Source organism: Sus scrofa, chromosome 5 (genome assembly GCF_000003025.6).
Source record: "Sus scrofa isolate TJ Tabasco breed Duroc chromosome 5, Sscrofa11.1, whole genome shotgun sequence".
NCBI lineage: Eukaryota > Metazoa > Chordata > Mammalia > Artiodactyla > Suidae > Sus > Sus scrofa.
The window spans coordinates 8,865,401-8,935,293 of NC_010447.5; the positions used below are offsets into that span (position 1 = coordinate 8,865,401).

General features: G+C 53.2%; 2 protein-coding genes across 6 annotated transcripts; one reads left to right on the top strand and one right to left on the bottom strand.

Moving 5' to 3' along the window:
* On the bottom strand, positions 5,241-36,867 carry SYNGR1 (synaptogyrin 1). Of its 5 annotated transcripts, none has more exons than XM_021091099.1 (4): positions 36,672-36,867; positions 15,006-15,243; positions 13,544-13,689; positions 5,241-9,052 (listed from the first exon to the last, which is right to left on the bottom strand). In XM_021091099.1, the coding sequence occupies exons 1-4, from the start codon at positions 36,768-36,770 to the stop codon at positions 8,897-8,899; spliced, it is 639 nt and encodes a 212-aa protein (XP_020946758.1). In that variant the 5' UTR covers positions 36,771-36,867; the 3' UTR covers positions 5,241-8,896.
* Positions 57,297-64,368, top strand: RPL3 (ribosomal protein L3). The gene is made up of 10 exons (NM_001244063.1): positions 57,297-57,353; positions 58,307-58,499; positions 59,851-60,019; positions 60,519-60,654; positions 61,910-62,096; positions 62,468-62,628; positions 63,029-63,130; positions 63,520-63,615; positions 63,936-64,055; positions 64,267-64,368. Exons 1-10 carry the CDS (start codon positions 57,351-57,353, stop codon positions 64,309-64,311), a joined length of 1,212 nt encoding a protein of 403 aa, NP_001230992.1. The 5' UTR covers positions 57,297-57,350; the 3' UTR covers positions 64,312-64,368.

Sequence of the window (69,893 nt, forward strand, 5' to 3'; positions counted from 1 at the left end):
CTGATCACACAGCTGGAGCTGCTGCAGTCAATCCCCCATCCTTAGGCACTTTCCCAAAGTCACCTCAATTATGTATTCTCTGACATCAGGATATTATTAATTGTGGCTCTTAAAACCACACCAATAGATGGAATTTTCTAAATCAAGCATAGAAAAAGGAAAGTAAAGAAATAGATTTAAAATAAATTTTTTTCAAGACACTAAAAATAAGGTCATCTCATTAACATATGCACAGGTGTGGCTGAAAGGACCTTGTTATGAATAATAAAAATTATTTCTTTTATCTATATCATCGGGAAATTCCAAGGATTTTAGGAGCTCTGTGCTAGGAACTGGGACTGGATAAAGACCAAATATCATAGTACTATATTATAGTGTAGCTACCTCGGGAGTTCCCTTGTGACACAGCAGGTTAAGGATCTGGCATTGTCATTGCTGCGGCTTGGGTTGCTGCTGTGGTGAGTGTTCAGTCTCTAGCCTGGGAACTTCCACATACCATGGGCACGGTCAAAAGAAAAGCGTAGCTATCTAATTGACAAGAAGACTAAATGAAGAAGAAGAAAGATTCAGAATAAAGAGGAAATGGAGAGGGGGCCAGAATCAGTATTCTGGGCAGGGCTGAACTCATGGGCATGTGATCAGCACAGTCACACAGGCACCTGCGCTCAGAATGGACCCAGCTTTTGGGTTAATGCTCTGTGTGTGCCATCTTGAAATTCTTTTTTTTTTTTTTTTAAGGGCTTAGTCGGATTCATTTCCTCTCTCCACGACAGGAACTCCCCATCTTGAAATTCTCTAAAATTTTTTCCTTGAACTTGTTTTGTAAGCGAAGCTCAAGGAGACGATGAAGTATGTGCATGAACAGAAGATATACAGCAGGTGGCAACAAGCAGGCTCTGGCCAGCCAGAATGGCGGGTAGCAGGCAGCATGGGTGCTGAGCAGTTGGCCTGGCCACCTGATGTGCACCCACATGTCTGGGCAATCTGCAAGACTGTGGGGCTGCAAGGCATCAGGATCTGTGCCCAGATTGTAGCAGCCAAAGGTGGCTGCAGTCCACCAAGGCCATGGTGAGAGAAGGGACCCCACACGGAAGAGCCCATTCAGCAGCGTCTAACAAATAGAAGCTCTGTGGCTTAAATCTGGGACAGGAACTGCTGGCCCTCACGCAGTAAACTGTCAGTAAATTATTACAACTATCAGTAAATTATTACAGAACCAAAGCATGCACATGGATGATGCAATAAAGCCTGTGAGGGAGTCGTTAGAATTCTTCAGAGCTAGAACCTCCGGTTTTGAAAACTGCTGCAACATTGCAAAGCAAGAATTCACAGGCTTAGAAATAGAAATTAAAAAATCATATTCTATAGAAAAGAATTCTATTTTCCTGTGAAGTTTCATTTTTAAAAATTTTTAAATTTATTTATTTTTTTATCTTTTTGCCTTTTCTAGGGCCACTTCTGGGGCATATGAAGTTTCCCAGGCTAGGGGTCTAATCGGAGCTGTAGCCGCTGGCCTCTGCCAGAGCCACAGCAATGCGGGATCCGAGCCACGTCTGCAACTTACACCACGGCTCATGGCAACACCGGATCCTTAACCCACTGAACAAGGCCAGGGATTGAACTCTCAACCTCATGGTTCCTAGTCGGATTCGTTAACCACTGAACCACGATGGGAACTCCTGAAGTTTCATTTTTAATGAGGAAGGCAATTTTAAAATTAATTTTTCCTTGTAATCAAAGATAGAGCAAGCAAACGCATAAATAGTTTCTTAAACTTATATACAAATCATGAAGTCATTCTCAGTTTCTTTTTCTTTCTTTCTTTTCTTTCTTTTTTTTTTTTGGCTACCCCGCAGCATATGGAGTTCCCGGGCCAGGGATCACACCTGAGCCTTATTTGCCAGAAATGATTGTCCTAGATTTCATTTATGTTAATTGAAATGAAGTCGGCAAAAATATACATTTTGATGACAATAAATGAGTTTGCAAAAAACTGAGCCAAAGTCTAATGATTAATGACATCTTATTAATAAGGTATTATTTTCACTGTATTATATAAAATTGTGACAAAAATTTTTTTTGCAATTTTTGGTTTATGGGTTATTTATGTATTACTATTACCCCTTACTTATCATTATAAGTAATAAAATATTTCGAAAGGAAAATTTTTTATATTGTAGTACCTTTGACTGCACTATTTTGTTTTTTTATTTTGTTTTGTCTTGCTTTTTTTTCTTTTTCTACTTCTTAGGGCTGCATGAGCAGCATATGGAAGTTCCCAGGCTAGGGTTGAATGGGAGCTGCAGCTGCAGACCTACGCCACAGCCACAGCAACGCTGGATCTGAGCTGCATCTGTGACCTACATCACTCGAGGCAACACCAGATCCTTTAACCCACTGAGCGAGGCCAAGGAATGAACCTGCGATCTCAAGGACACCAGTCAGTTTCATTACCACTAAGCCACAATGGGAACTCCTAACCGTTCTATGTTTTTAAAGTGTTTTTTGAACAAGAGGCCCTGTATTTAATTTTAAACCATGCTCTGTAAATTATGTAGCAGCCCTGAAAACTGATTTTTTTTTGTTTTGTTTTGTTTTGTCTTCTTAGGGCTGCACCCTAGGCATATGAAGGTTCCCGGGCTAGGGATCCAATCGGAACTGTAGCCGCTGGCCTACGCTATAGCCCCAGAAATGCCAGATTCGAGCCGCATCTGCAACCACAGTTCACAGCAATGCTGGATCCTTAACCCATTGAGCGAGGCCAGGGATTGAACCTGCGTCCTCATGGATACTAGTCAGATCCGTTTCGTTGAGCCATGACAGGAACTCCTAGGTTTTTTTTGTTTTGTTTTGTTTTGTTTTTGCCATTTCTTGGGCCGCTCCCTCGGCATATGGAGTTTCCCAGGCTAGGGGTCGAATCGGAGCTGTAGCCTCCAGCCTACATCAGAGCCACAGCAACTCGGGATCCGAGCCACGTCTGCAACCTACACCACAGCTCACGGTAATGCCGGATCCTTAACCCACTGAGCAAGGCCAGGGATCAAACCCGCAACCTCACGGTTCCTAGTCGGATTCGTTAACCACTGCGCCACGACGGGAACTCCAGAACTCCTAGGTTTTGTTGTTGTTGTTGTTTTGTTTTGTTTTGTTTTAAAAGGATCTTCACAGTTCCCTGACTCCATGACAACTCTTTCAGGCTTTTACAGACTTCGCTCAAGGCCGATGAATGCCCACCATGTGATAACTTTTTAAAACCCACATCACAGTGTGGAGGGTTAGTCATCCTGGAAGGCTGACCCTCTCCACTGTAAGGTCCTATTCATCCTTTTTGGGAAGCCAACTTCTCGATCTGAGAGTCATTCTTCTAAATCTCTCACCCATCCCCACCTCGTGTGGCAGATCTGAGACCTTTGATGTCAATTTTTGAAGTCCTTTGATGGGTATGTGACAAGTGCTTTGGTAACTATAATGCCTGGAGGGGATACCTAAATAATGACGATGGGAGAGAAAATGCAAACAAAGTATGGTATGACTACTAAGTGATCACAATTCCATCCATCTTGGAACTTGTGAGGCCTGGGGTAGAGCCAAGCCCAGTGGTTTGTGTCCCAGGGGTCCGCTTGCTCGCGTGGGGTTCAGGGGACAGCAGCTTTAAGGGCGGCCCTCCCAGGGATGGTTGGAGTCTTTTGGTTTCCAGCAGTTGCTGTCCGCAGGCCTCCTTAAAGCAAAGGCGGGCGGAACCCCGGCGAACTGGAACCTGCAGGTCTCCACTTTCTCTTAGACCGCCGGCCTCCTCTGGGGTCCTCCCACTCCCCATTGACCAATCCCTCTGGCCCAGTGCAGAGGGAAGCAATCTGATTGGCTTAGTCATGGCGCCCATCCCCTTTATAATACGTGTCGGCCTATGAAAGGACGGCCAGTGGATCAGGTGCTCATCTCTGTCCAATTGGAGGCCTAGCAGCCACTTCCTTGGCGATTAAGGCAGGACTTGCAGACAGCAGGGGATCGGGTGGCCAGCACCTTGACTGCCGGGTCTGTACAGAGTCGTGCTCCCCTGCTCCTCCCCACGAGCCTGACCCTCCAGCGCTCCTCTTAGGACTTGAGTCGTTCTCACACCTACCTAACCCCACTTTACTCAGTTCATCATTTACTGATCTGCCCCTTCGTCAAATGCATCTTGACTTCTTCCACTCTTCTCATCGCCATGGTGACCTTCCTGTCACAATGGGCGGCAATGTCTTGACTGCCATCTCACTACCAGAGTAGTCTTTTCAAAGCACACACCAGGATCACTCACCCACCAGTGGGTCCAGTATGAACCAAGCCCCTACGCAGGCTTTTGCCATAGAACTCAAGTACCGTGGGCAGATCCCTCCGCATTCTCTCCTGAGTGTCCGCCCCTCCCAAGCTCTTCGCCAGCCAGGGACCTCCGCGTTCCAGGTCCTCTTGCCAGAATGCTCAGCAGCCCACCTTCTTGCCACGGAACCCCTGCTCATTCTAGAGAGCTCGGGTTAAGGGTCATCTAGTCAAAGGGGCCCAGGTCTAAATGGCATCTTCTGACATTCTCTCAGCACTTAATTTGGATTTTTGCTTCCATGTCGGTTACCCGCCATCTCCCCTGCTGGATGACCACTCCCGCCAGGACAGGGTCTGTCTACCTGGTTCAGTGTCGAACTCCTAGGAACCAGCACAGTGTCTGGCACTTCACAGGGTCTGGATAAATAGTGTGCCAGCTCAGGGCCACCAACTTTTATTTTATTTTGTTTTTGTCCACCCCACAGCATATGGAGCTCCCAGGCCAGGGATCAGATCTGAGCTGCAGCTGTGACCTAGGCCTCAGCTGTGGCAACTTGGGATCCTTTAACCCACTGTGCTGGGCCAGGGATCCAGCTTGCGTCCTGGCGCTGCAGAAACACCGAAGATCCTGTTGCGCGGGAACTGCGGGGCCACTGATTTTTAAAACAGCGTCCTGCAAACATATGTGTACCTAAGAGCATGGGAATGGTCTGGAAGCAAGAAGGCCAACTTCTCAGTCTTGGCTGCCTCTGGCGGCTGGGGAGGGGGCCAGGATAGGGAGTGGCATGGGATGTTGGCCAGCCCTGGCTTCAACTGTAATGATTTTACTTTTTACTAAATGATAATGAACAAATAAAGCCTGTTCCAGATCAGGGGAGACAGAGGGAATGGGCAACGCCAAGTCACACTCGCAAAGAACAAAAAAACACCGTGACACTCTGCAATCCACTGGTGGGATTGAGTCTTCACTTTATTACTATGTCACCAGAAGTCACCACCTTCACTTGGTTCACCACAAATGGACGGATGTCATAAAGAAGGGTGCCACAGGGCCACTGGATTCACTCTTGAGAGACTTAACCAGGTGGTGGGGGGAGTCCAGAGTGGGGGCCCAGGATGGGGACCGCCATTCACTGCACACACGCACACACAGAGATATATTTGTGGAGCCTTATATTATACATCTTATATGTAGAAAATATATATATTTATACTATACACAGGCAGTAACGCTGCGGGAAGGGCCGGGCCACCCAGACCAGGGCTGTGGGCACCAGGGGATGGGAGTGTCACATCAAGGGGCAGCGCCAGGAGACAGATGGACAAGTCCATCCTCCCATAAACTCTGGGGAGAGGTGCTCCCCCTCTGTGCTCCTTAGAGAATCAAAGGGGTCTTGGGCCAAGCTTAGGGGCCCCTGAGGTGTAGTGTGGGGGCTCTTGGTTATATAGGGGAAGCCCGGGACCCCCAATAGTCTTTGAAGATCAAGAATCACCAGGGAAGGTTGCAGTGGGGAGCAGATGCCAGTACCCTGGGAATTAGTCCCTCAATTGTTACGCCCCCCCCCCCCAGGTGGACTAGGAGCCATACACGGGCAGGTGTCCTGTAACGGTGCAGGGTCAGTGTCACGTCAGAAGCAGGACACCTGGATCAGGAACCCCTAGCTCTGGGCTTGACTTTGGACAGGTCACTGTCTCCCGGCCCAGGTTCTGTTGCCCCTAAGGGTCCTTGCAGCTCTTCACTTGTGTGGAACCCAGTTTTCCTCAGCCCTCTCTTGTGCCTGATGAGAGAAGGGAGCCCCAACTCAGCAAGGTCAAAGTGCAGGGGTGCCCTTCTCCAAGGAAGGGCTTGGAAGCAAAGGGGAGGCAGAGCGGAGCAGCAGGGAGGGAAAAGGGGATCCCGCTGGCCTGTGAGCACAGGCTCTGAGCTGGGGGTCCCCAGCTGGGCTGTCCTCAGTGAAGCCATGGCACAGGGCCTCCAACCCATCAGGGGAGTCAGGAGCTCTGGGTCTCAGTCAAACCCTGCCCTCCAATCTCTCATCCTGTTTCTCATTCCTACCACCGCACAGCCTGACCACGCGATCCTGCCTGGACGGCACCCCAGGACGAGCGGGGAGTGCCAAGTGGCAAGAGTCAGCACCCCCTGCCCCTGGCACAGTCTTGTAAACGTTCCCATTATGGGGGGCAAGGAGCTTCTGTACTAAATACTCAAGGGTTGGGTGAAGCTTAAATGGTATCCTGCCCTCTAGCCCAGCATCACCAGCAGCTGGTTGGTGCCCAGGGGAACAGATGGGCAGCACCCTGAGGTCTCCCAGTGCCCATCAGAAAGGGAGGGTTTTGGTGGGGAGTGGGTGAAGGGGAGGACTTCTCCCAGCATGCTGTGTGGGCACAGAACTTCTCTCTGCTAGAAATGCAGCCGCGCCCACCCCCACCCTTACTTGCTTTGCCAACCTCTGGTCTGGTACAGGTTCCACTGCTCAGCCTGGCAGACACCGTGACCCCATCCTGTCCCCACCTGGGTCCCCCGGGGGAGAGAACCAGATAGAGCCCTTTGCCCAGATGTGGAAAATTGAAGCCAGCAACGTGCAGCTGTCACTCAATTATCTGGGGTCCTCTCCTGTCACTGCTGTCCCTTGGGAAGACTTGACAAGACCCAATCCACACTCCACTGCTAATTCACTCGCACTCTCTGAGCCTCAGTTTCCCCTTCTGTTAAGTGGGGACAGTGATGCTACTTCTCTGCCTAGGAAATTCCCTCTCCTCCCCTCACTGCCCTGCTGACTCCTGCCTGTCTTCAGGGTCCCTCCTCACAGGGCCTTGGCCCGTCTGGCAATCGCATGGCGCATCGCCCCGTTATGGACCCTGGTGCAGCTGCTGGTTTAGTGCTCATTTCTGACGCCTGCCAGCTCCTCAAGGGCAGGGATCCCACCCTCTGTACTCCGGGCACAGATGCCTCATAATTGCTGCATCAAGAGACAAGTGAGCAAACACTACCTGCCCTGGGGTTCCTGGGGGGGCCGGTGGTAGGAACATCCAGCACCAGGCGGCCCACAACCCTGCTGCCTGCTCCCCGAGGCACCGGCTGGTGGCTGCTGGGCCCCAGGTCGCCCCTGCCTCTCTCCCTTCAAGGCCTCCCTGTTGCTTAAGGCTCAGCAGAGCACCCATGTTGTGCAAGATTCCCCCCCTCCCCCCACAACCCTTCCTATGCCTTTGGGAACACCTGCCATCCTCTCTCCTAGAGCCTGTCATCTCCCCAAGCCTTCCATGCCCCAGGGGCTCTCACCGTTCATCTTGGGGACAGTTTGTCCCATGGCAGCAGCTCACAGGCTGGCCCTGTTGGATCTAGAGCCCCTGTCTCCCCACAGAGGGACTGGCCGAGTGGTAGGCCTTCTGGGAGGCCAGAGGAGGGATGCTCCATGTCCTTGGCCATCCCAGAGGAGGGAAAGATGACACAGTGTCCCAGATCAGTTCTGTTTCCTGGGAGGTCACAAGGGCAGGGAACAGGGCATCGCTAGGTGGCTGGGACCAAGAAGCCCAGGCAGCAAGCCCAGCTCTGCCACTCACTCACTGTGACCTTGGGCCGGGTGCTCCCCCTCTGGGCTTCCTTGTCCACCCAGTTCCAGGTAGGGACTTAGCGGGCCTCTCCTAGAGGCAGGGACAGTGGTCAGTCCCCTGGGAAGCCACCAAGGGGCGCGGGCGCTCCTGCGGGGACCCGCACAGCGCAGAGCTCAGAGCAGTATGCGGGGTGAGGCAGCCCTCAAGGCTCTCCTGCCCCGATAAGGCCGGGGAGGGGCCGGCAGGGTGTGGGGAGAGGGGCCTGGAGGCAGGGCTGTCCCGCTGCAGGGGGCACAGGCGGGGCAGGGGCAGAGCAGGCCCCTGGCTTGCAGCAGAATCAGGGTGTCTCACGGGCTGAGGTCCCCAAGACCTCTCAGAGTGACAGGAGCACTGAACGGTGGAGCCCCCCGCCCAGGGATCAGGGGAGGCGGGGAGGACGGGGACAGCAGGTGCTCTGTCGTCAGGTGGCCTGGGCTTGGCCCCACCCCCATCACTGGCTGGCCGCATGACCCTGGGCGAGTGACCCGGACCTCTCCAGGCCTCAGTTTCCTCGGCCATAAAAGGCAGACAGCCCCAACCCTCCTAGCAGGGCGGCTGTGTCACTCCTAGCAGGTGACGGCCCCCAGGGTCCTGTGGGTGCTCACACCCCTCAGCCAAACCTCCCCGGCATCTTCTGGGGGATCCTTCCCTCCGTGCCCACCTGTGGGACCAGCGGGACCTCCTCCGCCGCTCATCCCCCTTTCTGGGGACCATCTGTCCTTCAGCACTCGTGCCAAGCACAGGCCTGACATACAGGAGGTGCCTGACGAAGGCTCGAAGATACAAGGAATGAACACAAACACCCCAGAGCCCTGCTGGACACACCTGCACACACGTGTAGACAGCCCCAGCACCTTACTGCCCCATCCCGCCCAAGCTGCCCTGGGCCTCAGTGCAACAACCTGGAGGTGCCGGGCAGGGCAGCCTGGGGGGGAGCGGGGGCGCTGGGTGTGGAGGGAAGGGGCAGGGGGGCCACTGGGGCGGGGCGGGGGCAGGTGGTCACTGCAGCTCAGTAGCCCTGCGACTGGTAGCCCTGGGGCTCGGTGTCGAAGGTGTTGGCCGGCTGCTGGTAGGTGCCGCCCATGCCGGCGGGGTCTGGCCCGGTGCTGGGCTCCACGTAGGGGGCATAAGGCATGCTGGAGTCCTGGCTGGGGTCCATGTAGTCCTGGGAGAAGAGGGCCGAGTCGGCGCCAATCTGGTACCGCTGGAAGGCCAGCACTGCCTGGCCCGCCTGGGGACGGGGGCCGGCAGGGACAAGGACAGGAGGGAGGGGATGGTTAAGGGAGAGACAGACAAGAGCACTGGGTTAGTAGAGGTTAGTCCACAGGACGCAGGCAAAAGAGGGTTAAATATCCTCAAAACACCAAAGATGGGACCAAGCCTGACTGGGAAGGAAGGCTGTCCTTGCAGCCAGCCCAGAACCACACTGTCGAGCCAGAAAGACCTTCAGAAAGCACCTGCCTGCCTCGTATCCCCTAATCCCAGAGATCACTCTAGGTCATCAAAAAATTCTAGAGTCTACAGAGTTACCACTGTGGCTCAGTGGAAACAAATCTGACTAGTATCTGTGAGGACATGGGTTTGTTTGATCCCTGGCCTCACTCAGTGGATTAAGGACCAGTGTTGCCATGAGCTGTGGTGTAGGTCAAAGACGCGGCTTGGATCTGGCGTAGGTGTGGTGGCTGTGGTGTAGGCCAGCAGTTATAGCTCCAATTCAACCACTAGCCTGGGAACTTCCATGTGCTGTGGGTGCGGCCCTAAAAAGACCAAAAAAAAAAAAAAAAAAATCTAGAATCTTCAGAGCCTTCATTGAGGAGCGTTAAAATGGCTCAGAGGCCCACAGCATCCTTCTAAAACTGTGTTCTCAGGGTTTTACGTGGAATGGAAAAAACAGGTTTTTGGTGTGACAGAGAATGTCAGCATCTCAAAGGCTATTCTGTCTCTCACGTGGCTGGGCATGGCCATATGACTAAGTTCTGGCCAATGGATCACCCCCAAGTTCTCTGTCCCACCCTTTGACCTGATGCCTGGAATGCAGATGTGATAGCTGGTGCTCAAGTTGCCATATTGGACCATGAGATCTATGAGCCCAGTTGTAGGGATGGGAGAGGCCTGGGTCACTAACAAGTTCTGAGGCCACTATGTCAGCCCCAGACTATCTAAGAGTTTGTTTCAACCGCTGTTATTTACGAGTTTTGTCATTTGCTTCTGAACCTCATTCTAACTGAAACTCTTGATCAAAGGAGTTTGGGAAACTGAGTTAAACAGAGTAAAACAAGTCTCAGGACCATAGGACCTGTCAAAGCCCTGTCTCTTTAATGTATGCTGGGATCCCCAAGGGGAAACTATGGCAAACAGCATTTACCAACCTTTTCTAACCACAGAAGCTCTTTTTTTATAGGGCCCAGTTGGGAAAGACTTGTCTACAGCATACATACATAGGTGGGAAATTCTTTTTCAGTAAAAGCAATTACATTGTTATAAGGACAATGACACGGACCACATCAAGCTAGGGAATGAATTAAATCTGTCATTAAAAGAAAATGTTTATAGGTCTACACTGAAAGCCTTCTCCAGAGATCTTCCCAACCCAGGTAATCTGGCTGTGATGGAAAGATGCACATGCTCTACACACCCCTATTTGGGGGCTGGGGAGACTGAGGCCTAGAAAAGGGAGGCCTTATGGCCAAGTTAGTGCCAGAACCCAGACTGGAACACAGGAGTCCTGCTCCTTCCCAGGCCAGGGCCCTCACCACCTCCTTCCTTTTGATCCGCCAGCTGACAAGGCCGTAAGTCAACCAGGAACCCAAAAGGGTCAACGGGTGAGAGACAGGGGGCAAAGTGCCCTTGGTGTTTTATTCCAGAAAGTTCCAGAAACCCAGTGACTAGGCATTACCTTTTGATTTATGTCACTGGAGAAAACTCAGAGGGGCAGCCCTTCCTGGAAAGTGGCTATTTAAAGCAAAGTGCCAGGGGCCTGGGAAAGGCAGACCAGGACTCAAGGAGGTGAGCTGAGGAGGTCAGGAGTGGCTGTCTTGTACGTTCCACTTTGCTGCGGGGCGGGGGGGGGGGGGGGCCTCAGATGCAGGAGCCTGGAGGAGCAGGGGGGTGGAAAGCCCCTGCCTCCTCAGGAGTGGGGCCACATCTTTAGCACCTCTGAGCCATCAGCAAGCCCCCAAGAGCTTTGGGAATGAAAGGATGAGTCCCTAACAGGAACTCCTACAGACGTGGTCCTCCCATAACTCCAGGCTGGTGTCCCGCACAGAGGCAGGGGGCTGGAGCAGATGACCTCAGCGACCCCTCCAGGGATAGCAGTTCCAGACCTAGTGCTATCTCTGTGGTCACTCCTCTGTCCCCACTGAGTCAAGGTGTCCTTTAGCCATCCAGTTCCAGACGCCACAGACAGAAGCCACGGAGAAGTGTGAGCCCCTGTTGGACTGAGGTGCAGAGGGGAGGCTGGGGCTTCTGCTCAGAGCGCAAGGACCTGGGACACTTTGCTCTGGGGTCTGGGCTCCGTTACCTCCTCCATTCCTGCAGAGAGTAGAGGAGGGGTAGGTGGGCTCCCGCCCAGGCAGCTGAGAGCCCCAAGGAGGGAGCCTGTGTAGAATTACTCCCAAAGCAGAGATTATGAAGGTGTCCTCTTTGGAGAGAATGAATGAATGGATGGATGAACAAGGGAGCCTACATTTATTGAGCATCTCTGTGCCAAGCCCCATGCCAACCTTTGGTTCATCTGCACAACAGCCCTGAGACGTCAGTCCATTATCACTCCTCAATCCAGCAGGCTGAGGCTCAGAGAGGTGCAGGGGTCTGTCCAGGGTCACACTGCCCATGAGAGCAGAGCCAGACCAAGAGTCCTCTGATGTCCTTGGCCAGAACTTCCCTTGGCAGCCACCTGCCATGGGGACTATAAAATCGGCTTTGCTCTTGCAGCCGTGGGACAGGCTCTCACACTGTGCCCACAGCTCAGCACCCCAGCGGCCCATGTATGGAGCCACCTTCAACCCTCCAGCATCCTGCGGCTGTGCACTGGGGAAAATTTCAGTTTGTCTTTCCCTCCCCAGCCTGCGGGCTCCTGGGGCCAGGGGCACGCCTGATTCATCACTAGGCACAAAACAGTTGCTCAATAAATGTTTACTGAATGAACGGACACAAAGGAGGCAATGAGTGAATAGGTGGTGAGTCTTAACGGCCTCTCAAGCCAGCCTGCCCCTGCCCAGCATGCCTGGCATCCTGGCGGATCAGTGGGCAGTAGGTGCCCCCCAGCCTAGCCACCGGGCATGACTAGGGCAGGCCTACGGCTGTGCCGAGGCAGGAAACAGGGTGCTGTACTCCTCCTGGAAGGTAAGGTCCTTGAATCTCCGCACGGCCAAGGCTGCGGTCAGGCTCTGCCAGAAGAGAGCAGGGATGAGGCCAGCCTCCAAGAACAGGGAAAGGCAGAGCTGCCAGCAGGAAGGCGGGCTTCATCAGGAACCTGTCAGTCAGACCCTCAGGCCCGCCCCCGGAAGTCCTGAGGTCCAATCACCCACCTCCTCCTCTGCGGGCCCCTCCCTCGGGAGAAAACGGAGGTCCACGGGGTCCCAAAAAAGAGAAAGAAGCCTGGCCAGGACAGGCCTGGGAAGGCAGGAGGACAGCGAAGGCTGGCTGAAGCACGGCTTCGCAGGAGGGGCCAGGGCTGCCAGTAGAGAGCCCCACCCCGGGGGGGCTCCTCCTTGCCGAAGCCTGGGGCCGCACAGCCAGAAAGCCTGGAGGGGAGGGGGCTGCCGGAGGGGAGGGGAGAACCTTGGGGATGAGGTTCTGGGTTTATGTCACCCCAGGTCTCTGCAGGAGGGAGATGAGGGGAGAAAAATTAAATCGAGAGGACCTGGAACCAGTGGGAAAGAGGGGCCAGCCTTGCTGTCACGCAGGTGGGTGCTTGAGATCACCGGGTCCAGAGCCTGCAAAGGGGTGACCTCTGGCCAGAGGGGCCAAACACAGGCTTTTTTTGACCCGCACAGTATGTATTTTTTAACCTGAATAAATTGCTGACACATAAAGATCAGAGTATACAGAGAAACTCAGATTTCTGGCTTTGCTGGGGAAACAGGAAGACCTGGCCTCTGTGGGTCCCCTTTCCTGCTGGGCAAAGGGTGCCCTTTTAGGATGGCGTGCACGTGCCACCTGGCCCACTCACGCCTTCTCAGGTCCTGCCTGCCCTGTGGACATCTGCGGTTGTGGCACGCCCCACCGCAAATCCAAGCTCCCTATTTTACAGACGGGCAGATAGAGGCCCAGAAAATTAGAGGCGGCCCCAAGGTTTGACCCAGGTCTCCTCTCAGCCTGGGCTCCTTCCCAGTGTAGAATCTCGAAGCCTTATCCTGCCCTCTAGGCCTCAGGTTTCTCATCTGTAAAAGGGGACAGCAACTCTCTACCACCCAAATACTGGAGTGGCTGGGAGGGGAGCCTGTTACTACACCAAAGGCAGGGTCTGTCGTCACCACCTGCCTGTCCCCACTGGCAATGGCAGCTGTCTTCTTCCTCGGGGAGCAGTTCCCCCCCTCACCCTGTAAGCACTGAGGAGGGAGGGAGAACAGAGTCCCTGGTTCTGCTGAAAGGCCACCAGCCCCGGGGGCCCGGCTGGGCAGGCGAGTGGGGGCCAGCTGGGCGGCGTACTCACCCACGTGAAGATGGAGAAGAAGGAGAAGGCGATGGCGGCCCGGGCTGCGTCCGTCCCTTCGTTCAGTGGGTTGTCCTTGGGCTTGGAGACCTGCCACTGGTTGGCCAGGTAGCAGAAGCCCACGAACCAGAGGAAGGCCCAGAAGGCTAGGGTGTCCACACGAGGCAAGCGGGGGAGTGGGGAGGAAATGTGAGATGGGAGGTTCAAGAGGGAGTCTCCCATGCCCCCACCCCCAAGGAAGAGGTGGGGGGGGGAATCAGAGTGGGGGGAGTGCAGGGAAGATGCAGAGAACAGAGAGGCCAGTCAGAGGTCAGATGCAGGGTGGGAGAGAGCCAGCCAGGCCAGAGCAGGGGTGGGGGGGGGCAGAGGGAGGGAGGGAGGGAGGGAGGGAGAAAACCCCGTCAGCCTAGGCCCATGTTTCTCTAACCTCAACCAAACACAGACCTCCCAGCTGAATCCCCCCTGGCCCGTGGTCCACCCTGAGGCCTGCAGCTCGCTGAAGAGCGTCCACCCAACCCCCGCCCGCTGCTGCCTCCCAGAGAACAGGCCAGGAAGGAGGAGGGCACGCCACGGCCAGTGGGTCTGCGTCTCTATGGTGTCTGCAGTCTCAGTGCGGGGCCCTTGCAGAACCAAGGTCTGGAGAGTTCGGGATTGCGAGCCTTGTAGCCACAAGACTTCTGTGTGCCCAGAAAGTCCAAGGCTGCTTGGGATAAAGAGCCCAGGTGCCTAGTGGTCAGTGCCTAGAGCCCAGACCCTCCTAGAGGCTCTGCTGGGGAGCTCCGGGGTTCCAGGGAACACAATTTGAGAAGCACTTATGTCATTCTAGTTCCTTCGACTCTGAGGGACCCCAGGCCTCACCCCTGGCGGGCAGCTTGGCACATCCTGAGAGTCCTGGGCCTGGAAGTGGGGGGAGGTCCCAGCCACAGACCAGAGACCACAGTTCTAGGCCACGGGCTCCAAACCCAAGCATCCTCCAATCAGTCCCTCAGAACTCATGGGGACAGAGGCCAGGCGACCTCTGGCGAAGGTCGTTTCTGAAGGGCAAGGGCAGCAGCTCCCCAGCTCCAGGTCCTGACCTCCCGCGATGCCTACTGTGTGCCCGGGCCCTCAGCTACCGCCTGTTTAGTTCTCACAGGGCTCCACCAAGGCAGGGGCCAGAGGACGCCGCTGAAAGGCGAGGTGACATGGGCGTTGTGCTCCCCTCCCCGCCACGAGCCATGGGCTGTTCTGGGGTCTCGGGCCCAGCGCTGGGCCCGTCCTTCCCTGCTACCAGCCTTATGACCCCAAGTCTGTCCCTTCACCCGCCTGCACCTCAGTTTCCTCATCTGGAAAATGGGAAGAAGGGCGGGAGCCGCCTGGCAGGTGTGTGTGAGGATGCGGACGAGCGGGACCACGCGGGACAGCCCCCTGCCGACTCCGCTGTGCCAGGGGGGCGGGGGGGGGGCTTGGGCTGGGGGCTCACCCGAGACGCCGATGTCCGACAGGACGGCCTTCTTCCGGTCCTTCACGCTGCTGATCTGCGGGAAGTAGACGTCCAGGGCCAGGTAGAGCAGGCAGGTGAGGAAGGCGAGCACGCCCACGGTCACGCCATAGCCGCAGGCGTTGGGGTTGCGGTTGTAGACGCAGAACTCCTCGCTCTCGGAGGGGCTGTTGAGGTAGCCCTCGTTCACGATGGAGCCGAACACCACGATGGAGAACACCTGCAGGGGTTGGGGGGGGGCCGTGTGAGCCCCCCGTAGGCCCCGGCCCCGGGGAGGGGAGGGCTGCTAGGCCCTCGGTCTGTCGCCTGCCTCTCTGGGAGCCCTCTTCCCCCAAAAGCCACAGGCCCGCTGTTACACAGGCATTTCAGAGGGGAAGCCCAGAGAGGGAGGGGAACTTGCTCAGGGTCACACAGCCCAGGAGGAGTCAATCCCTTCCTTCTGCAGCGGCAGGCACGGAGGACCCTCCCACCGCATGTGCGGCCTCGCACCCCTTCCAGTCGGGTGCAGAGAGGGCTTCCTGGGCTCTGGCACCAAGGTTACTCTGGGTCTGGACCCGGCCTCCCAGAACAAATGGTCTCATGCCCTCTGGGTGGTGAGTCTGCCAAGCCCCCGTGCCCCAGCATGACTCCCCCAGAAGCTGGCACGGGCCTGGCCTCATCTTGTGCTTCCCTCCCCTCTGCGGAGCTGTGGGCTGTTCTGGGGTCTCAGGCCCTGTCCGTGGTCCCACCCTTCCCTGTTGCCCAGGCCCTGACAGGTGGAAAGAGCGATCAATGAAAAAAGATACCAGTCACAACTCGGTCAATCCCAGGCAAGCTGCACAACCCTAGTGCATTACAGGTGGTACCTCCTTTAAAGCCCCCAACGGCCCCCAGGACATGTCTATTTCAGTTGGGGTGGCAGCCAGCAGAGACAGTCCCCACGACCCCACCTCCGGGTATTCATGCACTTGTGCAATCTCCTTCCCCTGGACTGTGGGCTGAGCCCAGCCATTTGCTTCTAAACAGAATATGGCAGGAGTTCCCGCTGTGGCACAATGGAATCAACAGCCTCCTAGAAGTGCTGGAACATGGGTTTGATCCCCGGTCTGGCCCAGTGGGTCAAAGGTCCAGGGTTGCTGAGGTGCAGGTCAGTATTGCAGCTTGGATCTGATCCCTGGCCCGGGAACTCCATATACCACCGGGCAGCCAAAAAAGAAAAAAAAAAAAAAAAAAAAGGATACGGCAAACAGTGACAGATGTCCCTTCTGCTGGGAGAAGGTTACAGACTCCGGTCTCTGTCATGCTCACCCTCTCTCAGCCCCTGCCACTTGCTCGATCGGGTGGAAGCAGCTCCCACGTTTAGAGCTGCCTTACGGAGAAACATGCGGTCTGGAACTGAGCCCCTCAAACCACAAGGCTGAGTCCTGCCAGCCCCATGTAAGTGACCTTGACCGTGGATCCAGCCTCAGCCTCCAAATGAGACCACAGCCCTGGCTGAGATCACGATGTAAGGTAGGGCACCTGGCCAAGCAGACTGCTGACCAGGGAAACTAAGAAAACTAATATTGGTTGTTTTAAGCCACTACATTTTCAGAGTTCCCACTTTGGCGCAGTGGGTTAAGAACACAATTATGGGGACTTCCTGTTGTGGCACAGCAGAAACGAATCTGACTAGTATCCATGAGGATGCGGGTTTGGTCCCTGGCCTCGCTCAGTGGGTTGGGCATCTGGCGTTGCAGTGACCTGTGGTGCAGGTCACAGATGTGGCTCCGATCTTGAGTGGCTGTGGCTGTGGCTATGGCATAGACCAGCAGCTGCAGCTCCAACTCAACCCCTAGCCCGGGAACTTCCATATGCTGTGGGTGTGGCCCTAAAAATCACGGGAAAAAAAAAAAAAAAAAAAAAAAAAGGAATTCAACTGCATCGGCTTGGGTCACTGCACAGGTTCAGGTTCGATCCCAGCCTGGTAAAGTGGGTTAAGAATCTGGTGTGGCGGAAGTCGTGCGGTAGGTCAAAGTGGTGGCTCAGATTCAGTCTCTGGCCTGGGAACTTCCATCTATTGCAGATGCGGCCATAAAAACTATGATAATAAAAAATACATAAGCCACTATGTTTTTTTACTTACATGGCAGCAGCTGGCTAACACAATCAGTATCACTGGCATTTTGCAGATGAGGCAGGGAAGGTGTAGGTATTGGTTAATGTGTCCAGAGTCACATGGCTGGCATGTGGCTGAGCTGGCTTCAAACCCAGGGACCTGGCTTCATGCTTTTTCCTCCTGCCTCTTGCCTCCCCTAAAACTGTGAGGACAAAGAGGCCCACACCCAACAGACAAACACATGAACAGGAAGACAGAGCCTCGGGTGTGGCCTGCAGTGAGCCCGAGGTGCAGGCTGCAGAGGATTTTTATTGTCCATTTTCCACTTCACTTTTCTTTCCAATTTTCCCACAATAAGAAACTATAATTTTGGAGTTCCCGTCGTGGTGCAGCGGAAACAAATCTGATTAGGAACCATGAGGTTTCGGGTTCGATCCCTGGCCTCACTCAGTGGGTTAGGGATATGGCGTTGCTGTGAGCTGTGGTGGAGGTCACAGATGTGGCTCAGATCTGACATTACTGTGGCTGTGGTGCAGGCCGGCAACTGGAGCTCTGATTTGACCCCTAGCCTGGGAACCTCCATATGCCATGGGTGCGGCCCCAAAAGGACAAAAAAGAAAAAAAGAGAGAAAAAAAAGAAAGAAACTATAATTTCAACATGAACCAGACACATTTTCCGCCTTAGCCAACATGCAGGATGAGTAGTGGTTTCAGGGCAGGTATGGGAGAAAATACGAGCAGCATCTTTTAAAAAATCTTATCATAACAACAACAACAACAACAACAACAAAAAGACAAAAAAAAAAAAAAAAAAGGAGTTCCCGTCGTGGCGCAGTGGTTAACGAATCCGACTAGGAACCATGAGGTTGCGGGTTCGGTCCCTGCCCTTGCTCAGTGGGTTAACGATCCGGCGTTGCCGTGAGCTGTGGTGTAGGTTGCAGACGCGGCTCGGATCCCGCGTTGCTGTGGCTCTGGTGTAGGCCGGTGGCTACAGCTCCGATTCAACCCCTAGCCTGGGAACCTCCATATGCTGTGGGAGCGGCCCAAGAAATAGCAACAACAACAACAAAAAGACAAAAAAAAAAAAATCTTATCATCACAAATGAACCTTTCCGCAGAAAAGATGACTCATGAACTTGGAGAACAGACTTGTGGTTGCCAAGGGGGGGGGGGAGGGGAGGGAATGAGATGGACTGGGAATCTGGGGTTAAGAGATGCGAACTATTGCCTTTGGAATGGATAAGCCACGAGATCCTGCTGCGTGGCACTGGGAACCATATCTAATCACTTACGACGGAGAGGGATGGAGGATATGTGAGAAAAAGAATGTATGTGTACATATTGTGACTGGGTTCCTTTGCTGTACAGTAGAAAATTGACAGAACACTGTAAACCTGCTATAATGGAAAATATAAAAATCATTTAAAAATGAAGAAAAAAATCTCTTTATAAGATGTCTGCACTTTACGTGGGTTTTATAACAAACTGGATATATTTGTGTGGTAATAAATATAAAACCAATCGCCACTTTTTATTGAAGTAGAGTTGACGTGCAACATTATAGGTTCCAGGTGGACAATACAGTGATTCACAATTTTTAAAGGTTCTGCTCCATTTATAGTTATTATAAAATACTGGCTATATTCCCCATGCTGTACAATATATCCTTGTAGCTCCTTTTATACATAATAGTTTGAACCTCATGGTTCCCTACCCCTAATTGCCCCCCACCACCGGTAAGCACGAGTTTGTTTCCCACATCTGTGAGTCTGTTTTTGTTTTTGTGTTTTTTCTCTCTTTTTAGGGCCACACTTGTGGCATATGGAGGTTCCCAGGCTAGGGGTCGAATCGGAGCTACACCTGCTGACGTACACCACAGCCGCAGCCACACAGGATCCGAGCCACATCTGTGACCTACACCACAGCTCATGGCAACCAGATCCTCAACCTGCTGATCAAGGCCTGGGATCAAACCCACATCCTCGTGGTTACTATCAGATTCATTTCACTGCCATGCGTTTCATGATGGGAACTCCTGTGTTTGTTTTTTGTTGTTGTTATATTCACTAGCTTTTTGATTTTTTTAAATTAATTAATTTTTTTTATGGCCGCAAGCATGGCATACGGAAGTTTGCATGGCATACAGAAGTGCCCAGGTGAAGGACTGAATCTGAGCTGCAGCTGTGACCTACACCATGGCTGCAGCAATATGGGATCCTTTAACCCACTGCACTGGGCTGGGGATCAAATCTGCGTCTCTGCAGTGACCCAAGTCATAGTCACTGCAGTTGGATTCTTTTTTTTTTTTTTTTTTTTGTCTTTTTGCCTTTTCTAGGGCCCTTCCCTCGGCATATGGAGATTCCCAGGCTAGGGGTCTAATCGGAGCTGTAGCCACTGGCCTACACCACAGCCACAGCAATGCAGGATCCAAGCCGTGTCTGCAACCTACACCACAGCTCACGGCAACGCCAGATCCTCAACCCACTGAACAAGGCCAGGGGTCGAACCCGCAACCTCATGGTTCCTAGTCGGATTCATTAGCCACTGCGCCACAACGCGAACTCCTACAGTTGGATTCTAAACCCTCTGTGCCAGAGCAGAAACTCCTGTTGGCCTGTTGTATTTTTTAGATTCCATGTATAAGTGATATCATAAGTATTTGTCTCTGTCTGACTTATTTCACTTAGCATAATACCCTCCCAAGTCCATACATGTTGCTGCAAATGGCAAAATTTCCCGTTTTTATGGCTGAGCAGTATTCCATTGTATATATATGCCATATCTTTGCCATTCATCTGTTGATGGACACTTAGTTTGTTTCCATATCTTGGCAATTGTAAATAATGCCCCTGTGAACGCTGGGGTGCATGTATCTTTTGGAATTAATGTTTTCATTTGGGGGGGATAAATATCCAGGAGTGGGATTGCTGAGTCATATGGTAATTATATTTTTTAAAAGTTTCGGAGTTTCCGTTGTGGCTCAGTGGTTAATAAATTGACTAGGAACCATGAGGTTGCGGGTTCGATCCCTGCCCTTGCTCAGTGGGTTAAGGATCCGGTGTTGCCGTGAGCTGTGGTGTAGGTTGCAGATGTGGCTCGGATCCCGAGTTGCTGTGGCTGTGGTGGAGGCCGGTGGCTACAGCTCCGATTCGACCCCTAGCCTGGGAACCTCCATATGCCAAGGGAGCAGCCCTAGAAAAGGCAAAAAGACAAAAAAAAAAAAAAGTTTCTATTTTTTGTTTTTGAGAAACCTGTATGCTGTTTTCCACTGTGGCTGCAATTTACATTCCCACCAATGGTATATGAGGGTTCCCTTTTCTCCACATCCTCGACAACAGTCATTATTTATTGTCATTTTCATGACAGCCATTCTGACAGGTGGGAGGTGATTATCTCATTGTGGTTTTTTGTTTCATGTTTGTTTGTTTGGGGGTTTTTTTTGGCCACCCTGTGGCACATGGGGTTCCCAGACCAGCGATCTGCTCCAAGCCGCAGCTGGGACGCATGCTGCAGCTGCAGCAACACCGGATCCTTAACACGTTGTGCTGGGCCTGGGATCCAACCTGCACCCCAGAGCTCCAGCGATGCTGCTGATCCCCTTGCGCCACCGCAGGGACTCCTCATGGTGGTTTTGACTTGCATTTCCCTGATGATCAGGGATGCTGAACATCTTTTCATCTGCCTGTTGGCCATCTGCATGTCCTCTTCGGAAAAATGTCTATTCAGTTCTTCTACCCATCTTTTAATTAAGTTTTTTGTTTGTTTGTTTTTGATGTTGAGTTGTATGAGCTGTTTATACACATGGGATATTAACCCCTTATCATTCACATCGTTGGCAAGTATTTTCTTCCATTCAATAGGCTGTCTTTTTTTTTTTTTTGCTTTCTTTAGGGCCGCGCCCGTGGCACATGGAGGTTCTCAGGCTAGGGGTCCAATAGGAGCTGTAGCCGCCGGCGTACACCACAGCCACAGCAATGAGGGATCTGAGCCACGTTTGTGACCTATACCACAGCTCACAGCAACGCCGAATCCTTAACCCACTGAGTGAGGCCAGGGATTGAACCCACAACCTCATGCTCCTGAGTTGGATTCGTTTACCACCAAGCCACGACTGGAACTCCTGTTTTTTCATTTTTGTCAATGGTTTCCTTTGCCGTGCAAAAAGCCTTTAAGTTTAATTAGGTCTCGTTTGTTTACTTTTGCTTGTATTTCCTTTGCTTTGAGAGGCAGGTCCAAAAAAATACTGCCACAATTTATGTCTTAGAGTGTTCTGCCTTATGTTTTCCTCTAGGAGTTGTAGGGTTTCTGGTCTTGCATTTAGATCTTTAATCCATTTTGACTTTATCTTTGTATATGGTATTACAGAATGTTCCGATTTCATTCTTTTACATGTGCAGTTTTCCCAGCATCAGTTATCGAACAGACTGTCTTTTCTCCATTGTATAGTCTCACCTATTTGTTGCAGATCAACAGACCATAGGGCACGGGTTTCAAATCCACATCTAATGGGAGGATTGGTTCAAAAATTTTTCCAGAAGGAGTGCATGATCCAAGGTTTGGAGGCCACTGGTTCATAACACTGTGTGTGAAGAAGGATTCTGACCCAAATGTCCAATGGATGAATGGAGAAGTAAGCTCTGCACGGCCATGCAGTGGAATATTATTCAGCCATAAAGAGGGACAGGGTTCTGACACATGCTGTAACTGGATGAACCTTTAAACAGGTGAAGAGGAGTTCTCGTGTGGCTCAGTGGGTTAAGAACCTAACATAGCGTCTGTGAGGATGAGGGTTCGATCACAGGCCTTGCTCAATAGGTTAAGGATCCGGCATTACAACAAGCTGTGGCTTAGGTCGCAGATGTGGCTTGTATCTAGTGTTGCTGTGGCCGTGGTGTAGGCTGGCAGCAGCACCTTCAACTCAACTCCTAGCCCAGGAACTTCCATATGCTGCAGGTGCAGGCGTAAAAAAGATAAAAAAAAAAAAATTAAAAAACGAAATGAAACAAACAAACAAAAAACACGTGAAGACAGAAGTGAAAGAAGCCAGACACAAAGGGTCAATGTTGGAGTCCATGCTGCGCCCCCCAAATCCCAGGCCTGCTGCTCATGCTGTGTGGCCTCTGCCAAATGACTTAACCTCTCTGAGCCTCAGATTGGTCCTCTGTCAGAGGGCTGATGGGAGAATTACACGCAAGTACCCAGAGCAGAGCCTTCAGGACTTAGTGAAGGTTAACTCCCAGCTCCAGAAGCCCCAGGAAAGAAGGCAGAGCACAAGGAAGACCCTCTGGAGCGGCAATTCCTGACACGCATGCTCCCTGGGAGCTGGAGGTGGGAACAAGGGTGGACCCCCTCCCCGAAGCAGGCTGGGGGAGGAGGGGGAGCAGGAGGCAGGTGGAAGTCCCGGGGCTGTGGGGACAGAAGAGGAGGAACCATTAAGACGGGCCCTCCTGGGGGAGAGGAGCAGGGAGTCCTCGGAGAGGCCCGGAGGAAAGTGCTGGCGAGGACGTGTCCCCACGAGGGGATGGAACAAGATCAAAACAGCCTCCGAGGGACCTGCCCTCCTCTTCGCAGCTCCTAAGGCTGTGGGTCAACGCCGTCCAAGTACCCAGCCCGCCCACCTCTCCTGGGGCCGCCCTTCCCTCTGCTTCCCACCGGCCACCTGCCTGCCCGCCTCACACCCTGAGCCCCCACTGTTCTCTTCCCAGAAGATGGTTGCCACACCCACCCTCAGGTCGTGGGTGAGAACTAACTGTTCCCTTTTCCCTTTATGCTCCGGATGGCCCCTCTCCTTGGCATGTGCTATCCAGGGAGCTGACTGCCTTGCACCCCCAGCGCTCCCGCACCCCAGGCCTGGGCGGCCTCATCTCGGAGGCCCACGAACTGGGGCTTGCCCTCGGGTGTTCATTCATTCGACAGTATTTCTGAGCACCTAGTGTGCAAGGCTGAGGCAGCAAGGTCCTGTTCTCACCAAGGAGACAAAGAGCCGGCAAATAAGAACAAAAGTCCTGACAAGAAGCACAGAGCAGGGCAGGAGGACAGAGACTGGGTGAACTGGGGGGGAGGGGAGCTCTGATGGAGTGACCTTTGAGCAGCAGCCCAGCTGCAGGGAGACAGAGCCACGCAGATACCTGGAGATGGTCCTGGGAGAAGCAAGCACAGGTGCAAAGGCCCTGGGGTGCAAATAAGCTCTGTGCACTGAGGAGGCGGACAAAGTGTGGCTGGAGCGGAGCGAGCAAGGCGAGGTCACCGAGGGAGGCAGGAGCTGACCCCCAGGGACTGGAGGGGAAGGCTGAGTTCAGGAGTTAAGAGCAGGCGAGTGACTTGATCAGACTTTGGTTTCTCCCCAGCCAAGGTGGAGAAAAGACAGGGGGGCGAAGGTTAAAGTGGGGAGGTGTGGGGGGGTGGCTATGCAGAGCCCAGGTGAGGGTTGAGGGGGCTGGGGGCTGGGGGTGTGGGTGGCAGGACGGTGAGAAGTACAGGTGCTGAGTGTACTTTGGAGGTAAAGCCACCAGAATCTGCCGACACAGGTCTGCTGTGGGAGCGAGGGGAAGAGCCTGAGCAGGTCGAGCAGGTCGGGGCGAGATCAGGCTGAGAATCCGGGAAGGCAGGTGTGTGTGCCAGGGGCCCCAGAGGTCGCAGGGCTGGGCCAGGACAGGGAGCCTCCCGGGGACCAGGCTGAGAGTTAGTGATGGAGAAACCGCGGCTCGGGGAAGGGAAGAAGCGTTGCCAAGGACACACAACCCGACACCGGACCCTCGCGGTCTCCCCACACTTCCCGCAGGACCCTTTAGCTGCATCTCCCCACCCCAAGTGGGAAGGAGCTCCCCTGCAGCAGGCACGGGTCTCTGGTTTCTGTCCCACAGCCTGAGGCAGGAGGGAGGGGGTCGCCCTCCAGACCCACGATGTGACTGAAACCCACGCTCTTGACTCCACAAGGTCCACGTCCTTACCCAGGGCACCCCGCTGCTTAGGGAATGGATGGAGGGCTGGTGCTCTGTGTCAGGTGGCCTCCAGGGTGACTTGCTAAGGCCGGATCTGCAGGGACCGCCAAGAGCACACCGAGCAGCCACCGGAGAACCGGAAGTTACACCAGGATGAAATTCTTCGCTGGCCACAGCGGCAGAGGCCCGGGAGGAAGGGATTCATCCTAACAGCAGATCTGCTGCGGGACGGGGGACGGGCCTGGGAAGGCGGAACCAGCAGCCCGGAAACAGGAGAGGATGGGGGGGCTGGCCTGGGGGAGGACTCAGAGGGGCCGCTGGTTGCTGGCAGGAACAAGAGAAACAACCTCTTTCCCTTGCACTACAGAAGTGGGTTTTTTTTGGTTTTTTTTTTTGGTTTTTTTTCAAAGCACTAAGGTAAACCGGGGCAAAACTGTTTTTTTTTCCACCATCTTTATCAATCCAATCCTGGGTCTTTTATTTTTTTTATTTTTATTTTTTGTCTTTTTGCCTTTTCTAGGGCTGCTTCCCGCGGCATATAGAGGTTCCCAGGCTAGGGGTCTAATTGGAGCTGTAGCCACCGGCCTACACCACAGCCACAGCAACGCAGGATCCAAGCTGCATCTGAGACCCACACCACAGCTCATGGCAACGCCAGATGCTTAATCCACTGAGCAAGGCCAGGGATCAAACCCGAAACCTCATGGTTCCCAGTTGGATTCGTTAACCACTGCGCCACAACAGAAACTCCAATCCTGGGTCTTTTAAAAAATGGGTTCCTGGAGTCCGCGCTGTGGGGCAATGGAATCCACAGCTTCTCTGCAGCATCAGGACAAAAGTCCAATCCCCGGCCCAGCACAGTAAGTTGAAGGATCTGGCGTTGCTGCAGCTGTGGCGCAGGTCGCAACCACGGCTTGGATCCAATCCCTGGCCCGGGAATTTCCATGTGTCATGGACACAGCCAGAAAAAAAAAAAAAAAAATCTTGTAATAACTATAATGGAAAAGAATCGGAAAAAGAATATATACACATATAAGTGTAAATGAATCACTTTGCTGCATACCAGAAACTAACACAACATTGGAGGTCAACTACACTTCAATTTAAAAAAAAAAAGGGAAATCAACAGCAAAAGATCTCCACAAAGCAGGTTTACTTAGCCCATTTCACAGAGAGGAAGGCTGAGGCTCCACAGGCCTGGACTCCGGCCAGTCCATAGCAGGCAGACCCCTAGCAGGTAAGCACGGCGCTGGGCCTCCTGTTCAACCCATTCCAGAATGTGAGCCGAATCTCAACCTTCAGCTGCCTCTCCGTGAAGAAGTGAATTCCAGATCCCAGACTCTAGGATCAGCTTGAGACCAGGAGCGATGCTGCTGTGCTGAGCCAGGTCACCATCCTACAGTGAGGAGGGCCTGGCCCACTTTTCTCCACAGCGGTGCACAGAGCTGGCAGCCGGGCCTGGCCCGCTGCTGGGCATCAGACTAACTCGGGCTCCAGGAAGAGCTGGGCCCAGCCAGCGTGGGGGTGGGGGGGTGGGGACAGAGTTCACTGCTGTTTGCAGGGAACTTCCCAGAGGCCTGGCTTTAGGCACCTGCTGAGTCTTCCCCCAGATAAGCTGTAGACAGATGAGGTCGGGAGCCCATGGCCTTCCAGTCCTGCCAGCTCTGAGCTGCACCCTCTATCTCATCCTGTACAAGGACACCTGTTCCCAAGCCAGGTGACTGGGAGGAGCCCCTGGTCCCTGCCTCACCCCCCTGAGCCAGCTGACCTGCTCACCAGCTCTCCACTTCTCCGTCTCTGTTGCTGCCCACTTCCAGGCTGCAGTGTTGCTGGCCTGGCCCAGGACAGCCCCTTCTCCTGCCTCCTCCAAGCCACCTCCAGACAGCTGCCAGGGGGCGCCCACCACCCCAGTTCTCACCAGGCCCTCCTTGGGCTGAAGGGCAAGCTCCATCCCCTAAGGCGGATCTGAGGTCCCCCTGTTTGAGCCATTGGTCTCACCTCTGGCCTCTCCTGACTGACGTCCAGCGGCCTCCAGCCCCTCATCCACCTGCACGCTGGCTCAGATCCCAGAGTGGGCTCATCCTCGAACCTCACCCGACGTGGCAGTCGGGCCTTTCTTTCTTTTTCTTTTTTGCTTTTTAGGGCTGCACCCACAGCATATGGAAGTTCCCAGGCTAGGGGTCCAATTGAGGCCATAGCTGCTGGCCTATGCCACAGCCACAGCAACAGCAACACCAGATTCAAGCCGCGTCTGCAAGCTACACCACAGCTCACAGTAATTCTGGATCCTTAACCCACTGAGCGAGGCCACAGATCGAACCTACGTCCTCATGGATGCTAGTCAGATTCGTTTCCACTGAGCCGCAATGGGAACTCCAGGCCTATTTCTTCATCCTTCCCCCAACTCTCGGTTTCCTCCAGGCCCCCCACACTACCTCTTGCGAGGTGATGACAGCAGCTTCCCAGGTTCTATGTACCCCATCCCACTCCCTGCACTGTCCCCTTCACTGCCGCTGCAAAGGCCTCTTTAAACCAAATTCAGATCATGTCACCCCCTGCTCCATCCCACCACATCCCCCACGGTGAAATCCCCCTGCCCACTGCAATCCCCAGGATTCCTGTGCTCCTCTCAGACTCCTTTCCTGCCACTCACCTCCCTCCTAAGCTCATTCCTGCCTCAGGGCCTTTGCACTGGCTGTTCCCTCTGCCTGGGATGCCTAGAGTTCCCCACATCTTCCAGGCTGGCTCCTGCTGGTTCCTTCTCAACATCCAGATCTCAATGCAAGTCACCTCCTCAGAGAAGCCCTCCAGACCTGGCTCCCAATATTCTCCAATATCCCAATTTATTTTCTTGATAACATCATTACATATTTTTTACTTATTGGTTCCGTTTTCAGGTGGATGTCTCCCATCCAGACCCAGAGGGAGGGCCAGGAAAGGCTTCGAGGGGGAGTGAACAGCAAGCCTGATAGCTGGGCAGACACAGGCAGCACAGAGTCGGGAGAAGGACGATTCTCTCCTCAGCATCCTTGGCTTGCACCTCTGCTCGCACACCTCTGACCACGGGGAGCTCATTCCATAACAAAAGGCTACCAAGTCCCCTCCTGCACGGCAAGCTGAACCTGCCTTCCTGCCGATGTCCCCGTGTAGTCCTCAGCCTGCTTCCTGGGCCCCAGGGAAAGAGTGGATGAAGAGGCAGCCGTGTGTTGGAGGGATGAGCCAGGCTGCAAGGGCCCCCCCTTCACAGGAACAGGCCCTGCCTCCCTTGGTCACGTGAAGGAAAGAGCAGAAGCCACACAGGGGCGCGTGATGGGCGCTGGACTTCCCTAGGAGCCTGGTGCAGAGCCTCGGGGCCAAGGCGGGGCAGGTGGGGCTCCCATCTCTCCTCCCTGGCCCAGGAGCCAGCTCCCCAGCCTTCGAAGCGACCTGCTGGGGATTAGGCCATAATCTTCCTGCAAAGCTGTCGCTGTGTGGGGGTGGGGAGTGGGCTCTGCGGGGCAGGGGCCCTGTCCCTGAGGGCCTGAGACTCGGCCTGGGGATCTGAAGGCGTCCCCATCTTCTCCCTCCTGGGACTGCAGAACCGCAAGGGGGCAGGGGGCCTGCTGAGAAATGGGGGAACTGAGACCCAGACCTGAGGACTGGAGACCCAAATGTGGACGGTGGGTGGACGGAGGGAGGCAGAGCGGCGCAGTTCCCCGCCTCGCTCACCCACACGTCGAGCCCTTACAAGATGCCAGGCGCTGTCTGGCACTGGGGATATGACAGGATATGACAGCGACCTCACAGCCCATGGGGGCAGCAGCCTCTCATCACTGCTGTGGGTGGCATGCGGCTCGGCCCTGGCCTTTATCCCTGCCATTCTTTCTTTTTCTTTGGCAGGGGTGGGGGGGTGCAGGTGCGGCACATGGAGGTTCCCAGACTAGAGGCTGAGCTGGAGCTACAGCCGCCGGCCTATGCCACAGCCACAGCCACGCCAGATCTGAGTCTCATCTGTGACCTGCCCCACAGCTCACGGCGGCAGTGCCGGATCCTTAACCCACTGAGCCAGGTCAGGGACCTGCATCCTCATGGATCCTAGTTGGGTTCATTTTCCCCGAACCGCAGTGGGAACCCCCCCCCCCCAGTTCCTTCTGCCTGGCACCTCCCCGGCTCCACCTGACTGGCCCCATCCCCTCACCAATTCCACTGTCCCGAGCCCTGGGTCTTGTGCTCATCTCCATATTTTAAGTGGTTTCTCTGCCCCATTTCCCTCCCCTAGACTGTGAGCCCTCGCGAGGATACAGCAGGTCAAAGAGAAGGCGACAGGCTGCCCACGTCCTGCGGCTGCTGGAACCAACAGGGGGACATGTGAACCCCTCACTTCGCCAGATGCGGTTGAGAGAGCCTTTAAAAACAACTGGCCACGGGCTTTGGCAACGTGACAGTCATGCGTGATCTTGACAAGGTGGAGAGGTGAGGGTGAGAGCCTGGGGGGGGGCACATATGAGAGAAAACGGGAGGAGAAAAACGGGAGACGGTGACCGCAGACAAATCTGCAGGACCAGAGGGAGGGGCGAGGGGGCAAAGGGGCACCACACACGTGTAAGCTGCCGAGAAAGAGCCAGACCAGAGCAGAGGAGGGGAGGGAGGGAGGGGAGCAGAGTCCTGGAGCAGGTGAGAGGACGGCCCCTGCCAGGTGGCCTGGCCATCAGAGCAGGTGGGAGGAGGCCAAGAGTGGGTGCAAGCAGAGCTTTACCAGGTGAGCACCGCAATGCAGAAGGGCTAGAACCAGGTGCAGGTGCCCGAAACCCAGAGGGGGCCTGAGCTGCAGAGAGGGACGGGGCGGGAGGTGGGGGGGTGCCAGGGGGAGGGTCTCCGAGAACCAACGGAGTCAGGGCAGGTGTCGAGGGAGAGGGATGGAAAGATGGAAGAGTTGGCACCTGAGTTTGCAGGCACACCTCCTGGGCACAATGGCCAGGCCCAGGGCATACCCGGGGGAGTGGCTGAGGCCACGAGGTCAGCTGGTGGGAGGAAGGAGGCCAAGGAACGGAGAGGCCAGGCTGTGCGAAGGATCATGGAGCTGGGAACTGCAGTGACCAGGAAGGCAGGCAGGATGGCGCTGCAGAGGGCAGGCGCCAAGGTTCCGAAAGTTCAAGGAATAAGGGACGTGACTGGGGCTGGCCCACGATGAGTGGAGTGGCTGGTCCAGGGCTGGTCTGAGGTTCAAAGCTGGGGGAGAATGCTCTGGAAGCAGCCTCAGGAGCCAGGAGGACTCTGCCCCAGGCTCAGGCCTGGCAGAGGGAGGACATGAGGCAAAGAATAGCCCCCACTGAGAAGGCTGTTGCGGAAGCGGGGTCCTGGGGGAGGCCAAGTTACAGTGCAATTTACAAAAGGTGTTGGGGGTGTTCAGAGGGGGGCTGAGGACTTAGGGAACAGACCGTGGCCTCTTGACCCCTGAACACCGAGTTATTGGAGGAGCCTGGGATGGGTGGGGTTCCTGGATGATCACTTTCTAAACAGTCTGGGCCTGACAACCTGGGACTGCCCCAGCCAAAAGGCCACCCTTTCCCCCCACAGTTCCCCTGCCCTCACACCAGCATCCCCAGCAGAAGGGAGCTGAGCAAAATTCCCTCCGAAAGGGAGGGCTTCCCCAGAAACACACGGCCACGGGCACCCTGCCGGCGCCAGCCGACACTGCTCTGCTCATATAGCAAGGACCTGCAGCCCAGGCCCAGAAAAGCACTGGGGGTCGTTCTCGACATCACTTTTTTTTTTTTAGGGCTGCACCTGCGGCCTATGGCTGAGGTTGAATCAGAGGTGCAGCGGCGAGCCTGTGCCACAGCCACAGCAACACTGGATACGAGCCACATCTGCGATCTAAAACACCACTTGCAATAACTTTAACTTGCTGGATTCTTAACCCACCGAGTGAGGCCAGGGATCGAACCCACGCCCTCATGGATACTAGTCAGGTTCCTTTTTTTTTTTTTTTTTTTTTTTTTTGTCTTTTTAGGGCCACACTTACGACATATGGAGGTTCCCAGGCTCAAGGTCGAATGGGAGCTGTAGCCGCTAGCCTATACCACAGCCATAGCAATGCAGGACCCAAGCTGCGTCTGCATCCCACACCACAGCTCACAGCAACACCAGATCCTTAACCCACTGAGGGAGGCCTGGGATCGAACCTGTGTTCTCATGTTTGTTTGTGGGTTTTTGTTTTTTGCTTTTTTTTTTTTTTTTTGTCTTTTTGCCATTTCTTGGGTCTCTCCCCAGCACATGGAGGTTCCCAGGCTAGGGGTCTAATCGGAGCCGTAGCCACCGGCCTACGCCAGAGCCACAGCAATGTGGGATCCGAGCCACATCTGCAACTTACACCACAGCTCACAGCAACGCCAGATCCTTAACCCACTGAGCAAGGCCAGGGATCGAACCCGCAACCTCATGGTTCCTAGTCAGATTTGTTAACCACTGAGCCACGACGGGAACTCCAACCTGCATTCTCAACACATGCAGTCAGATGTGTTTTCACTGAGCCACAGTGGGAGCTCCCTGGATACTAGCCAGGTTCTTAACCCACTGAGCCATAACGGGAACTCTGATATCACTTCTTTAAACACTGTCTAGTCCCAAAGTTCCCAACCTACAACCCACTAAGAGTGATAGTAGGGTTCTTTGAGGGTGGAAAGGCTGGGAAACACCAGCCACAATTGACCACTCTTTTCCCATTTGACAGATGAGAAAACTGAGGCCCAGAAGCCCTGGCATCTTGCTCAAGTCCTGCCACCTGTGAGGGTTGGAGGGAGTGCAGGATGCGGCCTCAGGCCCAGGGCACTTCCGCAGCTCTGCCCTGCCTCTCCTCCCACCAGACGGCTGGTTCTTCCAGCGCAGGTGCCAAATGTGGCTCCTGTGCCAGCTCTGCCATCTGCCCTCTCCCTCCCTCCCTCCTCCTCCCAGCTTTTGCTCCTCTTCGTCCGTCCTCCCTCCCCAGCCTTTGTTCCTTCTCCCCAGGCTCAGGCCAGCCTAACAGCTCCACACAAGTGGCCATGTGGGACGTCTGTGTGGCCAGGCACTCTAGGAAGCAGAAAGCCAGGCGTGGGCTGCGATCTCAGCAGCTCCAGTAGCTTCTCCGGGCCTCTGCGTCTCACCTAGAGTGGGGGTGGTGAAACCCACTGGAGAAGGACGCATGTGCTGAGAGGAGCAGACTGGACGATAGGCCCTTTAAACATCCACTTTCACAAACCGAGTCCACCCTAAATCCAGGCACCCCAATCCCACGGGACAGATGAGGCTGTGAGAGGCTAGGGTTTTCCAAGGTCCCGTTGCTGGCCCTGCTCTCTATGCCAAGCCCCAGGCTCCGCAAGGTCCCGCACTGCCCCAGGGCATGAGGAAAAGCCCAGGAGACAGGCAGAACCCTACCAGCCAATGTCTCCTGAAGACCTAGCTCCTTGCCCTGCCCTCCTCCCAGGCCCGAGCGAGAGGGACCAGCCAACAGTCAGCCCCAGGCATGCGAAGCGGCGACGAAGATTCCAAGATCATCAGCTATAAATGCCAAAGCAGCGCTGGACCTGCCTCCGAGGACCCAGCTCCCTGAGTAAGTGACAGGGCCCTCCCAGCACAGGGAGAGGACAGGCTGGACGACACCACATACTTCCTGCCAGGACTCTTGCTCCCAGAGCCCCCAGAGCCATCCCCAAGGCACACCTCCACAGGGCAGCCACAGGGAGCATCCCAAACACCCCTCTTCTCAGCTCAAAACCCCTCTCTGCAGCTCCCCGCAGCTCAGATGCAGCTCTGCTTGTCATCCAGGGCCTATGCTGGGCTGCCCACCCTGCCTGCCCTTTTAGCCTCTTGTCCCGCTCACTCACACACCTGGAGCCCCCAAGAGCTAAACCCCACTCAGACCTTGTGCCCCATATATTAATTTGCACCTGCCGTTCCTTCCACCTGGAAGCCCCTCCCCCATGAAAACCCAGGAGTCACCTCCCCCTGGAAGCCCTCCACACCCCCTGGCAGAGGTAGCTACTCCCCACTGGATTTCCTTCTCGGAGTGTCCCAAGCCTTGGGGATGGTGCCCGTTGACTCAATCCTGTTCTCACTGGACCCAGAGCATCTCTGGTGGGACACAGGCTGCCACTGAGCAGTGACTTGATATTTGTGGAATGAATGAACAAGGGTCAGGGTTGGCCAGAGGCTCTGTCTCCACCCTGGACCCGCTTCACCCAGAGCCCCTGCGCCGAATTTCTAGGTGGGACACTAGGGTGTGGCGATCTGGTTAGAAACAGAGACAAGGGGGTCTCATCTTGAGCTGCCCGCCTTTGCAAAGCAAACTCAGCTTTGATACTCAGTGCGCTTGGGGTGGTTAAGGGCGTCGGATAAAAACGAAGGCGTAGAGTTCCCGTTGTGGCTCAGCGGCTTACAAACCTGACCAGGATCCATGAGGATGCAGGTTTGATCCCTGCCCTCGCTCAGTGGGTCAAAGATCCCGCGTTGCTGTGGCTGTGGTGTAGGCCAGCAGCTGCAGCTCCATTTCCACTCCTGGCCTGGGAACTTCCATACGCTGCAGGTGCGGCCCTGAAAACCAAAAAAAAAAAAAAAAAAAAAAAAAAAGGTGTAAAACTGTTTCCTCAAGCCACCCCTTGGCGCCATTGTGACTCAGACAGGCAAGCCCTAGGGAGTACACTGAATGTGGGCCCAGCGGACCGAGTTGAAACAGTGGCTCTGGCAGTGCAGAGCCCAGCAGACAAGTCATCTCCAGCCTGCCCCTTGTTTCTGTCATCAGGGGAATGACACCCACCCTACTTACAGCACCCTAAGTGTTATAGCCAAAGCCCTTAAGAGCTCAATCCCATATGGAAGTTCCCAGGCTAGGGGTCAAATCGGAGCTGCGGATGTGGCCCACACCATAGCCACAGCAACACCAGATCCCAGCCGCATCTGCGACCTATACCACAGTCATGGCAACACCAGATCCGAGCTGCATCTGCAACCTATGCCGCAGCTTGTGGCAACACTGGTCCCTTAACCCACTGTCTGAGGCCAAGGATTGAACCCACATCCAAACAAAGACAATGTTTGGTCCTTAACCTGCTGAGCCACAATGGGAACTCCACAGAGAATTAATTTTTTTAAAAAATCACCTCATCTACCAGCCCCAATATTCTTTTCCCATAGGTGATTTCAACATTCCAAAGCAAGGATATAAATTCCACATAGCAGGTGGTCCTTTGGATGAAATCAGTGAGCTCCCTGCTGAAACTCCATTTCCCCCCTGGCTCCAGAGAAAGGGGTCACTGACAGGTGGCAGGATTGGGCCCTTTTGACCCCGCCCAGCTTTTCCATTCCATGGAGAGGCACGGGGGCGGGGGGGTAGCCACGGCTGGTGCCTGGGGAAGCTGGGAGCTGCGGCAGATCTCCTGGTGCCCAGCCAGCAGAGCCCACCTGCCCGCCAAGCCCCGGTCAGAGGAAGCAGCTCTGAGCTTGCCCTGGACACTGACCCAACTCAGCCATCTCCTCGCCCAGGGCAGGAAGGGTCCAAGCTGGAATCTGCCAGAGGGCTCGCCAGCTCCCTCCCCACCTTAACCCAGGGGCTAATTCCTCCTTCCTCACTTCTTCACCCTCCCAGGTGAACTGGGGGGAAGGGGGGGCACACAGTGTGCACTGGATGCACTGGGGCAGAGAGGAGCTAAGAAAGCCTCAGGCAAGAAACAAGGGGGTCCTGCCAGGTCTGGTGGTTCGGGGGGGGCTCAGGTTCCAGGGTGGGTCCAGGCTTGGTGAGTCCTTGAAGCTAACGTGGTCTGGGGGGCCAATTCCCAAAAAAATAACAGACATAACAGAAAAAGCTCTTTCTTCTGCAAATGGTACAAGACCACGAGCCCATGTGCACACATTGCTAGGGCCCCTCCAGCGCTTCGGAAGGGGTCTGGGTAGCACAGGAGGCGTCCTGGAGAGGAAGCAGCAGCCTGTCTGTCCGGGACAGGGGGACGACTTCCAGGACATGGGACTTTCAGTGCTGAAGCTGGGAAAGTTCTGGCAAACCAGGGTGAACTGGGACTCGATGATGCGCAGGCTCTATTAGCTGGAAGGTGAAGCTTAAGGCCTGCCAGACCCCGCGGTGGGTGCAGGGAGCAGGAGGGCGAACCGCAGGTCTTTACGTGCCTCTGCTGTGTGTCCCCAACGTCTTAAAAGGTCTCAGCGCCACTTGTTTTTGAAAAACACTGGAAGGAGGGAGTAGCCCCTCCCTAAGTGGTGGGATCACATGTGCTTTTTTTTTTTTTTTTTTTTTTTTTTTTGCGGTAAGACACACAACATAAAATTTACCATCTTCACCATTTTTAAGTGCGGTTCAGGGGCGTTAAGGACAAACGTATTGGTGTACAACCATCACAGGTGATTTAGGTTTTTCCAGTCATCAGCAGATATTACTTCTACGATCAGAAGAAAACCTACCTTTTTTTTAGAGCGCCCATCAGCCTGTATCGGGTGCCTCTGCTCACCCAAAGGTAACGAGCAGGACTGGGAGACTGTTGGGGGGCTGTGGGGGGGACTTGGGCATTGGATGGGGGTGGACCCCAAAAACCCTTATCCTTTCCAATCCTGAAATCCCAGGATGCCACACTCCTTCTGACCCGGGGAAAGCGCTGTGCTTCGGAGAGAGGGATGTGGGCTCAAACCCTCCATTGGCCCCTTCCACGCTCCGTCACCTTGGGCACCTCTTAGCCTCAGGTTCCTCGAGGGTGACACAAGCTGCTGGGGGAACCAGCTGAGTAATGGTGACAGCAGGGCTCAGTTACTTTGCCGCCTGGAACGTCCTCCCGCACCTTGATGTGTGTATATGTCCCTGTCCTTCCAGGCCCAATGTGACATCACCTTCTCCAGGAAGCTTCTGATTCCTCTCCTGGCTCTTGCGGCCTCTGCCTGGGGGTACCTGGCTCCCTTCCCAGCGGGACCATAGGCTCCCTGAGCTCCGAGGGCTGGGCTGCGTCTGAGTCATACTGCCTTCCCTGCAGGCCTAGCCAACTCAATAAAGCTTTGCTAAATGAAGCCATCAGAGGAAGAAGTGACCCGGGCAGACGGAACGCCCACACCTCCTCGCAAAGCCAGTGACTTCACCCTCCGGGGCCAGTGGCCCAGGGGCCGGCAAAGGGGAGCAGAGCACAGAGCCAGCCCACCTGACCAGGCAGGTAGCTCTACCTTTGCCAAGAACCTGCCAGGGTCTCTGGGGAGCTAGAGACACCAAAGATGAATGAATTGAGCGCTACAAACCCTCCCGGATGTACCCAAGGTGCCAGGCCCTGTGCCAGCCCTGGGGACCCAAAGACTAAAGAACAGGGCTTCCCTGAAGCCCTCGAAGGGCTCCCTACCTGGTGGGCACTTGGAGGAAAGGATTTCAATGGGGCCACACTCCCTGTGGCACATAAAGGGAAGGTAGCTCCCCTCTTCCTCGGGGAGGTGGGAGATAAACATCCAAGCTGTCCCACCCATCACACCCTAATACGGGCCTGGAAACCCAGGAAGTGAGGGAGCTTCAGCACCCCACCAAACACAGCTGGCTTCACGCATAGCCTCCTGGGGTGGCCGATGGTACCCCTGCCCAGTGTCCCTTATCCAGGACCCAGGCCTGTAGGGGCAAGACCCTCTATTGAGGGTGTCTGGGCAATGGCCAGCCAGCCTAGGGAGCCCCAGGTACCCCTCCCCAGGCAGCAGCCAGCCTCCTTCCCCTGGGGTGCAGCCCAGGCCCTGTGAAACCCCTCACCCCCTGTGCTGACTGCTCGCGCCTCCTCTCCCAACCCCAGGTTTGAACAGGGATCCTACTCAGTACTGGGGGGGTTGGGGGCAATTCTGCCTGAACCGACCCCTCAGCTCCGCACTGTGGGCAGGGGACCCTTCTCCTGGGCCCCTCCCTCCTCTGGCATCTAGATTTTGACACGGATTCCCAAAATAGCAGAGCCCAAGGAGGTCCCAAGGAGGCTCCTCCCACCGCTCTACAGCTCGGGAAACTGAGGCAAGCGAAAGGAGATGACGCGCTGCCCACCTCGCAATTTAACTCCTCGTTTCCCGTGAACATTTCTCGGGTGGTTTCCAGCCCAAGGTCACGCTGCGGAGAGGCAGTTCCCGGGCAGAAGCCAGGTATCCAGCTGCCGCCGCATCGCCCCACACGGTCCTGGCTAAGCCACGAAAACCCGGTTTCCTGCCCTCTCCTCCCTGAACGCCCCTGGCAAGCACGCGTGTACCCCCCGAGAGACGATCACGCCCTGATCCACCCCCCGAAAAATGCCACCCGAGACCAGGGTTTCGTCCCCACTGTCGCCGGTCCGCCCGGGCGGCCGCGCGCTACCAGAGCAACCAGAGCCGCGAGGTGCCTGGTCGCGGCCTGGAGGTCACGGCGCTGGGGGGCGCGCACGATGGGGGGACACAGGGAAGACAGGGCTCGGGGAGCAGGAGCGGGCACCCCCGGCGAGTGCCTGGACCCCCGCGCGGGCCCGGAAAGGAGATAGGAGTGGGCGCCAGTACCCCGGCGCGACGGCTCCCTGCCCGCGGCCGCGCCCCTGTCCCGCAGTCGGTGGGGTCGGGGTCTGTCCGGGCGCGCCGCCCTTCCCAGCGCCCGCACCCCGCCCCACCCCCGGCCTGGCCGGGCCGCCCAGCCGTCCTTACCCAGGACACGACGCGCAGGATGGTGTGCGGCTGCCGGACCAGGGTGTAGGGGTCGAAGGCGCCCCCGGCTTTGCCCGCTCCGTAAGCACCCCCTTCCATCGTGGCTGCACCCGCGCGGTGCCCCCCGCTCGGCGCGCGCCGCCGACCGGTGCGCGTGCGCGGCCCCCCCCCACCGCGTCCCCTGCTGGGCGACTGGCGCGGCCGAGGGCTCCACGAGGGGGCGTCGTGCGCGGAGGGCGCGTGGCCGGCGCGGCGCGGCGCGGACGGGGGGAGGGGCGGGGGCCGCGCGCGCCCTCGATCGCGGGGGCGCGGTTGCTGCGGACCCGGTCCAGGGCGCTCTTGTTTCTTGCGCGGTGACCTCTTTGCTAAGTGGGGGCGGCGGGGGCGAGGGGGGCCGAGGTGTGTGCAGAGGGCTATGTGCAGCCAATGCAGGACGTGTCCACGGTCCGGGGGCGGCCAGTCTACCCGTGCCTTGTTTCCTGTTGCTCTGTCTGTCCCCAATTATAGGGAGCGGGGTGGGGGGGGCGAGTTTATCATCCTCCTCACGGGGTGCTTGGCACACAGCAGAGGCCGCAGGAAGATTTCTGGAATGAATGAACCACGAAGGAATAACCCTCTTCTCAGAGCCTTCTAAAGCGCAGCTCCCCCCGCCCCCAGGACCTTTCCACCTGGCTTTCACACTGACGTCATGTGGTCCCCGCATCTGCTCACCCCCACCTCCAGCCCGCAGGGCCCGAGACACCTGGGAGAGGCTGAGGCCGAGGAAGGGCAATAAATTCTTCAAGAGACCACCCCCATCCCCGTCCCCTCCCACCGCCATTCCCTCCCCCTCCCCTCCCCTCCCCTCCCCCAACCCCCAGCACAACACCCTTTTCCTTAATCCAGTAATTATGGCATTATTTGTTCATTATCTTTGTCTGCTAGTCTTTGGATGTTATCTACCTTGTTCACTGCAGTAGCCGAGGGCCGGGCACGCAGCAGGTGCTCAATAACAAATCCTCGTCCCCATCACCCCCATCACCCCCTCAAAGCTTGGCCTAAGAGCTCCAGGTTTTGTGGAAACTGAGGCTGGCTGGAGGAGTGTTCGCCACAGTGGGACTAACACCTTCCAGGTCTGGCTCTTACGATGACCTGGAGTTCTCGGGGCCTCTCTCTGTGTCTCCACTGGTTCCAGGAGGGTTGAACAACGGTATCTCTAGAGGCCTTTGCAGCCCTGGTGATGACAGAGCATCCGGCATTCTGTCATCATGACAGGACACTAGATCACCAGGTCCTTAATGAGTGGGTGTGAGGACACCCCTTTTTTTTTTTAAATTTTTTTTTCAGGGCTGCACCTGAGGCATATTGGAGGTTCCCAATAGGGAACCTACCATACGCCACAGCCACAGCAACGCAGGATCCCAGCTGGGTCTGCGACCTACACCAGAGCTCATGGCAACAATGGAACCTTAACCCATTGAGCAAGGCCAGACATCGAACCCGCAACCTCATGATTCCTAGTCGGATTCGTTAACAACTGCGCCACGAAGGGAACTCCCACATTTTTTTTTTTTAATGGGCAAAAGATTTGAACAAGCACACTTCGCCAAAGAAGATATACAGGTGGGAACTAAGTACATGAAAAGATGTGCAACATCAGGGTTCCTGAGCCTGACTAGGAACCATGAAGTGGCAGGTTCGATCCCTGGCATCGCTCAGTGGGTTAAGCATCCGATGTTCCCGGGAGCTGTGGCATAGGCTGGCAGCTGCAGCTCCCATTTGACCCACAGGTGTGGTCCTAAAAGACAAAGAAAAAAAAAAAAAAAAGAAGCATGGGAAAATTTGGGGGGTATGATGGAATAATTCTTTATCTTGTTTGTGGTGATGGTTACACAGTGACAATGTAGATTTGCTAATACCTGCAACAATGTCCAGAAAAAGAGTGACTTTCATTGTATTGAAGTTATATCTACTTTTTTTGGCCCATGAAAACTTGCTAAGTTATTTTCCTAGTGATTGTACACCCACACATGTGGAAGTTCCCGGGGCCAGGGACTAAACCTGAGCTACAGCAGTGACCCAACCCGCTGCAGGAACAATGTCCAATCCTTAATCTGCTGTGCCACAGGGGAATGCCTATATCTAATTTTTTGGGGGTGGTGGGTGGTTTGTGGGTTAGGGCCGAACTCACAGCATGTGGAAGCTGCCAGGATTGAATTGGAGCTGTAGCTGCCAGCCTAGGCCACGGCAACTCAGGAGCCAAGCTGTGTCTGGCACACCAAAGCTCCTGGCAACACCAGATCCTTAACCTCCCGAGCAAAGCCAGGGATTGACCCTGTGCCCTCATGGATCCTAGTTAGGTTCGTTACCTCTGAGCCACAACAGGAACTCCCTAATTTTTTTCTTTTTTAATGGAGAAAAATGTGTACGAGGATGATAGGCTAAATCAGTGAGTAAAATTCAGATCAGTGAGTCATGTTCCATCATTTATTCAGTCAGTAAATATTTATTTGAAGCCCATCTTGCATTAGGCTTTGTGTTAGGCATAGGGCCCTAAGGGCGAAGAATTTAGAGATGGTCCCTTAGACCTTCCAGCCCTAAGGTTTGGTCACATTACTGAATTAAATCCCAGAAAGAGTAGAGTCTAGGAACCTGTGCATCAGATTCTTGGGTGGAAGTTCTGGCTCCCCTCACTCTCCATTCACTGTGTGACCTTGGGCAGATGGCTTCACCTCTCTGTGCTTATTTCCCCATCTGAAAAATGGAAATAAGTGCAGTACTTACCTATCGGGATAATTGTCAGGATTAAATGCGAGACTGCACAAAATGTACTTAGAATGGGGCCTGATACAAAGAATGACCTCGGCAAACGTTATTGGCCCTCCAGCCCCACTGGTCTTCAAGGTTGGCGTTTACAACAAGGTATGTAGGCATCTTCTTAGAAACACAGCACTATTCGGAGTTCCCGTCGTGGTGCAGTGGTTAACGAATCCGACTAGAAACCATGAGGTTGCGGGTTCGATCCCTGGTCTCGCTCAGTGCGTTAAGGATCCTGCGTTGCTGTGAGCTGTGGCGCGGGTCGCAGACGCAGCTCGGATCTGGCCTTGCTGCGCCTCTGGCATAGGTTGGCAGCTACGGCTCCGATTCGACCCCTAGCCTGGGAACCTCCATATGCCGCAGAAGCGGCCCTAGAAAAGTCAGAAAGACCAAAAAAAAAAAAAAAAAAAAAAAAAAAAGAAACAGAAACAGAATCACAGCGCTATTAATGGTGGGGACCTTCTCAGACTCGCCCATGAACCTCTCTCTACTTTCTAGCTGTCATTACCCGACACAGAAACAGCCTCCTCTTCTACTGTCCGTATCTATATGTTCTGCATTAGCCGCAAGGCCAAAGGGGGAAGATGGCTGGCTGTCCTTTGCAGGTCAAGCTTTTGCCAGGATCATGCCAGGCTGCTGAGTTCCCAGCCCAAGCGCAGCCTTCTCTTCTGCCCCCTTGAGGCCACTTTGGTATTGAAGGTGTTCAGTCTTGTTTTCTCTGAGGGTGGAGTTGCCTGGGCAGGGGCGGGGGGTGCCTTCATTGTATGTGAGTGAATGAGCCAGAGCATAATTATAACGTTAAAAATTTGCCAGAGGTACCTTTCTGGAGAGCTGTTTGGCACTGCATTTCAGTTGAATAGAGATGTGCCATGTGATACAGCAATTCCATTCTTTTCCCCAGGGAGGGATGCAAGCCGTGCAAGCAGATCGAGCATTCATCTGGTCTCTTGTTCGACACATATACGTAACATCCTGTGTGCCAGGTCGCGAAGACCCCTGGGATCCAGCAGTCACATAGCACATGGTCTCTGCCCTAAGGGAGCTCTTATTCCAGGCATAAAACTCAACAAGGGTGGGGAGTGAAATATGGCCTTAAATTCTTTGATGCTTTGCCCACAGAGAGGCGGAGTCTGTGTCTCCTGGCCTTGAATATGGGCGGGCTTGTGATTTGTTGGTCAATGGATGACATGGTGCCATTTTCCTGGCCCAGAACTTAAAGAAAATGTATCAACTTTCACATTCCACGTCCTGGAACACTCAGTCCCCAGCTGTCATGTAAGAAGTCTGACTGTGTTGACACCACTAAGATGTCACATCCACACTCAGGTCAAGAATTCCAGCTGAGCCCAGCCTTCTGGCCATCACCACCGCTGCCCTGTACCAGCTGAATATGAATGACTTCAGGTGATGCCACATGGAATAGAAGAATCACTCAGCTCAGCCGCAAGGTACAACATCATGACGCCTAAAAAAAATGCGTGTTGTTTCAAGCCACCAAATTCTGGAGTGGTTTTTATCTTTTTTATTTTTGTCTTTTTAGGACTGAACCCACGGCATATGGAAGTTCCCAGACTAGGGGGTGAATCAGAGCTGCAGCCACCGGTCTACACCATAGTCAAGCAACACAGGATCCGAGCGGTGTCTGCAACCTACACCACAACTTGGATCCCTTGTTGCCCTGGCTGTGGTGTAGGCCAGCAGCTATAGCTCTGATTCCACCCCTAGCCTGGAAACTTCCATAAGCAGTGGGTGTGGCTCTAAAAAAAAAAAAAAACTGAAGCCCTGTTCTTCCAGTTTTCCCAAAGCACAGAGTGCCTCACTCCTGATCTCCACTCTGAGTTCCCTCTCAGCGGGGGGCTGTGCATCTGCAGCTGCAGTGGCTCCTGATTTAATCCATGTCGAGGCTGATGGCAGTGCCAAATTTTGATTCACAGAGTGATGGGGCATTCCCTAGGGACTTAAATCTCTGCCGTGGTATGGATTCCATCCCTGGCCCAGGAATTGTGTATACCACAGGCTTGGCCAAAAAAAAAAAAAAAAAAAAAAATCTAATTTAATAAAATAAAATAAGGAACCCAGTAAGTGGAGAAAACCCTAGCATGGATGGATACAGCTAAAGAATGAATTGGTGAGGTTAGTGGATGATCACAGAAATTGAAAGCTTTGGTATAGTTTACTGATGGCTGTGAAACTGAGCAGGGCCCTGTGGGGTTCCTGGATAAAAAGCCTTTGTGCAGCACAGTCGTTAAGAACCCGACTAGTGTCTATGAGCATGCAGGTTCGATCCCTGGCCTCGCTCAGTGAGTTAAGGATCCAGCGTTGCCGTGAACTGTGGTTAGGTCACAGAGGCAACTCAGATCCTGCTTTGCTGCGGCTGTGGCATAGCTGGCAGCTACAGCTCTAATTCGACCCCTAGCCTGGGAACGTCCATGTGCCAAGGGTGCAGCCATAAAAAAAAATAAATAAATAAATAAAATAAGAAGGCTTTGTTTCCCCCACTTCTTGTTTTTAGGGAATAAGTTTCAGCCCTTCATGACCTTCCCTGAGTTCCAAAGGGCAGGCTCAGACTGTTGCTTATCAGGAAAGGGAGGGGATGCCGAGACAAGGGAGGAGCAGTCCAGAAACCACAGTGCAGCCCTGGGCCAGGGTCCTGGTTTTTCCTCCAAGGAGTATCTCTGATAACACTATCTTTGAGCTCTTCTGCAGAACAAAACCCCCAACAAACGAAAGGTGTTAACTACTTGATGAAGCATTCTTCGTTCCAGAAAGGAGGGCCACCAGGACCAGTCCTAGGTCCCCTAAGCACCAGCTTTTTTTTTTCTTTTTTCTTTTTTTGGTCTTTTTGCCATTTCTTGGGCTGCTCCTGCGGCATATGGAAGTTCCCAGGCTGTGGGTCAAATCAGAGCTGTAGCCACCGGCCTACACCAGAGCCACAACAACGAAGGATCCCAGCCACATCTGCAACCTACACCACAGCTCACGGCAACGCCAGATCCTTAACCCAATAAGCAAGGCCGGGGACCGAACCTGCAACCTCATGGTTCCTAGTCAGATTCGTTAACCACTGCACCACGACGGGAACTCCCACCTAAGCACCAGCTTTAAAGAATGGGAGCTTGCACCGACCCTAATCCTTATCTGCGGCCCTATTTTCCACTCACAAACTATAAGACCAGCTCCTAATTTCTCCCAAAGGAGGGTACAGTCTTTAAAGCCTGCTGTGGCCTCCTTTGCCTGGCAAAGCAATAAAAAGCATATTTTTTTTCCTCCTTTACCCAAAACTCTGTCTGTGTCTCTTTCTTTCTTTCGCTTTTTGGTGCTGCACCCAAGGCATATGGAGGTTCCCAGGTTAGAGGTCTAGTCGGAGCTGCAGCTGCCAGCCTATGCCACAGCCACAGCAAGGTGGGATCTGAGCTGTGTCTGCGACCTACACCACAGCTCACAGCAATGCTGGATCCTTAACCCGCTGAGCAAGGCCGGGGATCAAACCCACAACCTCATGGTTCCCAGTCAGATTTGTTAACCACTGAGCCATGATGGAAACTCCCTGGTGTTTTGTTTTTAATGACACAGAGGTAGGTTCTGGTTGGATTAGAAATAGCCCAGCGAACCCTGAACGTAAATGGAGGGACCTGAAATTATTCATTAAAGAGATTCAGGTCCAACCCCCCCTTTTTCCAGAGGGGTCTCAAACACAGAGACAGGATGGGATTGACTCCAAGGCTCCCAACATGAGCTTTGTAATGTCCCACAGGAGGCTTTTGGTGCACAGGGAAGATTTTTACAATTCCTTGGATTTTAAGCTTAAATGATTGGCCCAAGCTTTCCCTAGCGAGGGGTGCTGAGCAGCGCGCGCACATCAGAATTACCTGGGGTTCTTTTCGAACTGGGCTGTGCTTCCCCTTCCCCCAGCTTCTGATTCAGCAGGCCTGGGGGTGGTATCTATATTTTGAACAAGCCCAGATGATTCTTGTTTTGTTTCTACTCAGAAGCTTACTTTTTTTATTTTTTAAAATTGTATCAGTAATTAACAAGTACATTCTTGTGAGGAATACAGCTGGGTACACAAAACCATCTGGGAAAGCCACCTGCCCACCCACCCCTTATGCCCACGGCACTGCTCAAAAGGATCCACAGTTTGAAAGCCACCTCTCGGTCCGCTCTCTGAGTTTACTCACTATATGCGCATGGACAGGAATCTAATTTTTTTTTTTTTTTTTTTTTTTTTTTTTAGGGCTGCACCTGCAGCACATGGAGGTTCCCAGGCTAGGGGTCGAATTGGAGCTACAGCTACCAGCCTATACCACAGCCACAGCAACGCCAGATCCAAGCCATGTCTGCGACCTACACTGCAGTTCAGCAATGCCAGATACATAACCCAATAAACAAGGCCAGGGATCAAACCTGTGTCCTCATGGATACTAGTCAGATTCGTTTCTGCTGAGCCACAATAAGAACTCCAAATCTATTTTTTTTTCTTTTTTTTTTTTTTCTTTTTTTGGTTGTGCCCATAGCATACGAAAGTTCCCAGACTAGGACTCAAACCTGTGCCACAGAAAGGATCTGATCCTTGACCCTCTGTGCCACCAGGGAACTCCTCTAGTTTTTAAATAAGTAGGATTACAGCGTTCGTACTGTTCCGTGAATTGCTTTTTTTTTAATTTGACGATGTGTCTTGAAAGTTTTCTCATATCCCTGTCAATAGATGTTACCTAATTCTGTTTATCAGGCTGCGAACTATTTCACAGTCCTGAAATATCATTGAAGGAAAGCAGAATATGTCACCCAAAATATGCCTCTTTGACCTAAGAATTCTTTTGAGCTGAAGGCAATTAAGATGTAGCAAATGAGAGATCCTGTTGTGGCTCAGGGGGTTAAGAATCCGACTAGTATCCATGAAGACGTGGGTTCGATCCCTGGCCTTGCTCTCAATGGATTAAGGATCTGGTGCTGCCATGAGCTCTGGTGTAGGTTGCAGATTCGGATCGGACCCTGAGTTGCTGTGGCTGTGGTGTAGGCTGGCAGCTCTGATTCGACCCCTGGCCTGGGAACCTCCATGTACCATGATGTGACCATAAAAAGTAAATAATAATAATAATAATAATAATAATAATAATGGGATGGGGAGGGGGAGAAAGTACTCAGGTTACGATGGTTATCATGGTTAGTGTCCTTTCAACTGGAAAGCTACCAGATTGGGGATTTATGGTGGCTGTATCCAGGCAGTCCAATGACATTTAGGTAAGATTTTTTTCTGTGGCTGCTGTTTGTTCAGATGTTTTTAGCTTAAAATCTTAATGCCACTGGAATGCATTTTGGATCCCTACAACTGTGTGGTCTGCAAAACCCCAAATATTTGCTCTCTGGCTCTTTACAAAAAGCAGAAAACTTTTGTGTTGGAGTTCCCATCACGGCGCAGCAGAAATGAATCCGACTGGGAACCATGAGGTTGTGAGTTCGATCCCTGGCCTTGCTTAGTGGGTTAAGGATCTGGCGTTGCCATGAGCTGTGGTGTAGGTCGCAGACGAGGCTCAGATCTGGTGTCGCTGTGGCTGTGGTGCAGGCTGGCAGCTGTAGCTCCAATTAGACCCTTAGCCTGGGAACCTCCATATGCTGCAGGTGCAGCCCTAAAAAGACAAAAGACAAACAAACAAACAAACAAAAACCCCCGCAACGGGGGATAAGGTCTGAGGAGGGGAGACAGACAGGTTTACAACATCAGGTGACTATAGAAGACTCCCAAAGAGATAACTGGAAGGTAAGATCTGAAGAGTATAGAGCATTTCAAGATTTTTGGAAAAAGCAAATGAGATAACTGGCTAAACCGAAGCCTCAGAGATTATCTTGCTCTTTGTAGTTTAAAGGTTCTTCTTTGCCCTTAAACGATTTTGCAGCTCTGTACATTGTAGGTACAGGTTAGCAATGCAGATAATCCTTATCTGTACACAAGCCAATAAATCCTGTTCCGTGGAAGGATGCTTTCCTCGCAACAGAAAAAGCCACTTCTATGTCCACTTGCAAATTTAACATTTTTTTTTTCTGGCTGTGCCCATGACTTGCGGGAGTTCCTGGGCCAGGGATCAAATCCATGCCCCAGCAGTGACAACACTGGATCCTAAACCCACTGAACCACCAGAGAACTCCAAAGCATATGCACGGTTGCTTTTTTTTTTTTTTTTTTTCTGGGCTAGGGATCAAACCCGCTCCACAGCTAAGACCCAAGCCACAGCAATGGCAACACTGGATCCTTTACAGCTAAGGCCAGCAGGGAACTAACAGCAGCAACCTAACATTTCTTTCTTTCTTTTTTTTCTTTCTGCTTTTTAGAGCCAAACCTGCGGCACATGGAGGTTCCCAGGGTAGGGGGTCTAATTGGAACTACAGCTGCCAGCTTACACCACAGCCACAGCAACACCAGATCCAATCCGCATCTGCAGCCTTTGGCACAGTTCATGGAAATGCCGGATCTTAACCCACTGAGCAAGGCCAAGGATCGAACCCGCGTCCTCACCGATACTAGTCTTTCCCCTGAGCCACAAAGGGAACAAACATTTCTTTCCTTCATATAACTATATGGTTCTATGTTCTCCTTTGAACCACTTTCGGCATCTGCCTAGTTCCCTTGTTCATTAATGAGCTAAATAAAAATCTTTGACATATGTTCATTTTATATCTGTACAAGTGTCGTGATTTCATCGCTGTTTAAAATTCACACTTTCCCAAGAGTAGACATCAGCGTATGTTCTGGGCAGGTGGAGAAGCAGGTACAGAGGCACTGCCGCAGGGAGGCCTGCATGTGGAATGGGAGAGGGTGGTATGAGGGGCGACCCCGGCGACCAAAGGGTGTGCTGGGACCCAGCTGGATGTCCCTGGAGCCTTCATGGGGAAGCCACTGGAGGGTGGCAGTCAGTGAAATAACAGTCTGATTCTCAGCTACTGGGTGGAGAACAGAGCTAAGGGGCAGGAGGAGGACGAGGAATATGCAGCTGGAGATCGGCTCGGCCATCCAGGTGGGAGGTGACTGCGGCCGGGACTAAGCGGGTTGAGGGTTGAGGAGGCAGCAGAACCTCAAGCAAATGAGGGGCAGGTAGCCTAGGAGAAAGTCTAAAAGGGGGCACCACCTCTGATTTCATTCACAGGATAAATGCTCCAGGCCAGGGAACGCAGCAAGGGACTCAAGACACCTGCATGCACCTGCCTGCTGCTTCGGGGAGTGAAGGTGCCGGGGAAGCTCTGAGCAGGGAGGGGAAGGCTGGTGGTGGTGGAAGGCATGAGCTCTGCTGTGTGATCTCAGAAAGTTACTTCTTTCTTTTTTGTTTTTGTCTTTTTAGGGCCACACCTGAGGCTTATGGAAGTTCCCAGGCTAGGGGTTGAATCGGAGCTGTAACTGCGGGCCTACACCACAGCCAGGGCAACACAGGATCTGACCCTGCAGCTCCCGGCAACACTGGATCCTTGACATACTGAGCAAGGCCAGGGATCGAACCCGAATCATTGTGGATAGTAGTCGGGTACATAATCCGATGAACCACAACAGGAACTCCCTACTTATTTGTTTTGAGACAGTCTCCATAACTCTAAAATGGGCACATTAGGAGTTCCTGTTGTGGCTTAGTGGAAATGAACCCGAACTAGTATCCGTGAGATGCTGGTTCAATCCCTGGCCCTGCTCAGTGGGTTAAGGATCCAGCGTTGCCACAGCTGTGGTGTAGCTCGCAGATGTGGCTTGGATCATGTGTTGCTATGGCTGTGGTGTAGGCCAGCGGCTGCAACTCCGATTCTACCCCTAGCCTGGCAATTTCCATACGCTGCACCTGCGGCCCTAAAGAAATAAATTAAGTAAATAAAAAATAAAAATAAAAATAAGTAAATAAATAAAATGGACATGATAAAACAGTGCTTTCCTCAAAGAGTTGATTGGATGATCCAACGAAATAAAAGATCGTTCTTGGAGTTCCCACTGTGGTGCAGCCTCTTAAGTATCCACCTGCAACAGTTTGGGTCACTGCAGAGGAGCGGGTTCAATCCCCAGCCCAGCACAGTGGGTTAAAGCATCAGCTCAGATTTGATTCCTGGTCCAGGAACTTCTATATGCTGCAGTTGTGGCAAAAAAAAAAAAAAAAAAAAAAAAAAAAAAAAAAAAAATTCTGCTCTGTAAGTAATGTAAAAAATTTCTGCTCTCTGTAAATGGCAGCTAATATTATTTCCCAAGGAATAATAAATGCCTCAAGCACACTAAAATAACTTCTACATTGGCATAGTGCCTCAAACCTTTTTGATGTTTTTTTGTTTTGTTTTGTTTTGTTTTTCATCTTTTTGCCTTTTCTAGGGCGACTTCCCACAGCATATGGAGATTCCCAGACTAGGGGTCTAATCAGAGCTGTAGCCACCGGCCTATGCCAGAGCCACAGCAACGCAGGATCCGAGCCGCATCTGCGACCTACACCACAGCTCACTGGCAACGCCAGATCCTTAACCCACTGAGCAAGGCCAAGGATCGAACCTGCAACCTCATAGTTTCTAGTTGGATTCGCTAACCACTGTGCCACAACGGGAATTCCGTGCCTCAAACCTTTTTGGACCTTAAGTATAGAGTTGAGATACAAGGCAAGGATCTATATTAGTTTCCTGTGGCTGCTGTAACAAATTACAAAAACTTGGTGGCTTAAAGCTACAGAAATTTGGGAGTTCCCATCGTGGCTCAGCAGTAATGAAACCAACTAGTATCCATGAGGACATGGGTCCAATCCCTGGCATCCCTCAGTGGGTTAAGGATCTGGCGTTGCCGTGAGCTGTGGTGTAGGTCGCAGCCACTGCTTGGCTCTGGCATTGCTGTGGCTGTGGTGTAGGCTGGCAGCTGTAGCTCTGATTCAACTCCTAGCCTGGGAACTTCCTTATGCCGAGGTGCAGTCCTAAAAAGACAAAAAGAAAAAAAAAAAAAAGCTACAGAAACTTGGAGTTCCCTGGTGGCTTAGCGGGTTAAGGATCCAATGTTCTCACTGCTGTGGCTTAGGCCCCTGCTGTGGTGGAGGTTCAGTTACCGGCTTGGGAACTTCTACGTGTCCCCACTGTGGCAAAGAAAAAAAAAATAATAATAATTTACTCTGCAGGTACTGGAGACAGGAAATCTGAACTGAACAGGGATTGGCAGGGTTGGTTCCTTCTGGAGGCTCTGAGGGAAAAACTGCTCATGCCTCCCTCCGGGCTTTTGGTGGCTACAGGCAACCCTCGGCATTCCTGGTCTAATCTGCTTCTCTGTTCACATGGCCTTCTCTGCGTTTCCCTCCCTTTAGCTGCTCTTTAAAGACACATGTCATTGGGTTTAGGGCCCATCCTCATCCCAAATGACTGAATCAATAGATCCTTAGTTCAAAGTATCCTTTGCAAAGACCCAAATAAAGCCACATTCACAGGTTCCAGGTGGACCCATCTTGGGGGGAACCACCATTCAACCATCTAGAAGACCCATATTCATTTATTTTTTATGGAGGGAACCAGTGTCTCCAGCTCCACTTGCTAAGTAGTCCCTGCTCTCCCCACACATAATGTCACCTTTTCGTGTACCAAGTTCCCATTTGCAGCCTGCTTATAACTGGGCTCTGCATTCTATTCCATTTTCCGCCTATTTTTCCTGCCATATTATCCTTACTACTGTGATTTGGCAATACATCTTAATATTCGCTAGAGCAACTTCCACAACTTAACTTTTTTTGTTTTTACTACTCAGTGAATTTTATTACATTTATAGTTGTACAACGATCATCACAACCCAATTTTACAGCATTTCTATCCCAAACCCCCAGCCCATCCCCCTACCCCACAATCTGTTTCATTTAGAAGCCATGTTTTTCAAAGTCTGTGAGTCAGTATCTGTTCTACAAAGAAGTTCATTGTGTACTTTTTTTAGATTCCCCATGTAAGTGATAGCAAGTGGTGTTGGTGTCTCACTGTCTGACTGACTTCACTTAGCATGACAGTTTCTAGGTCCATCCATGTTGCTGCAAATGCCATTATTTCTTTCCTTTTAATGGCTAAGTAATATTCCATCGTGTATATGTCCCATATCTTCTTTATCTACTCCTCTGTCGATGGACATTTAGGTTGCTTCTATCTCTTGGCTATTGTATATAACGCTGCAATGAACATTGGAGTACATGTATCTCTTCGAGTCATGGTTCTCTCTGGATAGATGCCCAAGAGTGGGATAACTTTGTTTTTTTAAAAATACCATAACTTTTTTTTTCTTTTTAGGGCTACACCTGCGGCATAGGGAGGTTCCCAGGCTAGGGGTTGAATCAGAGCTGTAGCCACCAGCCTACACCAGAGTCACAGCAGCGCGGGATCCAAGCCGTGTCTGCAACCTACACCACAGCTCACGGCAACGCTGGATCCTCAACCCATGAGAAAGGCCAGGGATCGAACTCGCAACCTCATGGCTCCTAGTCGGATTTTTTAACCACTGAGCCAGAAGGGGAATGCCCAAAAATGCCTTAACATTTTAATGAACTTGATTTTCTTTCTTTCTTTTTTTTTTTTTGTCTTTTTAGGGCTAAGGGTTGAATCAGAGCTGTAGCTGCTGGCCTACACCACAGCAACAGCCACACCAGATCTAAGCCACGTCTGCGACCTACACCACAGCTCATGGCAACACCGGATCCTTAACCCACTGAGCAAGGCCAGGGATCGAACCTGTGTCCTCATGGATGCTAGTCAGATTTGTTTCTGCTGAGCCACGACAGGAACTCCCCCTTGATTTTTCCATATACATTTTAAAATCAGTTTATTCTGAGTTTATTCTCCCCTCCCCCCCAACCCTGCCACCAAAATCCCTTGGGATTGTGGCTATCCTAATGACTTTATAGATTAATTTGGAGGCAATTTTAAGACATTAGTTCAGTCCATACATGAATTAACTATGTCCCTTCATTTATTCTGGTCTTTTTTTTTTTTAACATCCTTTAATAGAATATAAAAGTATTCTCCAATGAGGCCACGTACAGAGTCTTTCCAAGGAGGCTCTTTTTTTTTTTTTTTTTTTTTTTTTGCCTTTTCTAGGGCCGCTCCTGTGGCATATGGAGGTTCCCAGGCTAGGGGTCTAATCGGAGCTGTAGCCACCAGCCTACGCCACAGCTCATGGCAATGCCGGATCCTTAACCCACTGAGCAAGGCCAGGGATCAAACCTGCAACCTTATGATTCCTAGTTGGATTCGTTAACCACTGAGCCACGACGGGAACTCTGCAAGGAGGCTCTTTTAGAGAAATTGAGTGGGAAGAACACTCTACAATTTACAAATGGCTTTTTTTTTTTTTTTTTTTTTTAACCAGGCCTGCAGTACACAAAAGTTCCTGGGCCAGGGATTGAACCTGTGCCAAAGCAGCAACTCAAGCCACTGCAGTGACAATGCCGGATTCCCAACCTAATGAGCCACCAGGGAACTCCCTAAATGGCTTGTTGGTATATATCCCTCTTCCCGGAGCCCTAATATCTGCATTTTACCAAAAAAGTAGCTGAGGCCCAGAGATGTGAAGGAGCTTCTCCAAAGATACACAGAAGTGACAGAGCTGAGACAAGGTCCCCTGGCCCAGTCTCTGGTATGCAACATGGCTTTCATACCAGGTAGCACCTACCCTTGCCCCCAGGCCAGTAGAGGCTTGGGTGGACAGATCGGATGCCATTCAATCTGTCACTGACAAAGCAAGCCATGGACACGTTGGAGGCTGGCTCACACTTGGTCCTTTATTTTAAGATCTGCACGAAGAGACACACGGCATAGATATACACAAGAATGATGAGAATACAGGTCGCCTTGACTTGCTGTGCCAGGGCCTGCTTGGATGAAGACTTGAAGGCCATCCTGCTTGTCCTATTGCTCTGGAACCTGGTGCTAACGGGCACCTTGTTGGCCCCCAGACCGCAGCCTCCTTCTCCCTTGCTGGCATCTTTGTCCCCAACCACCAGGCACAGGCTGATGGAGGCTGCTGTGAGCCTGCTCAGGGTGGCTGGGTCAGGTCCAGGGAAGCGCTGGCTAAAAGGGATGCTGGTAGCTGGAAGGGTGGTGGTGACCACATCCAGGTCTTTGGAGGCTGCCCGGCACAGCCTGGCCCACCCCAGGGACTGCAGGCCACTGCCCCACATGGCCCGGGCCACCTGTTCCACGGCTGCCCACAGCCTGTTCAGGCAGTGGAGCAGCAGAGACACAGCCACCTGCTGTAGCACGGCCCGCAGCAGCAGCTCCAGGGCCTTGCTGTTCTGGTGATGGAAGTCAGCCAGGCTGTAGTAGGCCCACTGGGCCATGGAGAGCAAGGCTAGGTGTGCCTCCCACTGCACACGCTGTTGGAGCCACAGGATGCAGCGGCAGGCTCCATGGATCAGAGTGGCCAGCAGCTGCAGGCCCCAGCCCCGCACAATGGTCAGCAGCTGCCACAAGGCCTGTTGGACAGGCAGCAGCACCTCCGTGCCCAGCTTCCGGGCCAGGATGAGAGTAAGCCCCCCACCCACCTGCAGACTCCTGCCCCACAGGATGCAGAGGCTCAGCATGGAGAGAGAAAGGCAGTGGGAGGCCGTGGCCACCCGCAGCCCCAGCCTGGGTACAGAGAAGTTCACCAGGCCCGGCCCACACCGGACCAGGAGCAGGAGCTGCCAGGCACCTCTGGCCAGCTGACTCCCATTCTGCTGGGCATCACCTTGGCAGCTGGTGGTGGAGGAGCAGGGAGGGGGGGCCTTCATGACCTAGAGGTTCTGTACCCAGCCTCCCACTCTGGGGGCATGGGGCTGCTCTCAGGCCACAAGGTGACATTAATGGACCCTCTGGCCCAAATGTCCTGCCATCTGGGCTAGGTGGTTTTGCAACAATCAATGACAGCACAAAAGATCAGCATGTGAGCTCATCTCAGAGAGATGACATTATTGCTTCAGTGGGCAAGGGAGGCAGCCTTTGAAAGTGAAACTGGGCTTTCTTTCTCTTTTTTATGCTTTAAAGGGCCCCACCTGAGGCATATGTTCTCAGGCTAGGGGTTGAATTGGAGCTTCAGCCACCAGCCTACACCACAGCTGCATCTGTGACCTACACCACAGCTCATGGTACCACCGGATCCTTACCCCACTGAGCCAGGCCAGGGATCAAACCTGCATCCTCATGGATAGTAGCTGGGTTTTTAACCTGCTGAGCCACAATGAGAGCTCCTGAAACTGTGATTTCTAGTTTGGGCCCACTGTGTTTGTGCCTGCAACTGACTAATGTGAGCCGGAGCCTCCTCTGTGCTAGGCCTGCAGTTTCTGCCACCATGAAGTTTCCAGTCCAGTAAGAGAGATGGACATGGAAATGCCCTAATGACCAAACTGCCTGACTCAGCTCTTCTCCAGTCCTCCTGCTTCCCCATTCTGCTCCTCTAGTCCCGCTAACCTCCCGCCATGGTTAGTCCACACCTGTTTTACCTGGAGAATTACCTGGCAGCAAAGAACGGCTGCCCTTCAGGGATTTGAGTGAAACCTTGGCCCCCATTCCATTCCTTACTAGAAGTTGCATTTTGACTTTCTTCGCAATGTGGGATGCGAGCCACGTCTTTGACCTACACCACAGCTCATGGCAATGCCGGATCCCTGACCCACTGATTGAGGGCAAGGATCGAACCTGCATCCTCATGGATGACAGTCGGATTCGATTCTGCTGCGCCACAACGAGAATTCCCCCCCGCACCGGGGAAATTTTTTTCAAGGCTTATTTCAGGCACACTGGATTCCTTTAGCCATTAGTTTGTTTTTTATCATGTGCATATTGTGAATCATGCTACTGATCATATTTATCTTTCTTATTTGGCTGGACAGAGGCTTGAAATCAAATGGGAGGACCACTCTGGCATAAACAGAGTTCTGTAATGTGCGTTTTGTGTGTGACGCCTCTCTGGCTTCATCTTACTTCCCTTGGCTCATGTCTTTACTTTTTTCTTGTTGAGTTGCCTATGTCTTGCTGTGTAGCCTTAGACATGTTCCTGGCAGAAGAAAGGATACAGTTAACCTCGTGAATGAATCCAAACCTACATATATCAATTAATCTAGCCTTTTGAAAAGCAGCACTACCTACCCAATCTTCCAAATGCCTATCCTGACTCCTGCCCTCTCTGCTTCCTCTCCCTGACCCCACCCACAGCGACTCACACAAATAGTCCCCGGATCCTATCCATCCTAAATATCCCGATTCTGCTCCTTCATGTCACCTGGTGCCCTTTTCCAGGTCAGGTATCCTGACGGCTTGCTTGGAATAGTGAAAACCCTTCTACTACATCCCCACCTTTAGTTGGCCCTTTAATGTCATTCTTAGGCAGAGCAGGCTCGGTATACATTTATTCAATCAATGAACGAATCCCTCATTTGACATGTGGGGAGACTGAGGCCCAAGGTGTTATCCCAGAGAGCTATATGCATAGCTGGCAGGACAATGCAGGCCTGCTGATACGCTCTCATGATTGGAAAGAGGGAATTATTTTAGAAGGAATAGTTGGTCTAGGACTTTTAGTAACGTTGTTTGTTAAAAGACTTTTCAACCCTCATCACAATTTTATTTTATTTATTTTTGTCTTTTTTTTTTTTTTAAGGGCTGCACCCGAGGCATACACAAGTTTCCAGGCCAGGGGTCGAATTGGAGCTACAGGTGCCAGACTACACCACAGGCACAGCAACTTGGGATCTGAAGCTCGTCAGCAACCTACACCACAGCTCACGGCAATGGCAGATCCTTAAGCCACTGAGCGAGGCGGGGGGTCCAGCCCACGTCCTCATGGATCCTAGTGAAGTTTGCTACAGCCGAGCCATGACAGGACTACTATTTTATTTGTATTTATTTATTTTTTGGCCTCACACTCAGCATACAGAGAGGTTCCCAGACCAGGGATCATACCTGCACCACAGCAATGACAAGGCCAGATCCTTAACTGCTAGGCCAACAGAGAACTCCCTTCTCTTCACAATTTTAAATAGCCTTACTTGGTCTACAGTGGTGGCTGTCTTGTTCCCCTCTGTATTGTCACAGCCTAGTGCAGGCAGTACCTGGCACAGAGCAGGCCTTCAGTAAGAACTTCTTACTGGAGTTCCTCTTGCGGCTCAGTGGTAACAACCTGACTAGTATCCATGAAAATGCGGGTTTGATCCCTGGCCTCACTCAGTGGGTTAAGGATTGGGCATTGCGGTGAGCTGTGGTGTAGGTCGAAGACGTGGCTTGGATCCTGCGTTGCTGTGGCTGTGGCTTGGGCTGGCAGCTGCAGGTCTGATTCGACTCCTGGCCTGGGAACTTCCGCACCTTCAGCCCTAAAAAAAGAAAAAAAAAAAAAAAAAAAGAATTTCTTACTGAATGAGTGACTTAGGATCCCCAAGTTCCTTTTCCAGTGAAGGGGCTACTGAACCCTGAGTCTGATGTTATGAAAACCCAACCTAGAGCCAGTCAGATTTAACCTCTGGCCTTCATTATTTGTATAAATTTTGCCAAATTATTTCCTCTTGGCCTGAAACTTAGTTTTTTCTGTAAGAGGCGACAGTAGGCCTATACTATAATCCCTTGTCTGCAATTCTAAAATGAAAAAAACTTTTTAAACAAAATTTAAGTATAGTTGATTTACAATGTTGTGTTAGTTTCTGGTGTAGACCAAAATATGTTTGTTTTCATATTCTTTTCCATTATGGTTTATTACAGGATATTAGATATGGTTCCCTATGCAAAACAGTAGGACCTCATTTTTTTTTTTCAGTAGGACCTTATTTATCTATTTCATATGTAGTAGTTTGTATCTGCTGATCCCCCCTAATATATGCCTCCCCTACCTCCTTTGCTTAGTAACCATAATTTGTTTTCTATGTCTGTGAGGCTGTTTCTGTTTTGTAAATAAGGTCATTTGTATCATGTTTTAGATTCCTCGCACGTATTTGTCTTCCTCTTTCTGACTTACCTCACTTAGAATGCTAATCTCTAGGTTCATCCATGTTGCTGTAAATGGCATCTCTCTCTCTCACACACACACACACACACACACCCCTTGTCATTTGGTGGCAAGAACCAAACCAACCTGAACTTGTTTGGCAGCTAAATTAGCCTTGAACTGTGAAGCTATTTATATTTAATCCCACTCCATGTGAATATTCATGTTTCTTCACAGAATTAATGAGCGTGTTTCATTAACGGGTTTAGGGAGGATTACATAATGTACAGTCTGTGCACCATATTGCAAGATATTATCTAAAACATGAAAAATGCTGAACTTGGAAACACATCTGGTCCCACAGATTTCCAATAAGGGGCTACAGCTGCCAGCCTGTGCCACAGCCACAACAATGCCGGCTAAGCGGCCTCTGAGAACTTCACCACAGCTCACAGCACAGCTCCTCAGCAATTTGGGTTCTTTAACCCACCAAGCAAAGCCAGGGATTGAACCTGCATCCTCATGGATGTTAGTTGGGTTCATTCCCACTGAGCCACAATGGGAAGTTTTTGTTGTTGTTGTTTTTCACAACAATGTGAGCCATGGCCAGGCCCAGAGTAAAAGAACACAAAGGGGTGCGATGGAGGTGGAAGGTGATACAAGAAAAGTGTGTGTGTGTTCGCGCCCGGCAGCCAAGAAGCTTGAGTAGCTAGTTAGGTCAGATTCTTGGGTGGCAGGCTCAGGAGTTAAGGTTTAATCCCAGGGAAACAGGGACGGGTGGGGGTGGGGTAGGGCACGGGAACTAACAAGATGAGATTTGATTCTTAGAAAGATGTGGCGGGGCAAGCTTGGAAGAGGGGAGAGCAGCTAGGAGCCTCCTAGGTGACCCTGAGCCTAGGCAAAGGTCACCGAGGACCCCCTTCACACAGAGGGTCGGGGAGGCTGGCAGGGTCAGGCTCGTGAAGCCAGGCAGCTGGACCCAGGACCCCAGGTCGTGAGGTGGTTTCGCCGCCTCAGACCTTCAGAACCGAGCGGGGGCTCCCGCACCCAATACTTGATGGAAGGGCGGAGATAAGGTTTGAGGGACGGGGGCTAGAAATCAGGACGTATTATAAAAGGCAAGTTATTTTAAAATAGTTGCTATGAATGTGTGAATTTAAATTTCTGAATTAAAATGACGTTATTACAAGCGGAGTTAAAAAAATGAAAAAATAAAAGGCAAGTTAGTGTCAGGAAGCGGCTCAAAATAGCAACAACGCCGATCCACTGTGTGGGATGGATATGGGACACCATGGGTGAAAGCTTTTTTCCTGAAGTTTTCCTTCCCTTCCTTTCTTCCTCCCTCTCTTCCATTTCTTTCTTGTCTTTTTGGAGTTTTTTGAAAACGCTTTGGAACTGAAGCCCCAACAGGGTTACTGAATTCCAGAAGTTGCTGCGTTTTAATTTACCTATTTTGGCCGCACTCGCGGCACGTGGAAGCTCCCTAGCAAGGGATCGAACCAACGCCGCAACTGGGTCCTGTGCCACAGCTACGGCGACGGCAAATCCTTAACCCACTGCACCCCAAGGGAACATCCAGAGGTGACTGCGTTTTATAGGAAAAGCAGCGCCGTAGCTGTTGTTCTTCACCGTAATAGGGCGTTTCATGAAGTCTGACTGCAGCAGGACTGCTTGGGGTTGTTCCATTCCAATTCTCAGCGGGCGACCCCAAGGCTTTCCCTAAGTTGGAAGCCAGCCGCTCGCCGTAGAGATTCTAGCTGCCCTAAGAAGCTGACGTCAAGGTCGAGACGAACACAAGGCTTACGTAGCTTACGTAACTTACGAGCTTACGTAGAAACGGCGCCCAGTACCAGCCCCGTGACCTGACGTCGGCCGCGGGCGCGCGCTCGCACGCCGGAAGGGGCGGAGCCAGTCTGGGATTTATATATCGCACGCCTAGACCAGCCCGACCTCTATCGGCAGCTTCCGACCGCGGGATGGTATGTGTTGTTATGGCGGATTCTTCCTTGTCCGCCAGGGTGGCATGGCTGAATCTGCGGCACATCGCCGCCATCTCGGCTCGCCTGGCGCCGGGGGCCAGTTTTAGGAGGCCAGGGCACTCTGCGGAATCCGCAGTCAGGTCTATTTTCTGAAAACATGCTAGGCCTGAGGTTGATTTGCTGCCTGCCGAGCGGCTGGCGAGAGGCCTTGCCACAGGAGCTGGCCTGGGGGTTCTGGGCCGATAATCCTCAAGCCATGGACTATTTCTGGGTCTCAGCTTAAGCGTGCAAGATTGGAATCACGAACACTTTGTCTGGCAGGACTCCGGGAGGATTTGGCACTGTTAAAGTGGGAGGTGCAAGCAGGCGGGAGGGAACTTTGGGGGAATGGTTCCTGGGCCTCTGAAATGACTGGGACGGTTGGTGCCACTCTTTGGGCCTCTAGACTTCTCAGAAACCACAGATGATGAACTTATTGACGGGCGGACAGAAACTGTGTGCTGATTGTCATGTTCTGATTTGGCTCTGCCGAGTTCTAGTGGTCCCTGCTTAACCGGCTTAGCTCCCTCTTGGGAGCAGGAGGAACCACGACCCAGCCATTTGACCAGAAGACCCTATTGTAATCAGAGCCTGACATGCACATACGGCTCCTGGTTAAGTTATGAAGTTTAGTGCCAGTACCGGTGTACTTTGGTTCTCTTTAGAGGAAAATGTGGGTGGCACGGCAAGTTACAAGGTGAGGGTTTGAGGTTAGTGATAGGCTCCGGTTTGGCTGAATCATGATCTTTGGGTGTGTGATCCGCGCCATCCCGTCCCCAAAACAAACCTTGATGCAGCATGTAGTTCTGGGTTTGCTGGTCTGGATTCAGCCTTGCTGAGAATCCTCTTAGAATCCAGGCAGCTGGGAAGAAGTGAGCTACTTAAGGTGCTGACTTGGTGGTTTTTTTTCCTAGTCTCACAGGAAGTTCTCCGCTCCCAGGCACGGGTCCCTGGGCTTCCTGCCTCGGAAGCGTAGCAGCCGGCACCGCGGGAAGGTGAAGAGTTTCCCCAAGGATGACTCTTCCAAGCCCGTGCACCTCACCGCCTTCCTTGGCTACAAGGCTGGCATGACCCACATTGTGAGGGAGGTCGATAGGCCTGGGTCCAGTAAGTACACACTACGTCCTCCTAGTTGGGATTGGACTAGGTGGGGCCAAGCTGTCGGAACGGGGCAGGCTTTGGAGAGAGGGGAAACTGGATAATGGGATGGAAATGACATACCTTAGGACCGGTCAAAGCTGCGGGGTACGGATGGCTGGCCCTGCTTGCTTTGGGCAGAGGGACATAAGGGAAGGGTGATGAGTAAGAGCTACAGTGCAGAGAAATACATACGCTGTTTTAGGATATTGTCACTGCCAAGGGTCAAATAAAAACCACACGGTTTTTTAGTGGCAGCACTGGACTGTGAGCCTTACGTGAGCACTACTTGTGTTCTGGGTTGTGAAACTCGAAGCCAAAAGTCACTAGGAGTTTCTGTATAGTTAAGGATGTGGTGTTAACTGCAGCAGGTGGGGGGTAGCTGCTTTGGTGAGGGTTTGATCCCTGGATGGCTAACTCCCACGTGGCCCCAGGCCGGGCCGAAAAATTCACAGAAAACAGCAGTGACTATTGAATGGCAGTAGATGTGAGGCAGTCAGAACTGTCAGATTTAAGCTCAGGCCGCCAGTATGCTTAGTATTCTTGGTATTACCTAGGTAGTAAGGCATTTGCTTGGGATGGTTATGATGGACCAGAACTGAATGGCTGATGAGGGTGTAGGGTTTTTTTTGGTGGGGGGTTTTGTTTTTGTGTTTTGGGTGTGTGTGTTTTTTGGTTTTTAGGGTTGCGGCTACGGTGTGTGGAAGTTCCCAGGCTAGGGGTTGAATTGCAGCTGTGGCCTACGCCAGGGCCACAGCAACGCTGGGTCCGAAACACATCGACCTACATCAAAGCTCGCGGCAACACCAGATCCTTAATCTACTGAGCAAGGCCGGGGATCAAACCCAAATCCTCATGGATACTTAATCAGCTAAGCCACAATGGGAACTCCAAGGATGGAGTTTCTGTTGCCAGCAGAGGGCACTATGTTATTAATGAGCAGTTTAAAGGAAATCATTACACATTATAGTGCCATTGGTTGAAGGAATTGGTGAGTCCACATTTTCAGGCACCTAACTGAATAGTGCTGATGCCTGAAGCATGTAGAAATTCCTGGGCCATGGATCAACGCTGGATCCTTAACCCACTGAGCCGCCAGGAAACAGTCCAGTTATTTTTGATGAGCTGAAAATTTGTGCAGTCTAAGAGGTCAGTAGGATAGTCCTGGGAGTTGAGACTGCTGCTGCGGGCTTAGACACACTCCCTGTTATCTGAAGCAACCTGTCTTGCTGGCCAGGATGGGCTCTTGACAATTTTCTGCAAAACTCTAACCCCTACTGCTGGGGACTTGAGTGAGCCTGACGACCTGCTTGCTTTGCAGAGGTGAACAAGAAGGAAGTTGTGGAGGCTGTGACTATTGTGGAGACGCCACCCATGGTGATTGTGGGCATCGTGGGCTATGTGGAAACCCCTCGGGGCCTCCGGACCTTTAAGACCATCTTCGCGGAGCACATCAGCGATGAGTGCAAGAGGCGCTTCTATAAGAACTGGTAAGTGAGCAGAGGCTGCTCACCCAGGTTGGGCTGGGGAGAAGGAGCAGGGCCCCAGAGGGCTGGGCTGGGAGGAGCTGCTCTGGTGTCGGATTAGCTGCCTCATTCAGAAGAGTTACTGGGGAGAGACTGTCCTGAGCTGGGAGCAGCACCGTGAGACACTGGCCTTCCTTGTGGGGAAGTAGTCCACTGGGAAGCTGAGAGCAGTAACGCCCCCAGTCCTCCCAGGGTGTGGGGTCTGGTTAAGGGCTAACCTGGAGCGAGGATTTGTGTATCTGGTTGTCTGTGACATGCATTAATCTTGTGGACCTCTGCTCAGCTCCGCTCGGCTCTGCCCGATGAGCTCCATCCAGGCTCCGCTTGCCGGTGGAAAAGGCTCCTTAGAAGCCGGCAATGAGCCCCATCCCCACATGGTGCTGGGGTGCCTTCCGCTCACCCCTTGGAGGGGCGATGAAGGCCGGCACCTGGCCCCCTCCCCAACTCTGCTCTGCTCCTGAAGGCATAAATCTAAGAAGAAGGCCTTCACCAAATACTGCAAGAAGTGGCAGGATGAAGATGGCAAGAAGCAGTTGGAGAGGGACTTCAGTAGCATGAAGAAGTACTGCCAGGTCATCCGGGTCATTGCCCACACCCAGGTGAGCTCTGGCCCAGGGTCTTGTCCGTGGAGGTGATAGTTTCAGATCCCTTGCTGCTTTAGGGGTGGGGCACAGTTAACTATCTGGAGTCGATCCTCAGTGCGTTGGTTTCATGCCAAGCTTCAGGATTTTAGGGCTGGTAAGACATAAGGTCCTTCAGCTTCCTGTTGAAGAGGGGCTTAAGAGCCGCCCAGTCCAGCGAAGGCCTTGGTACCTGGGACCAGATGGACAGTGGTGGCTGGCCGAGGCATTAAGGGTTGGGATTTTTGTTGCCAGCAGAGGGCACTGTTTCTCTCAGAAATGGTTTCTCAGGAACCCCATACCCCATTTTAAGGGAAACTGGTGGAAGGAACTGGTGAGTCGTAAAATTGTCACACTGCTGACCGGGTAGTGTTGATGCTGGCTCTTTGCACTGCAGACCTGACCTGTGAGCTGAACGAACCCTCCCTCAGTGGCTGGGTTAGAGTGGGTGCCACCTGGGTAGTTAATCGGGATTGTTCCTAGGTGATCAGTAGTTGTGTGTGGTTAGTGGTGACGGCATTACCAGATTGGTAGTGCGTCCGTTGAGGATATAGGTCAGTGGAATGGCACTGGGTATAACTTTAAAAAGCTTTGTAAGATTCATTTTCCTGGAGTTCTCATTGTGGCTCAGTGGTTAACTGACTTTGAACTGTGAGGTTGCCAGTTCGATCCCTGGCCTCGCTCTGGGTTAAGGATCCGGCGTTGCCATGAGCTGTGGTGTAGGTTGCAGACACGGCTTGGGTTTGGCGTGGCTGTGGTGTAGGCTGGCACCTGTAGCTCCAATTAGACCCCTAGCCTGGGAACCTCCATGTGCTGTTGGTGCAGCCCTAGAAAAGACAAAAAAAAATTCATCTTCCTTGTAGCCTGTTCTTTATTCTGTGCCATACTAACCTGTCACCAAAGTGGCTTATTGATAGTCAAGAGAGCAAGGTGGGTGGCCAGGGTGTAAGCCAGGACAGGTGCAAGTGCCCCAGAGGAGCTGGCCCTGAGGACAGTGATCCAGGATCGTGGGGCTAGTTGCTCCTGGGGTCTGGTGATGTTGACTTCTGGTAATACGGGTTCTGTGTGTCAAGGGTCAGCTTCTTCTGACGTTGGGACACGGAATTGGAGGGTGAATTGTACCCATTGCAGGGAGTCACAGCACAAGCACAAGAAGGTCTTGTCTCTTGCCAACTGTTGCCTATTGCGCCCAGCCTTGAGTTGCTCTCACATGGGAGCCTCCATTTCCTTCTAGATGCGCCTGCTTCCTCTCCGCCAGAAGAAGGCCCACCTCATGGAGATCCAGGTGAACGGAGGCACAGTGGCTGAAAAACTGGACTGGGCCCGGGAGAGGCTAGAGCAGCAGGTCCCTGTGAACCAGGTGTTTGGGCAGGATGAGATGATTGATGTCATTGGCGTGACCAAGGGCAAGGGCTACAAAGGTGAGCTTCGTGGTGGCCCGCCTGCGGGGGCGGAGGGGGTCTCAGGCCCGGCTGTTCGGTGATGAGGCCCTGGAATGCGCGCTGGGCACAGCGCCCGAGTCAGACTGCGGAAGTATTCCTCGCTGCCTTCCTTCTGAGAACAGCTCGGGGCAGGGGCTGGGGGCTCTCCTAAGTCCTGCCTTGCTTGCAGATTTAAGATTTGTGGGGCTTGGGTGGAAGTACAACAACAGGTTTTTGAGGAAAAGAAGCAGATCAAGCCATCCTTGTTTGGGTGTTGCATGTTTTACGGGCAGAGTATCACTGGCTGAAATTGGGCCTGCAATGCAGGAAAGGGCCAGGGGCACCCCAGTAAGAGCGTGTGTCTGTTCCAGGGGTCACCAGCCGTTGGCATACCAAGAAGCTGCCCCGGAAGACCCACCGGGGGCTCCGCAAGGTTGCCTGTATTGGCGCGTGGCATCCTGCGCGTGTGGCCTTCTCCGTGGCCCGGGCTGGGCAGAAAGGCTACCATCACCGCACAGAGATCAACAAGAAGGTGAGGCCTTGCAGGGGGGTCCTCTGGAGACTACAGCCCTAGGAGGGAGGGGAGAGGTGGTCCCAGGATTGAGGGCGGGGTTCCAGTCCCTGTCCCCATTGGTGGTGGAGCATCGCGTGTGCCCGTCTGGTGGTTTAGTACCTTAGTACCGGCTCGGGTTTGTGGTCTGTAAAGCTGCTGGGCTGTACGAAGGTGACGCTTGTCCAGCTGCCGTGTGTGGCTAAAGATACAAGCCTTGTTGGTGCTCCCAGAGTCCTTTGCCACCTAGCCTGCTCCCAAGTTGGGTTCAATCCTCTTGGCTGTGGCTGGCTGGTCCTGCTGTTTAGGGGCACCTGGGGCCCTGGGCTGGCTCCCTGCCTGGTGTCTTGTTTCAAGCATATATGCTCATTCTCTCTGTAAGATCTACAAGATCGGCCAGGGCTACCTCATCAAGGACGGCAAGCTGATCAAGAACAACGCCTCCACGGATTACGATCTCTCCGACAAGAGCATCAATCCTCTGGTGAGCGGGGGAGCTCCTTGCGAAGCCTGTGGTGTGTGGGCCGGCCGGGGACGTCCCCCTCGTGTGTGAGTCAGTCCAGAGCTGCCTCTGGGGTGGGGACTGGTTCCCTGCCCGGCATCAGCTGCCTGCTCCTCGTAAACCAGGGCTGTCTGGTGAGTGAGCAGTGGGGGCAGGCCCAGCTGTTGGGTGAAGAGGCCCAGGAATGAACGCTGGGCACGGCGCCTGAGTCGGACTGAGAGTGTTCCTTCTGAGAACAGCTTGGGGCAGGGGGCTGGGACCCCACAGCACCTGGGCCACGGTGCAGGCCTGGGTGCGCATTCTGTGTCATCAGACCTGCCACCAGCCCCAGGCTTGGTCTGTGCTGACCAGAGACCCTTGCTCTTTTTCAGGGAGGCTTTGTCCACTATGGTGAGGTGACCAATGACTTTGTCATGCTCAAAGGCTGCGTCGTGGGGACCAAGAAGCGAGTGCTCACCCTTCGCAAGGTGAGGCTGGCAGTGGCCAGCCCTCTGGAGGAGGGAGGGTTTTAGAGATCCTGCCCCTGAGCTGTGCTGGGAAAAGGGAAGGGCTGCTGTGCTTTGAAGTCCTGGGAGGAGGAAGTTCCCTGTCTGGCTTGGCCCAGCTGTTGGCTTCTGTTTTGATGTGTATTCTCATCTGCTGGGCGGCAGAAGGAAGCCCCTTAGTAATGGCTGGCTGCGGGTGGGGGGTTCAGATTGGGTTGACCTCTGCCCTCTAAGATGAGGGGCCTGTGAACTGAGATGGTGCAGAGAATGGCTTGGAGCTAATCTTGCCCTCTCGCCCGCAGTCCTTGCTGGTACAGACCAAACGACGGGCCCTGGAGAAGATCGATCTCAAGTTTATTGACACCACCTCCAAGTTTGGCCATGGCCGCTTCCAGACTGTGGAGGAGAAGAAGGCCTTCATGGTGAGCACCTGCCTTGCTCTCTGGCCGGTGTCGGGGTGGCTTTCAGCTGTTGTCACCTGTCAGCCTGCCCCGCTGGCTGGGCTGGCTCCTGGGGTTCTGACAGAAGGCCGCCTTGTGCTGGGGTGCGGGGGAGAAGGCCGGAATCCCTCTCTCCGGGTGGGTGTGTTACTGTCTTCTCCCCTGACCCTGTACGCTACCTTTCTTTCTGCAGGGACCACTTAAGAAGGACCGAATTGCAAAGGAAGAAGGGGCCTAATGACAGAGATTGTAAGGCTGGTAGAGTCTCAATAAAGTTATTTTCCAGTGATGCTCATCTGCCTCTGACTTTATCTTACCTGGCCTGGCTGCTTCTGGGGGCCCTCGGCTCTGGGCCTGCAGCCTCTTGCCTGCACCTCTCCGCATGCTGGGCCCCATCCTGGAACAGACGGGGTGTACGGGGAGGCCAGAGGCTAGGGCAGCCTGGGGGGTGAGCTTTGTGGGAATGTTGGCTTTTGCTGTGCAAATTGTTTGCACAGCCTGGGTGGCAGCACCCACAGGAGAGTGGGAAGGAGGCAGTGAGGACCCGTGCTTTGGGTGTGGCCGGGCGGACCCTGTGTACAGAGATGTCATTTAGTTACTAATCCACCAGGAGGAGTTCCAGTTGGGGCTTGTTGAGGTTCTTAGTCATGGGCCAAATCATGGCCCTGGGAGAAGAGTCCTGCAGAAGGGATTTTTTGTTTTGTTTTGTTTTAGGGCCATACCTGCAGCATATAGAAGTCCCCAGGCTAGGGGTCAAATGCAGCTGCTGGCCCACTTCACAGCTACAGCAATGCTGGGTCCAATCCTTGTCTGCAACCTATGCCACAGCTCAGGGCACTGCTGGACACTTAACCCACTGAGCAGAACCTGGGATGGAACATGGGTGCTACTGGGAGAAAACACTGTAATGTCAATTTTGACAAAGGCTTTGGCGGTTTAAATTTACCTTATTAAAGAGGTGAGAACACAGGCTGGAGTTGACAGCCTTGATTGACCAGGCTCACCTGGCCGGAGATCACAACCCCCTGCCTTTTTTTTTTTTTTTTTTGGCTCTTTAGGGCCCAACCTGATGGCATAGAGGTTCCCAGGCTAGGCCTTGTGCCACAACAGATCTGAGCCAAGTCTGACCTACACCACAGTGAGGCCGGGGATTGAACCCGCAACCTCATTGTTACTAGTTGGAGTTTCTGCTCTGCTGCCATGGAACCCCACGACCTCCATTTCTAAAGCTAGGTCTGCTTGGGTGACTACTCTGCCCATGCAAGTGTCCCTGTGCTGTGTGGAGAACCTGGCGTCTGGGCTGGTGAGCAGCTTGGCTGCTCGAGCTCAACACCTAGGCCTCTGATGTCTGGCCTGCCCTTTGGCACCACCCCAAACCCCGCTCCTGCTAATTGTCACCTCTGATCTCCCCTGCCACCGCAGCTGCTCCCCACAGAAAACCTTCCTGTGTGGCTTGTTTGCCTCAGCCCCACCCAGGGTGGAGGCCAGAGGCCATAGCTGCAGCCCAGCGTTCTAACAGCCAGCTTGCTGCCCACTAATCACCTGGGTACTAGCGTGTTCAGAGCCTGCAGTTTCTCTGAAGGGTAGTGAGAGCTGGGTCTGGACAGAAGGCCCATGTTTATGGTGTGTGGTTTCTGGGTCTGGCTGTAGAACCTCTGATTGCTGATGAGCTGGGCACCCACGTGACTTGGGTGGGGCCCTACAAAAATGTCTATACTAGAAAAGCCACAGGCCAGCCAAGGTTTAGGGTGGCTGAGCAAGACTGTGAAGCCTGGGGCACATGCCCAGTGTCTGCCCAGTTTTCTGGAGTGAGCAAAACAATGGGCTTTAAAGCCCACTTCCAGACTGATGAGTTCTGTCCCTGCAGCACGTATCAGCTCTGGATCCAGACCCAGACAGGCTGGAGCTGCACTTCAGACTGGGGCCACCAGGGGGCGAGAGTAAGCTGGGCCAGTTTGGACAGCCCTGAAGGAGGACTTTGTACTGGGCTTTGGGGGCAGTCCTCTGCCCAACCACAGCTTCTTAAGGTGTCCCAGAGTGCTGGGAGTCAAGCCTACAGCCAGAGGGGGTCAGGACTGCAGCCACCAGGCACATCTGACAGTGGAACCTGGGCTCCTGGTCCATGGTCTGGAGCTTATGTCCAGCCAGGTCCTGGGAAGCGTAACGAGCTGGGCAGAGGCCCCACCTTGTCCTCTCAACCATCCCAGTTGCCCTTTGCCTCATGGCCTGGGGGCCTCCACTGACCCTTAGACCATCCCTGGAGCCCAGCTGCCCACTCAGCCCAGGTAGGAAAGACTTTGCCTCACCAGGGCTCCTACTTGTGGGTGTGGCCAGGATGACTAGGGACATGGGGCTCCAGAGAACAGGCTGAGGGCATGAGCACAGGCATCCAACACGCGGATACGCCACATCCTCAAGTCCCCAGTGCTCAGAAAGCCCTTTTCAGGAAGTTCCTGTCATGGGGATTCCACTAGTATCCACGAGGATGCGGGTCCGATCCCTGGCCTCACTCGGTTAAGGATCCGGCGCTGCCATGAGCTGTGGTGTGGGTCAGACACCGCGTGGATCCCTCATTGCTGTGGCTGCAGCTCTGATTTGACCCCTGGGCGTGGGAACCGCCATGTGCTGAGGGTATGGCCCCAAAAAGAAAAGAAAAAAAAGCCCTTTTCAGAGGCAGGCTTTCTTGACGTCCCCTCATTTCCCATCATTTCTGTCCTGTCCCTGGCCAGTGACCTTGGGCACATCCCAGGACAGTTGGTGAGCCTCAGCATCATCTAGTTGGTGACTTGCCACCCAATGTTTGAGGCCAAAGGCGAATGTAGTCAGGATGTAGTTGTGTGGGGTCAGCTTCGCTCTCGGGAGTCCTGGGTGGGCGCCCAAGTGGACACAGTGCTTCAGGAGCTGGGGAAGCAGGGCTGGGCCCATCTCCCAAGGAGCGTATTCTAGTGTGGAGGGCACAGCAGATAAACAAGTATTTCAGCTGTGCTGGGTCTGTGAAGAAGTGAAACAGGCCACTGGGGAACAGAGTGAAGGGGGGGTGGCTGTCTGAGACTCGAGGGTGTAAAGGATCCAGCCTGGTGGAGCTCTAAGGAGAAGCCCCCAGAGGGGGGAGCCGACGGGGCTCTTGGGCTCAGATCTGAGCTCCCAGGAAGGGGATGCCGGATCCCCCTGCCTCCACAGCCCCGGCCCGCATATAGTAGGTGCTCCATAAACGTTCTCTGCTTCTCTGGGTTGGCCTGTGCTTGTGAACGCCATGCCCATGCATGTCGCAGAGAGCAGGAGTACAAGTCCCTGAGTGCGTGTCCTGTATGCTTCCTGTCACCAGAACTCCCAGACAGGCCTCTGGAATCCTGCGGTGACAGAACAAGGAGCCTCATTCCATTCCTCCTAAAAAAAAAAAAAACCAACAAAAACCTGCTGGGAATTTCCGAGCAAGTGGAAACAGGGAGGTGGCAGGATCCACCATCACCTTAAAAGGCAGAGCCAGTGACTCTGGAGCCAGCGGAGCGCACCTTGGGATGGCTGGGTGGGGGAAGGGTGGGCAGCTGCTGCCCCTCGAGGGCTCCAAGTGCCCTCCCCCAGCCCTGCCAGTGCTGATGGACAATGGGAACGTCAACCACACCATTTCCATCGTGGCCCAGGGCCTGTGAGCACACAGTGTGGCAACGCGCATTGAGACACCATGCCTTTGCCCATCTGTCTGTGAACACATCTCCACCCATGGCCCATGGATATGTTTAGTTTGGCCCTTGGAGTGAGCCTCCAACTTTTATTTTATTTTTTGCTTTTTAGGGCCACACCTGCAGCATATGGAGGTTCCCAGGCTAGGGGTCTAATCGGAGCTACAGCTGCCGGGCCACACCACAGCCACAGCAACACCAGATCCGAGCCTCCTCTGTGACCTACACCACAGCTCACAGCAACACCAGATCCTTAACCCACTGACCGAGGCCAGGGATTGAACCCGCAACCTCATGGTTCCTAGTTGGATTCATTTCCGCTGTGCCACAATGGAACTCCTGAGCTTCCCACCTTTGCTTTTGTCTTTAAAGCCTGATGGATGGCACAGACCTGGAAGCAATGACCTGAGTCGCTAAGGGCCAGGTCCCCTCAGCAGGCAGACGGAGCATGCCTGGCTGCATGTGAAGCTCTGGGAGGGACCCTGCAAATGGGAGACCTCCACGCTTCCTTTGGGATGTGTGAACTATTTTCTAATTCATGTAAAAACTGGTGTCAGGGCTTTCTCTTATGGCGCAGTGGGTTGGGAATCCGGCCCTATCACTGCAGCGGCTCAGGACTCTGCTGTGATGCAGTTTTGACCCCTGGGCCAGGGACTTCCACATGTCTTGGGTGTGGCAAAAAAAAAAAAAAAAAAAAAAAAAGAAGAGAAAAGGAAAGAAAGAAAAAAAACCCTCCAAGTGCTAAGTCTTATTCATGCTGTTGGCATGGTGTACGGGGTGGTGACCAGACTGGGCATGGGGCTAGAATGGCTCTTGTCCCAGCTGCCTTGAGACCTCAGTGCCTCAGCTTTAATTCCCTCATCTAAGGCAGTGGGGCTCAGGGGGGTTCAGGGGGGCCTGGGTTGGAGGACTGCTCAGGGCCCTGTCCCCTCCAAGGCTGGGATGGTGAGAGCCTCATTCAGGCCAGGGCAGAATGAGGAAAGAGAGAGGCAGGGAAGGGGAGAGAGAGGGAGAGGGAGAGGGAGAATGAGAGACACTCCATGGGCAGCAGCAATCAGGGAAGGCTTCCTGAAAGAGGGAGGCTTGAGCTGACATGTGACAGCTGAGCAACACCCAGCTGAGGGCTAACCTGAATAGGAATGGATGGTTCTGGAAGGGTAGGAAAATACCCTTCAAAGGAATGAGCTCGTAATAGAGAGATGTGGGACACAGCAGGAGGCGAGTTGGGGAGAGATTTGGGGTTGGGCTGGGGGAGGCTTCCCTGAGACCCTCCGTCGTGCCCCATCACAGGGGGCCCACTGCTCCAGATCAGGCTGGGGTGGGTGAGGATGGGGCGGTTGACCTTCTGGCCGGTGGGGCACTGTGTGTCTGGAGCTAGCCGTCCATTGGCTCATGGAGTCCTCACATCTAGGGACCTAGGAGGATGGCCCCATGTCACAGAAGAGGAATCTGGGCTTGAGTCCCAGGCTCCTCTGGGCCCCTTATATGTAGAGGAGGAAAAGGAGAGCAAGTCTTTCCCAGACACAGGAGACCAGTGCCTCAGAGCTTTTGCATAGGCTGTTCCCCCTGCTGGGAATGCTTTTCCTGCTGATGCTCACGCCCTCTGCTTCTTCTGTCTCTCCTTCACCACCCCCACCAGGACTACCACCGCATCATCACACGTTTGCTGCTTTTGGCTCTGGGTCCATCTCCCAGCCAGATGGCAACCTCCTTGAGTAAGGGGCTATGTCTGTTCTGCTCTTTTTTTGTGCCCTTTGCATGCTGAGCACATAGTAGGTGTTCAATAAATATTTCTTGAAAGACCACATGACTGAAAGCACAAATCAAGAAACTTAAGAGTGAATGAAGGGAATGGCCCAAGTTCCCTCAAGTGGTCAGAGCAGCGCGGGGCTGTTCTCTGCTTGTCTGGAGACCCTCGTCTACTCGCCCCCCAGCGGCCAGCGTGACCCTGTTAGAACTCGTCAGGTTGTGTCCCTCCATATAGAGTTTCAGCTTTACAAGATGAAGAGTGACCGGGTTGGATGGTGGCCATGGCTGCCCAGCAAAGGGAATGTTTTTAATTCTGCTGAACTGTGTATTTAAAAACGGTTGAGATCCAGAGTTCCCACTGGGACTCAGTGGATTAAGAACCCATCTAGTA

Excerpts from the sequence above, each read along its gene's own strand:
- SYNGR1 (XM_021091099.1), bottom strand. The coding sequence starts at position 36,770 with ATGGAAGGGGGTGCTTACGGAGCGGGCAAAGCCGGGGGCGCCTTCGAC. Across the intron at positions 15,244-36,671 it reads TCCTGCGCGTCGTGTCCTGG|GTGTTCTCCATCGTGGTGTT; the intron begins GTAAGGACGGCT and ends CAACCCCTGCAG. Across the intron at positions 13,690-15,005 it reads GTCGGACATCGGCGTCTCGG|CCTTCTGGGCCTTCCTCTGG; the intron begins GTGAGCCCCCAG and ends TGGACACCCTAG.
- RPL3 (NM_001244063.1), top strand. Across the intron at positions 63,131-63,519 it reads ACAAGAGCATCAATCCTCTG|GGAGGCTTTGTCCACTATGG; the intron begins GTGAGCGGGGGA and ends GCTCTTTTTCAG. Across the intron at positions 64,056-64,266 it reads AGGAGAAGAAGGCCTTCATG|GGACCACTTAAGAAGGACCG; the intron begins GTGAGCACCTGC and ends TTCTTTCTGCAG.